Raw genomic sequence first — 72,089 nt, 5'->3', positions numbered from 1 at the left:
CTGCTGTGGTTTACAATATATGGTGCAGGTAATGTAAGAGGATACCAGGTAGAAGTGTAGATTACAGGTTGTAGCCAATGTCAAGCAGTGTTACACTAGACATGCGATGTTGGTGTAGAGTTGTAGTAAATACAGAGGAACTGCTGTGGTTTACAATGTATCGTGCAGGTAATGTAGGAGGATACCAGGTAGAAGTGTGGATTACAGGTTGTAGCCAATGTCAAGCAGTGTTACTCTAGACATGCGATGTTGGTGTAGAGTTGTAGTAAATACAGAGGAACTGCTGTGGTTTACAATGTATCGTGCAGGTAATGTAGGAGGATACCAGGTACAAGTGTGGATTACAGGTTATAGCCAATGTCAAGCAGTGTTACTCTAGACATGCGATGTTGGTGTAGAGTTGTAGTAAAAACAGAGGAACTGCTGTGGTTTACAATATATGGTGCAGGTAATGTAAGAGGATACCAGGTAGAAGTGTGGATTACAGGTTGTAGCCAATGTCAAGCAGTGTTACACTAGACATGCGATGTTGGTGTAGAGTTGTAGTAAATACAGAGGAACTGCTGTGGTTTACAATGTATCGTGCAGGTAATGTAGGAGGATACCAGGTAGAAGTGTGGATTACAGGTTGTAGCCAATGTCAAGCAGTGTTACACTAGACAAGCGATGTTGGTGTAGAGTTGTAGTAAATACAGAGGAACTGCTGTGGTTTACAATGTATCGTGCAGGTAATGTAAAAGTATACCAGGTAAAAGTGTGGATTACAGGTTGTAGCCGCTGTCAAGCAGTGTTACTCTAGACATGCGATGTTGGTGTAGAGTTGTAGTAAATACAGAGGAACTGCTGTGGTTTACAATATATGGTGCAGGTAATGTAAGAGGATACCAGTACAAGTGTGGATTACAGGTTATAGCCGCTGTCAAGCAGTGTTACTCTAGACATGCGATGTTGGTGTAGAGGTGTAGTAAATACAGAGGAACTGCTGTGGTTTACAATGTATCGTGCAGGTAATGTAAGAGGATACCAGGTAGAAGTATGGATTACAGGTTGTAGCTGCTGTAAAGCAGTGTTACACTATACATGCGATGTTGGTGTAGAGTTGTAGTAAATACAGAGGAACTGCTGTGGTTTACAATGTATCGTGCATGTAATGTAAGAGGATACCAGGTAGAAGTGTGGATTACAAGTAGTAGCCGCTGTCAAGCAGTGTTACACTAGACATGCGATGTTGGTGTAGAGTTGTAGTAAATACAGAGGAACTGCTGTGGTTTACAATGTATCGTGCAGGTAATGTAAGAGGATATCAGGTAGAAGTGTGTATTACAGGTTGTAGCCGCTGTCAAGCAGTGTTACACTAGACATGTGATGTTGGTGTAGAGTTGTAGTAAATACAGAGGAACTGCTGTGGTTTACAATGTATCGTGCAGGTAAGGTAGGAGGATATAAGGTAGAAGTGTGGATTACAGGTTGTAGCCGCTGTCAAGCAGTGTTACACTAGACATGCGATGTTGGTGTAGAGTTGTAGTAAATACAGAGGAACTGCTGTGGTTTACAATGTATCGTGCAGGTAATGTAAGAGGATATACAGAGAAGTGTGGATTACAGGTTGTAGCCGCTGTCAAGCAGTGTTACACTAGACATGCGATGTTGGTGTAGAGTTGTAGTAAATACAGAGGAACTGCTTTGGCTTACAATATATCGTGCAGGTAATGTAAGAGGATGCCAGGTAGAAGTGTGGATTAGAGATTCTAGCTTCTGAACACATGCATTTTACCAGCAACATTATAAGAAAGGATCCAAATAAAACATGACACGATATATATTAAACCAACTCTTATATTGATTAAGTTGATTTTAAATACTATCTTATGGCGATTATATTATGTTTTACAAAAAGCATTGAAGATAGGTTTCTACAAATAAAATTTAACTGACTAAAAAAAAGAACAAAGATTTACCATTGCAAATTTTTGGTAGCTCATTTCAAAACTATTTTTAGTATAGGTTGATCAAAATGTGATAATTAAATGAAAACTTGTATATAATTAATTTTCACAAGGCAATATTAAACAAAGCCCTCATATGATAATTGTAGCTTAAAGCAGTGCTAATTTATTATCATAACGTGATTTAGGAAACCATTAATAACTCCAAAGACATTGGAGCAATTAATTCACAGGCTAACAAATACGCCGATGTATGTATTAGAGTGGGCGATGTGGGTTTTGCCAAAGTGGTTTAACAGTCCAGCAGAGAAACTAAAATTACAACACTTTTGCACATAATATTTATTCGCCGATTGATCAAATAACATACAGAGTTTAATTAACTTTACTATTGATGTGTATACCTAAAGTCCCTTTAAGAAGTTACCCTGTATTTAGTGTTTTATTACATGTAGAGCACATTTACTTTGTTGACTGCGCAACTTTGTGTGTGCCTCAACATCACATAACAGCCATTTTACTGATTATAATATCTAAAGTAACACAGTGGGTTGGGTTAATTGAAATAAGATAATGTCAACGGTTTGCTTAGTTACAATAAACATTTAAAAACGTGTACTTAATAATGGATTAAAAATGTCTTGATTGAGCAGTTTTACAAAGCTGTTATTGTAAAACAGGGAAATTAATGGGTATTGTTAAAATAACTATTGAAAGGGATTTCACAATTTATGCATCTGCATTTAATGCATTTGCATTAATTAGAATTCTTTTACATATTTTTGCAATTCAGTAGACGATATTCGTATTCTAGTATATCTCCTCAGGTTGATAAGATTGAATATTATTAGGTTAGGTTGGTTCTGTACAAGAGATTAAGAGCCTTTAATACAGGAGCTCCAGAGACTTAGGCATCTATTAACTACAGAAATTATGACCCCTTCGTAATTTCACAATGACTGTTGTATTTATGTAAACATTTAATATTTAACATTTTCACCTTGACGTGGTAAGTCAGTCTATGAGATAAACAACATAATAGATACGTTTTTTCAACGTATTTAGTAGTTACACTGCTCTTTTTGATATATTGGAAGCCATTTAGCTAATGTTACTTAATATAAGGTTTATTAATATTAGGTTAGACAAAAAATGGTAAAAAACCCTCTTTACTCTATTAAACAATTATTGAAGAAGTCAAAAAGCTATAAATCCTGTTGTCAATCAGTACATATTTCAACATTTCATTAAAGTTTTAGTTGTTATTTTCTTTGTGACGATGGACTGCACAGCTCTAATTATTAGTTTAGTTTCGACTCAATCTATCCAGCAACTGCTGGTCAACGATGAAGAAAAGAAGTAAGTATGAAGTAAGTAACTTATAATTTTGCAAGCTACTGAATACATTTTGTAGGCCTATGTTTCATTTATGATAAATGAACGAATTAAATAATGTTAGCCTTTTATCCTAGGGGTTCTTATTAGTAATAAAGTGTGTACTTTCATTGCCATCATTGTACCAACGATTCAGGAGTAATTGTTCTAAAATATTAAGTTTAACTAGCAACTTCAGAAAGGATTTCCATGATTGGTGAGTTGTATAGTTCAATTTTATTAAACACTTTGTAATTAACTAACGTTATTGTTAAAACGCGATACTGATTCTTCTAAAAGGGGTATACTTTTTAAATAATCTCAAGAAAACATAGTACAAAAAGAACTTCAATTTTAATCAGGCATAACTATTCAAGACCAACTCTAACAATCAATCAAAAGGAAAACACTAATTGCAAAATGTAAACAAATAAAACATCTGATGAATTAAATTAACATATAAATAATCATCTAGAGACAGTCATTTTCAACATACTCCCACCTTTTGAGTCTTAAAGTTTTCATTATTTAAAGACTCAAAACACATATTATCATATTAAAAGTTCAGTCTTTTTGGTAACTTAATTTGTTTTCCTCGTTTTCTAAATTTAACTTTATTTACAACTTTTCCATTTGAACTTTCTTTATCTTGCACTTCTTCTACCTCTTTTTCGTTTTTTTACAGACTTTTTCAATTCATATCCAAAAGCGTCTTCATCACATTCACAAATCTTATTATTTTCAGATTCCATCATGACAGTTACAGGATCCTCTATATTATGAATGTCTACACTACTCTTGTCAGACATAGGAATGTTAGGCGTTAATAAAGATGTTACAGTCATTACACTTGATTCAGACGTCACTCCTTTTAAATTTACTTTTCCCATTAACACCCAACCAAGTAAAGTTTCCATTGCAACTAAATCATTCGTCAAAACATGACGTTTCCCTGTAAACAACTTTCCACCAATATCAGATCCAATCAAAACTTCAATTGGCCCTTCTACAGTGTCAGAAACATTAATACCAAAAGACTGTAATTTGTTTATCCAAGGGCCCGCTTTGATTGTTGAAATATTATTACATATCACATCTTGATCTAATACCTCAAAGTTGCAATAGTAATTGTTACCCAAATCACTTAACCTTACTTTATGTCGATTGTGTTTTACAGCATTTGTTACTGATCCACCAAACAATGCATGATTAAGGGTTTCCTTTCCAAATGATACATACCCCATTTCTTCTGCAGTTTTCTTCAAAATGTAGGACCTTTGAGAACCAGAGTCAAAAATGACTCGTGCTGCTCGTTCGTTATTACTTCCTCTAATATTCACACGTACAGTTTGTAAAAATACTTCAGTGTGTGCATTATTAGCTAAATTACTTTCACAAGGTACTAAAGTGTTATCATTAACGTTATTTACATCAGATTTTTCTTGAGACTTGTTACACATTACTGTTGCATGTCGACCATTGCAAAGAGAACAGTTTAATCGAACATGACACATCTTACTGACATGGCCATACTTTGTGCAACGATAACAACATCTGTTACTTGACATCAAGTTTACCTTTTCTGAATGTCTCAGATCACTACAACTCTTACAGTTTTCTGTCAAATGTTTTTCACCACAAAAAATACATTTCATAGGGGTTTTACCAACCTTTTGGTTAACAAGTCCAGTTGCAGTTTGTATTGATTCCGTTTCGTCACTTAAGAATGGTTTGGATGACTTACCAAATTGTCTCTTCGAGTCCCCAAAACCTGAGGTAGCAAGTGAAATTCTTTCCTCATTTGTCACTTCAATTCGCAGAAACTTCAAAAGCGCATCGAGTCTATTCTTCAAATCAGCTTCTGGATCAAAGTCGGGATGACGTTGCCACGCCCTTAAAAGATCCTCTGGCAAACACGACTCAACTAATGGGTAAAGAATAGCCGCACATTTATCAGTAGTTACTCCTAATGTGTCAAGAGCTCTGATTTGACATTCTAATTTATCAAATAAAGTCGAAATCACTACCTTTTGGCTCAAGTTATTGAGTAGCAGCTTTAAAAGTTCTCGAACATAGACTTCTATCAAAAGATCATCCCTTCCAAAACGACTTTTTAAACTCTGAATAGCATCTCTATAATTCTCTGATGTAGCAGGATAGCTATCTACAATTTGTCTCGCTTTAGAATTTGGAATAGTGGCCTGAACTAAATAGTGGAACTTATCAACATCATTAATAGAGGGATCTTCATCTATCCTCTTAAAAATTCCCCAAAAAGGAAGCCATTCTTTAAGATTCCCGCTAAATTGTACTAGTTTAATCTTGGGAAGTTTAAGCTTAGTCTTTAAATTTGAACTTCCACTCTTAGCTGAATTACTACTGACCAAATCATAATCTCTAGACTCATTCAACCTACTTTGTACCAAAACATTTACTTGATTATAGGTTTCCAAATAACTATAAGCTTTAGACACTTCTTCTTCAAGAATTGCTTCACTTTCCTCAAATTGAAATAAATGGTCAGATATCTTTGTGTCTAAATTCTTTAACTCTTCATAAACCATACTTACAGTTTGAAACCTACCTTTCAATTCATCTAAGTGAACCGTTTCCTGTGTGAGTTCATCCTTTAAATGGTTCACTAGTCTTGAAAAGTTTGCCCTGACAACAGTTCTATGTTTCTTGTTCTTATTAAATTCCCTAACATCAGTTTCACTCATCATACTGTCCTGTCACGGTCGCCAAATGTTAAAACGCGATACTGATTCTTCTAAAAGGGATATACTTTTAAAATAATCTCAAAAAACATAGTACAATAAGAACTTCAATTTTAATCAGACATAACTATTCAAGACCATTTCTAACAATCAAACAAAAGGAAAAACACTAATTGCAAAATGTAAACAAATAAAACATCTGATGAATTAAATTAACATATAAATAATCATCTAGAGACAGTCATTTTCAACAGTTATTTCCTGGGTTTGAACACTCTCTTATTTACATTGAAATAATCACCGATTCTTAAAACTTACTATCACAATAAGAAATAGTCATGATCATAACAATTTTGTTAGCTGAATATTCCCCAGTTGTGTGATATTCTTGTATATTTGCTACCCAACAACACAAAGCCATACATTAGCTTGAGAGATTAATTGCTGCATTGTTCCTTTCAATGGTCTATGCGGCGCTAAATCAAGCAGTGCAAAGCTATTAGCAAACTCTGCCTGTGAACAATTTATAATGTGTTCTATATTGACGCAGTTATCTAATGAACAAACGAACATTTTCTCTAAAAAGGTTAATTTTTCATTGCTTGATTTGGATAAAAAGTATTAAATAATACAAGGTACGTCAATCTATTAAAGTTGACTAATTTTGAATAAAAAACTATATCTGTTGATGCAAAATAGTCACACGAAGTTAAGTGATCGTAAAAAACTAAACAGATTAAAATACGATAAAAATGTCAACCAAATTGTTTGAACAGAGATTCAGATGTCGTGGCATTACAAACCTTGTAAATTACTCCTAGAAGCAGTCTCATAAATTCCGCAGGGCGCTGACAGGTCTGCTAATTTATACGAGTCCTTCCTCACGCCAACTACTTGGATACGGACAACCAACTTTGCATTAAAATCTATAAAAATAGTCCCGGAACTCCAACCAATATTTTAGGGCATTGTTCCTGGGTAAGAAACATATCTAAATATCATATTTAAACTATCCGGAAGTCCATAGTTACTCACACAGCCACCATTTCTTTTTTTTTATAGAAAGTGGTTAAATATAAGAAATTGAACATTTGCACAAACATTTTTGACAAATAGACAAAGCTAAAAAAAGTTATGACAATTTTCAAAATTCCCAAAAATATGGCGGCCATTTATGATTTTGTTTCTTAAACTCAAAAACCATTGATTTTACAAATAGTTTACAAGAATTAATATTAACTAAAATATGGCAGGTTTAGTGATACGCGACCGCTGGAGGTTAGTTGCAGTGCATGCCGAGGCATGCTGTCACGTATCACTAAAGCTGCCATATCTCAGTTAATGTTCGTCCAATCTTAGAAACTAATTGGTGAGCAAAAATGATATTTAGATATGTTTCTCACCCAGGAACAATGCCCTAAAATATTGGTGGAGAGTTCCGGGATATCCTGTATAGCTGTATTTTACCTTTAAACAACTACTTCATGGTGTTCACACGTATGAAAAAACTAACCAAAAAGGTCCAATTTATAAGATGTGCTATTTAGTGTTCATCAGGCTTAATTTGGAATACAATTTTCATCCGTATATTAAGGGGGTTATCCTTTACAATGAATAAAATAAAGAGCTTCAAAGTATTTGATCTATTTTCTATTGTTGATCTTTTACTCATGACTTGCCAAACTCAACATTCTTGCTCATTTATTGTATCGTAATAAGCTTTCTTTCAACAATAATATTTACGCATACACCATTGATAATTATTTGGAAACAATGAGTAAGAATGTATTAATCTGAGAAGTAAAATCTTTCACGTTGTATTGCCTAAATGTTTAAGTTTTTTGCAAGCATAATAAAGTTTGTCATTTGAAAAATATTTTATTTTTATTTTTTGATGTTATGATTATTGAAACATCAAACTAGTACGAATACCTGTTAAAGTACACAAGGGACTTTAACTTAATTATTCGGTTTTATTAGGATATAATCATTTGACCTGTAAATGAGGGCAATATTCATAGCAATTGAGAATAACCAGTTTATCTTGTGCTTAGGTAATTATATGGATAAGATTAAGTGCAGTAATAGAGTTGCAGGGGCGTCCCAGGCTTAATAGGTAGGCCGTATTTACTGCAGTAGTTTGAGGTGGCTTGTACATTATATATTCTTCAATTAGTTACTTCCAATAATCCAAATAAATTTATTTTTTTATCGAACGGCTACAGATTTAAAAATATATTTACATAAAATTTCACAATTTGTATTTCAAAATTATATTTTAGTTTGACTGATCACTAGGAAAATGATATAACACTGTTGTAAAACAATATACTATTATTTGAATTTGTTTTCAAAACGAAATTTAATTGGTCAAGTATGATATACTCCATGTGCAACTATATATCTAGGATCAGTTATATTGAGTTATATACCAAATAAAATCGAATAATACGTGTAACCTTGTTTTTTTTTTATAATAGTGGGGTTTTTTCTTAATAAATGACCAAATGTTAAATTGGTTTATTTAATAATATATACATTATGTGAATGATTTAATACTGCTGATGATCATCCAGTTATTAAAGTTAACACTGATATTAAACATTTGAAAGTAGCAATAAAAGTAAACACCTTTGTCGTGGCGGAGAAGGAATAGAATCAAAGATTCAGTCAGACCTGTGCGTTACATTATTCAGTTCATTCTTCGGTGGAACCTCTTTGAGAGCCTCGAGGTAGGCCTAACATTCCATGTTAAAATATGGGTTTATTTTAATACCTAAAGTAATAAAATAATATTAACTTACTGTTTTAGAGAATTTCATTTAACAAAAAATTCACGTAATCTTTAACGTTGAAAAAGTAATATAGGCAATGAAAAATTTTATCGAAGTAACATACCAGATTTTTGGCTGACTCAAAAAGTTTTAAGTACCGTATTTATATTCTAATTATTTACTTTCATTATTATGAACATGAAAATTAATATTTATCTATCCTCCATATAGTTATACTGTATAAATATAAGTATATCATGAAATGTCCGTACGAATGTTATATGAATAGCATTCACGTTGAGTGAGGAATAGGTTTCCATTAGTAGTTGGTTCAGTTTATAGGATCAATCATGTCAAGTAATGCAAAGTGGATTTTGTAGTTTATCAGTTTAATCTCCGATTTGTTTTCCCATTGCAACACTGTCTGTTCTGTGGTAAACGACTCTCGAGAATCAAAGTCTGAATCAAACATATCTGTGAATTTGAGATTATTCCCTTTATGTATAAAAACGAAATTCTATTATAAGTCAATTTAATTTTGTCAAATGCATGGATCTGCTATAAGTTTCTTTATAACTTTTGTGTTGGTTGATGGTTTTTACTATGTAACCTTTAACACAAAAATTAAAACATTTTCCAGTCTAGGCTTTACTTCAGCCCGGTCAAGTCCGTTTTTGTCGTTGTCCATTCATGTGCTTCGTGTTGTAACCGTATATTTATTCTATGTTTTCGTGTTTTATGTATTTTGTTTTATTTGTTGAACTCTATTGACAACCTTCCAATGAAGTGATTAACTTGACACCTTGAGGCCTGAAGATGGTTTGACGGAACCGAAACTAGTAGCTAGAAAGCAACAAAGGATTACTATTTCCGGGTATTGTAAACCATTATCAGTATATTGAAAAAAATATTCTTTCCCCAGATACATCATATACATTTCTATAATTTGTAATAAGACCTTTTCAGATGTGTTTTTCACGATTTGAAAATTGTCAACTCGTAGTAATCTAAAAATACAACTGCTCGTCTAACCAGGTTATTCAACAGACAAAATAACTGCGATCCACCTTAAAGGTTGACATATCACGTGACCCTCGCCTTGAACTTTTTACCTCCATTACAAAACATAGAAATCGAATAACAACGATCATAATGAACGGACAAAAAACAAGCAAAATACGCAAAATACTTAACATAATTATGTGCTTCTTACCACAACATAAAAACCCCTAAAACCCCCTGTTTTGGGGCAACGTAAAAGATATGTTAATTTGTTTTATTATTTTCTATCCACTTTCGTTATTTATTATAAAAATAAAAAAATAACAGGGCATGTTTAAAGTGTCGTTTATAATACAAACAAAGTAAGGAAGCGATTCGAACTAGTGACCCTCAGTTTTTGGCACACCCTGTATTTGAAAAAAGTTAAAAATATTTTTACGTTTTTCCTTGGGGTTGATTTAGTGGGAAATAATTTTATTTCGTCCTTGTACGTTAAGCCGTTATCCCGTAATCAATTTGAGACACCTCTCGTGGGACACCCTGTATAATAGAAAGAAATAGAACTTTATTGGAATATGAAATTGATTCACACAAAAAAGTAAAATACTTTTATAACATCTATACTTATTTAATACGCAAGCAGGTTTTTTGTGACAATTACTCCTCCGAAACTACTGAACCGATTGTCATGTTTTTGGTGTCATGGGAAAAAACGTAACGTGTAGTTGTGCAGGAAATCTTTTTAGGCAAATAATTAAAGAGTGAGGCCCTAGGGTGCTTTTAATTTTCGTATTTCTCCATAAGATTAATATGGGAAACAAAAATGGTTATGAAACTCCAGCTGTTGTTAGAAATTAAAAGTGAGAAGAAGAACATATGTTAATTGTAAACAGTCAACAAGATTGCTATTCTACCAGTTTGCTACAAACATTTACTGACTTGGTTTAAATGAAATAGTTTAGTTTTTCATTTGGGTTGGCGTAAATATTACAATGGAAAAAAGCGAGAGAGCCTGGATAAATTTATATAATGGCTATTTGTAGAAAACACTAAAAAACAAGATCAGCTTTGGAAAAATGATAAGATATTTACAAGAAATGTTGATTATATCGAACTGTTATGCACATATTGAGTATTTCCATAATCTTTGAGTCGAATCTTTTAAAGTAATCAGAAATTATAAATGTTATTCGTTTTAAAATAACACCTGTAATACTTAGCAATTGCTTGAATTCGAGAAACAGGGACACTGTAGTAGTAAACTAAAATAAAAAAAAAAAATATAAAAGCATATTAACGCATGCAACTATAAAGAATAATGTGGAGTTATTTGTTCGAAGTGAACATTATATCTAAAACAATACGGGAGTAAAACATTTTCCAATAAAAAATAACTAAAATTTCTACAATTATTTTAGCACTATTTAGACCTAATAAAATATATTCCACTATACTAATAGCTATTGCATAGCCTAACAATTTACCAGGCTCTTAGGCTAAGTAATGTAACATGTTTGTGCACTGACCCTGTAGAACTAATTTCTTAGCCTAGTTGTGTGATTATATACTTAAACTGTTACTGTGAAATTCTTTGTCATGGGAAATAGAAATTAAATTATCTAGTTTTAGAAGGAGCAGTAGCATATTAACTTTAAATTAGTAAATTTAATTAAGAATTTACGTGTTTAATTAGTTGTGTCAAACATTTTTTCTTCACAACTTTACGATTAACCACCCCTATTTCCTGGGGTTTGACTCTTTTATATTTACATTAAAACCATCATTAATTCGTAAAACCTATTATTTAGGAAATACTCGTACCTATTATTTAAGATACCGTACCTATAATAAAGGAAATACTTGTGATTGTACCGATTTCATTTTTTTAGCCTAATATACAATTGTGTGATATTCTTGTATATTTGCTACCCAACAACACAAAGCCATACATTAGCTTGAGAGATTAATTGCTGCATTGTTCCTTTCAATGGTTTATGCGGCGCTAAATCAAGCAGTAGAAAGCTATTAGCCTGTGAGCAATTTATAATATGTTCTATATTGACACAGTTGTATAATGAAAAAACAATTCTTTTTCTCTCAAAAGGTTAATTTTTCATAGCTTGATTTTTAATGTAAAAGTAGGAAATAATAAAAAAACCGCCACTCTATTATGGTAGACTAATGTTGAATAAACAGTATACCCCTACCATGTAGCCAATTAGGTAGTATACTTTAATTTAGGAAGAATCTAAATTTAAGCTGGTAGTAGAAGTGAGATGAATTAAAAGACTAAGTGGGCCAAAGACATATATATTTTATGTTTCTCAAATTTCACAAAATACACTTTCCCAATAAAATGAATTATGGTCTTATTACTTCAAAATATTTTAATATATAATAAAATACTGGAAAGATCTTACTTTAATTAGAGACACTGGGTTTAATGGTCCGAACTGGCACTAGCAGATACCATGCAAACTAGAAGTGGTACAAAGAAACTACTGGACCAAGAAGTGGTAGTGCCAAGCATAAGAAGAAGTGGTTGATATCTGTCTGAAAACATCACACAAACCCAATAAAAACTATTCTCTACAAATTCTAACAATTTAAAAGTGGATTTAAGATCCTTATAACACATTGTGAAAATGTGCTTCTCCTAAAAGAAAACTCGACAGGTCTGTATGAACTATACTTGTTTTCTTTTCTTGTAAAATACATTAAAATTGATTTGAAAACTATTCTTTACTTTAAACATTTTTCCAAAAATGATTTCTACAAATGCTATATACAATAAATCTCCTAAAATCTTATTATTAAACAACACTAAAATCTACTTACAATTTCTACAGCAACCACATTTTAGTAGACCATTATTTCCAGTGAACTTAACTGACCAACTTGAATTGGTTATCTATGACCACTACCAACCCTACAAAACTAAATCTTTTAAACTGCTGGACACTATTTCTTAATCTTACTCTAGCCAATGATTATATAATTTTAATTTTGTTTTGTTATTTCAATTAAAACTAATTCCCATCGGTACAACAGTCGATGTTGATGCAAAATAGCCACATTACATTAAGTGATAAAAAAAAACCAAACAGATTAAAATAAGATAAAAATGTCAACCTAATTGTTTAACAGAGATTCAGATGTCGTGGCATTACAAAACTTGTAAATTACTCCTAGAAGCAGCCCCATAAATACCGCAGAGCGCTGACAGGTCTGCTAATTTATACGGGTCCTTCCTCACGCCAACTACTTGGATACGGACAACCAACTTTGCATTATAATCTACAAAAATAGTCCCGGAACTCTCTACCAATATTTTAGGGCATTGTCCCTGGGTAAGAAACATATCTAAATTACATTTTTAAATTGTCCGGAAGTTAATATTTTCTCACACAGCCTCAATTCAGTTTTTTTTTTCACTTATTAATTTTTTAATGAAAAGTGGTTAAACATAAGATATTGAGTTTTTGCACGAATATTTATGAAAACTAGACAATGCAATAAAAGTTATGACAATTTTCCAAATTCATAAAACAAAATGGCAGCCATTTATAATTTTGTTTCTTAAATAACTCAAAAGCCATTGATTTTACATATAGTTTACAAGAATTAATATTAACTAAAATATGGCAGGTTTAGTGATACGCGACCACTGGAGGTTAGTATAACTGTATTTTACTTTTAAACAACTACTTCATGGTATTCACACGTATGAAAAAGATACCCAAAAAGGTCCAATTTATAAGATATGCTATTAAGTGCTTAACATGCTGAATTTGGAATACAATTTTCATACCCCTTACAATGAATAAAATAAAATCGCTTCTAAAGTATTTTATATATTTTCTATTGTTGATGTATTACTCATTACTTGATAAACTTAATCTTATTGTTCATTTATTGTACCATAATAAGCTTTCTTTCGGCAATAATATTTACTTATAGACCATTGATAATTTAGAACCAATGCGTAAGAATGTATTAATCTGAAAAGTAAAAAAATTCACGTTGTATTATTAAAATGTTTTGGCAAGCATGATAAAGTTTGCCATTTGAAAATTATTTTATTTTTATTTTTTTGTATTATGATTATAAAACATTACACTAGTACGAATACCTGTTAAATTACACAAGGGACTTTAACTGAATTATTCTTTTTTTATGAGGATTTAATCGTTTGACCTTAAAATGAGAGCAAAATACAGAGCAATGGAGCCCCCTACCCCTTTATCTTGTAGCTAATTCTTATTTTCTTAATTTCTTATAGGTAAGAAAATAATATAACACTGTTGTAAAACAATATACTATTAATTGCTTGTTAATTGTTTACAAAACTGATTCAATTGGTCAAGTGAGATATACACCATGTGCACCTAGATCTAGGATCAATTATATTAATTGAGTTTTACAAAATTAAATAAAATAATACGTGTAACCTTGTTTCTTTTTTTATAAAAATGGGTTTTCTTTATAATAAATGATCAAATGTTAAATTGGTTTAGTTAATAATATATACATTATGTGAATGATTTAATAGTGGTGATGATCATCCAGTTATTAAAGTACACACAAAGACATTACACATTTGAAAGTAGCAATAAAAGTGAACACTTTTGTCGTGGCGGAGAAGGAATGGAATCAAAGATTCAGTCAGACCTGTGCGTTACATTATTCAGTTCATTCTTCGGTGGAACCTTTTTGAGAGCCTCGAGGTAGGCCTAACATTCCATGTTAAAATATGGGTTTATTTTAATACTAATACCTAAAGTAATAATATGATATTAACTTACTGTTTTAGAGAATTTCATTTAAAAAAAAAATCACGTCATATTTAATGTTGAAAAAGTGATGTAGGCAATGCAAAATTTTATCGAAGTAACATACCAGATTTTCGACTGACTTAGAAAGTTTTTAAAGTAGTGTATTTATATTCTAATTAATTACTTTCATTATTATGAACATGAAAATTAAAATTTATCTATCCTCAATATAGTTATACTGTATAAACGTAAGTATATCATGAAATGTCTGTACGAGTGTTATGTACTCAAATATGAACAGCATTCAAGTTGAGTGAGTAATACGTTTCCATTAGTACTAGGTTTAGTTTATAGGATCAACCACGTCAAGTAATGCAAAGTAGATTTTGTAGTTTATCATTTAATCTCTGATTTGGTTTCCCATTGCAACACTATCTGTTCTGTGGTAAACGACTCTCGAGAATTAAAGTCTGAATCAAACATATCTACGAAACTGAGATTAATCCCTTCATGTATAAAAACTAAATTCTATTACAAGTAAAATTAATTATGTCCCATTAAAAACGCTTGGATCTGCTATTAGTTTATTTATGACCTTTGTGTTGGTTGATTGATTTTACTATGTAACCTTTAACACACAAATTAAAACATTTTCCAGTCTAGGCTTTACTTCAGCCCGGTCAAGTCCGTTTTTGTCGTTGTCCATTCATGTGTTTCGTGTTGTAACCGTATATTTATTCTATGTTTTCGTGTTTTATGATATTTTTTTATTCGTTGAACTTTATTGATTTGCATCCACCATCAATTCATACATTCATACATTCATTCATTCAACAAAAACACACTGCATACGATTTGAACTGTTTTCGTATTTTTAATAATATTTAGCACATTAATAATGTCTCAAGAAAGCAAGGAAGTCCACTACTCAAACCCAAATCATGAGTTAAAACTGTAATTATATTATTAACATGCGTGAATAAAATAAACTTATGTTATTTTAATAGAAGTCGTGTGAATTTTAAAATAAAGTGAATTGAATAGGAATTAAATGGAGTAACACAGGCTTGAACATGGCCCTTAATGAGAAGAAAATAATAATTAAAGAAAGACATGTTTCCATCATTTATTGATATAACAAATTAATCTACAACAAACAACTAATAACAAACAAATCAATCAACATCAATATAACAAATCAATCTAATGGCCTAACAAATAATTTAAACATTTACCTAGACAAATCGTAGTCCTAGTACCTTATTTATACATACATGCTTGCCTATTAGGATTAAGGCTATGTTCATAAAAAGAAAGCAGTAAAAAACCTTTCGGACCAACAGATGAATCAATTTAAATGACATAAAAAATATATAATATAATAAAAAACTCTATACAATAATTCAGTATGGAGTATTTCTCTTATATATAATGGTAACGATTATGAGTTTTAGTGATCTAATATGTTAATCGTGTTAATTTTTAACCTATAACTTACCAAACTAAATAAAATAACGTCAAAATTTCATTTAGTTGTGATGTTCATCTATTGCATCACACTATGTGTTACTCCCACAATATTATTTATTTATTTTACATTACTTATATTGGGAAAAAAATATTGGAATAAAATAATCTGAAACCCAACTTGCTATTTGATCAATGTTTTTCTGTCTAAATTTATGTGACTTTGCAAGCGTGGGATACTAGAATCGGTTTATTATTATATATTTGTTTATTTCAAAGAGACTATAATCATTTGAACATTGCAGTAAAATGACACATATATTACAAAATGATACACATAGTACAAGAGGGCAATAGAACAACCCGTTTATCTTGTGCTTAGGTAATTCTATGGACAAGATTAAGTGCAGTAATAGAGTTGCAGGGGCTTCTCAGGCTTAATAGGTAGGCTGTATTTACTGCAGTAGTTTGAGGTGGCTTGTACACTAGATATTCTACAAACAATAAATTAATAGCGTTAATGAAACTCAATACATTATATGAGGCTATTTACTGGCGTTGATTTTACATGGTAATTTTTAGTATATTTTAAAAATAAATTCAAATGTTATTTTTCATTTTGCATTAATTGATTTTTAATTCCATATTAAAAAGAACATTCAAACAGTAAGAAAAAATAAATACAGTAATGCAATCTGTGATGCAAGAGAGATATGAAATGGTAATTTTGCCCTGAAGTACTATTATAATATAAATAATTTAAAATACAATCATTATAATGACAACAAAATATATTTTATATTTTTAATTAATATAAGCATCTAAATAAATTTTAATCTAAAGTAAATTGCTATACAGTGCACAATAAGCTGTTCCAGCTGCGATGCAATTCCATGGTTACTTATAAGGCAGGCCCTTCATAAAGAAAAACAAATAGTTATATAGTATGTAGAAATACATATCTACCATTTGCACGCGAATTTTCTGATACTGTATCTTAGTATGAACAATTAAATTCAATCGCACAATAAATTAATTCACATAACCTTTAGACTGTTTACAATCTTATTTATCGGTGTAAAGCTAGTTTTCAATGTAAAACTAAAACTGTACTGATGTAACCATCGTAGGTCTCGAATTGTGGATATTTATAGCCATGATCTGTGGAAGTCATACTCCCTGGTGTGGATTAACGTCCACACAAGTGATTACTACGACTATACGCAGTAGCATCCTGATAATTAGACCAATTCGTTAATAAAAAGGCAAAAATGTGGTTTGGATTCCACTATAAACTGTAGGTCCCTTAGTTTTCATTAGCTGTGTAGCCTACTTATCACTACAAGATCGCGCCACAATATAAAAATTAGACAAAACTAGATTAATAGTTTGTCAGTTTTTTCAAATTGCTGATTACAGACCTGCATCATTAATTACACATTCAGTTAATGTTTTAACAGTCGCTTAGGTCTATAAAGTTTCGTATCAAGTCATTGGTTGCACACAACTTATCTATTTCCAACCAATTAAAACACGATATCATTGCGAACCCGTTAGCAATCATCTCCACCAATACATTCCGATTAAATCACAACCCTAAATTCCAGCTAGTTTCTTCATCAGCTCCATCAATTTTTAAAATCATCCCTTAATTCCATTCAATCAGTGAAAATGTCACAGACCATTACGACTGTCAGTGAATAATGTTCGATTAATTCCATTCGGTATTCGCGTCCGGTTGTTTACATTGTATAATTGCATGATAATGGTTGATAAGTTACGACCTGGTAATGTAGGAGTGGGGGTAGGGGTTGGTGTGGTGGGGGAAACGCGGCAACACCGCCAATCCCTCAGTCGTTGCCGGGCGGTTCCAGTGCCATGATGTAGAGTGCGCTAGTGTCGCGTGTGTGTGACCTTTGGATATATGTGGCCAGGAAACTAGGTTTGTTATTATTATGTAGATGACAATCATGTTATTTGAATGTAGGGTTGTTGTAGTTAAGTTGTGTTTGTACAAGGTTTTTTTTGTTGGTGGACATGCAGGGAAAAATATAAAAATGTATTAACTTCCAACGCTTATTAAGGAAATATAAAGATTTATTAGTAATTTGACGGTTTATTTAAGAAAATGGCTTTGGAATCCGCACATGCATTGTTTTTGTGGATAAAAAAACACTCCATAACAATCATAATTAATTATCAAGTATTTACTAAACTTTACTAAAGGCAATGTAAATATACTTAATACGATTTCGATTGAGTAGTTCTTACAAATAATAATTTTATTTTAAATAATTAATACTATTTATTATTTTTGTTGTCAAAAAACTTTTTTGTGACCAACAAATGCTATATGCATATCTAAAGTAAAGATCCAATATTATAGTTCAGTGTTTTAAATCACGGTTAAAAAATAAGTATTTTATAATATAAAAACAACGTATGACACTTTTAACCACTAAAGCATTTGATACTAGGTTTTCCACGCTATAAATTATAGCGATTACAATAGTTGACCCAATGCAAATTTTCGTTTTTCCATAAGATTTTGGTTATGCTTCCATCTTAAGAAAATATATCGGTTTCAAATTCCTATTTAAATATATATTCTTGTGTACTGGAAATAAACTAACAATGTTAAAAATGTATATTTTTTATAAAAAGTAACACAATATTATAAAATCTTTCAAATATATCCAAGCAGTATTAATATTTTATTCCCTTCAGTATATTTTATAAATTTGTAACATTCAACTAAAATTTTGTAAATTTTTTTGGTTATTCACGGTCATATGAGCGTTTATTTACATAGCTTTAAGGAATGTGTGAATGCGCTATATCATTTATACGATTTCGCTTGGATTTGTTCTTAAATTACATTTACCTGTATTAAATACTTATTCGAATATATATTGTTATAAATTATGCTAGAAATTCACCTTTTCTGCAATCCTACAGTGTATTTTATAAAGGTATTTAATTAAAATAAAAGATTAGTTACGTACATTAATTTTGGGGACACAATTATATTTTTGGTGTTAATTATAAAATAAAATATGACTTACATTCTTCTAAAAAAGTAATCAAAATTAAAATTATTAGTTCACGACTGCATTATAACTTACAACGCTTGACGAATTGCAATGTTTCAACTTTAAATTTGACATGACGGTTAACAATATGGTTCTGGAATTGATTTCTTTACGATCCTCTGAGTTTAACATCGTCGTTATCATTTCTACATTCAATGTATAGGAGAAATAATAACATTTTATTATGTACGTTTACAGCCTGTGTTTCATAGAAATCTTTTTAAAACTGCATATTTATGAAAACAATTACTGTATTACTTTCATTGGTTTGACTGGTAATGATTTTGGCCAATGTTTGCCAATCCTAAAAATCCTTTGATAAAATATAAGTTTGACAAACAGTACCAAAAAAAAACAATTTTAACGTTTTCATTTTTGGAAATATGTTTTTTAAAAAGATAAAACGAGATCATATATCGTTTGAAAATATATTAAAATATATAATATATATTTATATTCATTTTTTATATAATATATATTTATAATATCTATTACTTCAAAATTCATAAACTTAATATTTTTAATTCTTTTTAATTCTTTTTAAATTGGGTTTATCTAAAAAAATGTCTTCTTATTATTGTAATATCAATAAAATAGCGTCCAAATTAGATCACATACATGTCCTTTTTATAACTACCATATTATTTTTTTTTATTTGCTATGATATTAAACTAAATATCTAAGGAAATTACTATAACATGCGAAATCTCTTAGGTGATAATAAACAAAATTATATCTTGTTTTAAAACCAAACTATTCATTGATAGAACGTTATTTCCTAATTTATATATGCATTCTTTTTATGTAAATATTCAATGAAGAAAAATGTTATACTTTGTACGAGTAAAAGCGTATGTTCAAGTGACAAACGTTTGAGTGAAACCCTTTTTTACAAAGGCACCACCCACACGTAAATGGCTCAAACGTATATTCTGCTCTTTTACTGATACTTCTAACTAGCAGACAGAATTTAATCCTATTCATTTTTATCATACCTGCATTACCATCATTCCTAGCTCTTATTGATACAATCAATACTTTTAAGGCGTGGTTAAAAAGCTAATATAATTTCAGGTTTTTATAATTTCAATGTTGTCTTGACGATAAGCTCTAGCCCGTGATCTTTTTTCACACAACTTTGAGGTGGACTTTGTGACATTATCACTAAGATAAAATCCAGTGGTGATTTGGCAGGATTTGATCTCACGACCTCAGAGAACTATGACCCATCCTCAACCACTAAACCAGCTCACTCCAAGCCTTTTATGAATGATAAATGCATTATCAACGGAACAGCAAGGGGGTATTTTATATTTTACAAGTACAGCATTCATTAGTAGTATACTTCATCACTAGGAGTGAAAGTGTCTCTTTTTACATCTACGCAATTGCGTACCGAAAAGAGCCCCTTTCGCTCCGTGTAATGACCAACTATTTTCATCATAGAGAACCGTGGAAGCAACTAATAATCGTTAAAATTAGACCATATAACTTCAAGTTGTCATCAATGTTTACATTTCTTTTGTTTGTGTACAACTTAAAATATCGTGTAATTAGTTCATAATGTGTGTTTCAAATAGTAAAAAAAAAAATAGTTTATGTAGGCCTACTATTAACAAATTTTGAGGTTACTAGACTGAAAAAATACCATATGTTTTTTTCTGTTCAGTATTTGAAATTACCTGGTAAACGATTATTTTGCGAACGATTTACAGAACGAAAACGGCTGTTTCCGGACTTTATTTTTTTTAATCTGTTTTCGAATTATTTACATCCAGTTTTTTTATATCCAAATGTTGCTTTTGTATGGTATTTAAACTAGATATTTTGACAAATTTTTGATATATTATCACGTCAAATATGTTGAAAATAACATCAACAGCCAACGTAGTGTCACTCCTGTGAATAAACTCTTGCAAAGTTTTTGGTTTAGTCATATTAAGTCTCAGTGAAAAGCAGCTGCTTAACATGAGTAACTCGGAGGAAGAAGCGTTCGTAGAACCCATGCTTTGGTATGTTTGCATTAATAATGCACGTCACTGTGTACGGCAGGATAATATTTACCTTTGGTGTTAGCAGATGTTTGAAGCTGAAATCGCTAACGGGTGGGAGTTTGGTTCAATTGGAACTTAATTAATGAACCATCAATTGAAATCAATTAAATGATGAGTTTATGATCTTAGTCCCAACGTTTAAAATCTAAAATTACAAATATTATTTTATAATTAGGCTAATATTTTGAAGTATTTTTCGCTACACTACTGTGAAATGACCTGTTTTCTTAACATTTTTATCACCTGCAAAAATTCATCATTACATTGTTTACTACGGAAAAAGAATGTTTACTATGCGAAAGTAATGAGTACTATCTTTTTTGGATTTTGCCGACGCAAAAAAATATTTCCTTGTTTTGTCAACAGTTTTAATTTTATACAACCAAAACTGTAATACTTAAGTAAATATTAACTTAAAATTGATGGGACGTCTTAAAATAAAAATGTCTATGAGTTTTGAAATGTTCCTAACCCTAATAAAGAAATCCAATGTCTGTGTTGGTTAAGAAAACAATTAGTCTTTGTAGTAAAGCGAAAAGTAACGTTCAAAACACGATTGAAAGTATTTTTGACCATTTCAAGTGCTCGATATATCCCGCACTTCAAACATTAGGCTATCTCAAATATGTAATAACTCACTTCCTACTCTAGTTGTTCAATATACTATTTCACTGAGCATAATATTAAAAAAAAATATTAACAGTATAGAATAATAATAATAATAATAATAATAATAATAATAATAATAATAATAAGAAGAAAATGTTTATTGAAATAAAATAACAATACATCGTTTTTACATGCACACAAAGAACACTGGCCAAAGATGGTTTTGTGGTTGACATACAGATTTTTACAATAACTTAAAACCCTATGGAGAGTCCATGAATGAATCACGTCGTATAATTCTTCATCAAATAAACTTACTTCCACTACAAAATATATACACATATACATATGCACAAATACACATATATCTACACTTCATACTAAAAAAGAATAGATAATAAATTAATAAAAAAATAAAACTAAAATATACTGAGAAATTGAACTTATCCTACAAACAGTTAATAATTCATAAAACAAGCCTGTTACTTTTATCATTTACTTTGATACATACTTAAACAACAATATTTTTATTACGATTAACTGTATAGTAACACATTTATTTAAATAACAACTATTTCTGTTACAGTGCATGTGGATTATTTTGTTTATAAGCGTTTCTTGATGTAATACACTTTTTTCCAACTCAACCGAACAAAAAAAGTGTCTTAGTATAGCAAGCTCTAGAATCGAATTGAATATCCAATCTAAAACACGAGATGTTAAATATTTTTATAAAGACTCGTAGAAGGGATTATACAAAAAATAGTTTATAGTGTTTTGACATATGGCTGTTAGGAAAACAAAGAAGGTTCTGTTCTCCCAGAAAATGTGAATGAGAAAATAAGTTTTCTTGCCTTAGTTCTTAGATATATCTTATAAAACGCATGATACACTACCAGTTTTCAAATATTTAACATCAAACAGTTACTGGACATAATTGTCTGGTAAATAACAATTTACGAGAGCTCGCTTGAAGCATAAATTTGTTTTGCATAATTCCAAATTTCATATACATTATTTTCTATTAGTTGGTGTCGATAAGCGTGTTTCATCTCGTGATCGTTAAAAAACTGCCAGATTGCCCTTGGTTAATTCACTGGCAAAACATCATTTCTACTTTTCTTTCTTAAACCCTATTGTAGGTGAAAATCACCCCTCCTTCAGTATACTTCCACAAGGCTGATTCTGGCTTGTCTAAGAGAACATTCCAATGTGTTATATAAAATAATGGACCAGTCCAGTTAGTGGAGAAAGAGTGAAAACAATGCAAAAGCTGGTAAAACTGTTATATTTAAAATATCAATTACCTCGGTAAACTAAGTTTAGGGAAATGAGTGATTCGCGTAGACATGTAAAGAACTTATATTTTTCATTTGAAGTGTGGAAAAAATGTTTGGCTTTTTACAGGTTTATGATATCCACTTTGAAGACGGTAAGTCCAATTTAAAGTCAAAATCGTATTCAAATATATTTCTCAATAGAATGGCCAATTAAACATTTGGGGATCTACCTAGATGGTCTCCCAAAAGTTTTTACAAAAAATGACAATAGTTTTGCTTAACTTTAATGAGGAAAATACATACTTTTTACACACTACTACCATGGTATATAAAAAAAGAACGTGGCGATAGGTACAACAAAATGAATACGGGTTTTGTGCTAGGAACTGACATTTCATCTCAAGATAGTTAGGTAAGGAAGTGGGATAACACAATGTTTGAAAGTTGAACTATATCACTCACTGAATAGGGTAGGTTAAATTATCACTTGTATTTTAAATTAAAGAGGGAAAGACTGACGATCAGTTCGATCAGTTTTGTGGGAGTGGGGCAACAACAAACAATAGACAACATTGTCGATAATTGTGTTACCAATTCCCCAGAGCATTTGATGGTCTCCACAACACAAATGAGGCAGAACTCCATCTTATTCCTACTAGCTCTGTACTGTAGACAACTTAATAGTCAAACACACAGATACGTTGCATTGGTAATTTACTCTGATCTCCATAGGTTTTCTAATAAAAAAAATAACAGGATGAATGTACCCTTTCATAGTAAAAACATTTGTCTTAACTACATATGTTTTGTTTCAAACAGTGCTGGCAAGGCTTTCAAAAAATACAAGAAAAAACCAGAATAATTTATTACTTTTTGTACATTAAATAGGGTCGTTGCATTCAATTTTTCATGTTTTAAATCGTTCCTACATAATTTACGGTTATAAGAGACTAAATCCATGCAGTTGTCCTATACAAAAACCATACTTATGTAAAATATTGACGAAACATTCTAAATTAGGTTTATAAAGTTGAATTGTAAACCAATTTAACAAAAATTATGAACCGTACCACATTTAAACTAAACTAACGAAGAATCATTCTACAACAAATTTACCATTTTCAACTGTAATTACATATTGATTTTACGATTGATTTATAAAATCCAACTGTAAACAAATAGAAAAGGTCAGGAAAAGATCAAATTGATGGTTACTTTGTCTTTATTCGTATATGCCACTACGTTTTAAAAGTAATGCCCATTAAACGCCAAGGCTAAGCTCTAAAAGAAAATGAATGTGAAAAGTCCACTTAAGCACATTTTATCCAAATAAATGTGATTGTCTAAGTAAGACGTTAAAACAAAGGGAAGAGGCGGATATAAAGAAGGCAATAAATCCAGGAGAGCCTTTGAGAAAGACCGATCTCAGAGGAGGCTTGGTCGCCAACATTGCCTGTGTGGCTCCCGGTGGTGCTTAACGTTATCTTCAAATCTACCTCCCACTTAACGTTATCCTCAAATCTACCTCCAACTTAACGTTATATTCAGATCTACTTTAAGCTTAACGCTATCTTCAAAAATAAATTGAGCTTAACGTTATTCTAAAATCTACCCTTAGCAAGCACTATGTTGTTTCCAAATCTACCTCCAGCTTAACGATATCCTCAAATCTACCTTCAGTTCAACGTTATCTTCAAATCTATCCGCAGCTCAAAGTTATTTTCAAATCTACATTCAGTTCAATGTTATTCTAAAATTATGTTATTCTAAAATCTGCCTTTAGCGAGCACTATGTTGTTTCCAAATCTACCTCCAGCTTAAAGTTATCCTCAAATCTACCTTCCACTTAACGTTATCCTCAAATCTACTTTCAGCTTAACATTAACATCAAAAATAGATTAAGCTTAATGTTATTCTAAAATATACTTCCAGCGATCGCTACGTTGTTTCTAAATCTACCTACAGCTTAATGTTATCTTCAAATCTACCTTCAGCTCAACGCTATATTCAAATCTACCTTCAGCTCAACGCTATATTCCAATCTACATTCAGCTTAACGTTATATTCAAATCTACCTTGAGTTCAACGTTATCTTCAAATCTACCTTTAGATCTACGTTATCTTCGAATCTACCTTCAGCTTAATGTTATCTTCAAATCTACCATTAGCTTAACGTTATCTTCAAATCTACCTTCAGCTTAATGTTATCTTCAAATCTACCTGCAGCTTAAAGTTATCTTCAAATCTACCTTTAGCTTAACGTTATCTTAAAATCTACCTTCAGCTTAATGTTATCTTCAAATCTACCTTTAGCTTAACAATATCTTCAAATCTACCTTTAGCTTAACGTTATCTTCAAATCTACCTTCAGCTTAATGTTATCTTCAAATCTACCTTTAGCTTAACGTTATCTTCTACCTGCAGCTTTATGTTATCTTCAAATCTACCTTTAGCTTAACGTTATCTTCAAATCTACCTTCAGCTTAATGTTATCTTCAAATCTACCTTCAGCTTAATGTTATATTCAAATCTACCTTCAGCTTAACGTTATCCTCAAATCTACCTTTAGTTCAACGTTATCTTCGAATCTACCTTCAGCTTAAAGTTATCTTCAAATCTACCTTCAGCTCAACGTTATTTTGAAATCTACCTTCAGCTTAACAATATCTTCAAATCTACCTGTAGCCAAATTTTATATTCAAATCTACCTCCAACTCAACGTTATCTTTAAATCTACCTTCAGCTTAATGTTATCTTCAAATCTACCTTCAGCTTAACGTTATCTTTAAATCTACCTCCAGCTTAACGTTATCTTTAAATCTACCTTCAGCTCAACGTTATATTCAAATCTACCTTCAGCTTAATGTTATCTTCTAATCTACTCTCAGCCTATCTTCAAAAATAAATTGAGCTTAATATCATTCCAAAATCTACCTTTAGCAAGTGCTACGTTGTTTCCAAATCCACCCTCAATAACAACATTATATTCAAATCTACCTTCAGTTCGACGTTATCCTCAAATCTAACTTTAGCTTTATGTTATCTTCAAATCTGCCTTCAGCTTAATGTTATCTTCAAATCTACCTGTAGCCTAATGTTGTCTTCAAATCTACTTTCAGCTTAAGGTTATTTTTAAGTCTACCTTCAACTTAACGTTATCCAAGGTTGTACAGTATATTTAACCCTATCATTATGGTTTTTACTAGTATGCATGGACATACAATATTAGTAATTATATATAACTAAAACACATATGTAATTTATACATTCATGATCAATTATTACCGTCTATAATCTAAATCTTCACCAAGTGGCTCACCCCTATGATTATCTGACACAAAATTAACTTTGTTTGATTGCAGATTTCATGTTCGTAATTGTAATAAAAACAATTAATATATTTTTTTAATTATATGTTAAGATGGACACATTATTGGCTGCATAGCCTAGTTTAAGCATTAAAATTCTAAATCAAACCTTTGCGTAAATTTAAGAGATGTGAGGATGAAAAAAAATTATAATAATAATAGCAGAGTAGCTATAAACGACAGTTTCAATTCAAAGCTTATTCAAAATAAATATATAAGTGTATCAAATAATCAAAACAGTATTATACAATGCACTAGATTACAGTCAATTGGTTTATCCACACAGTAATATTACGTTACACATTACTCGACCGTAATAAAAATTAAAACGTTACACCAATAAGTAGTGAGAAACAATATCTACCAGTTTTTTCCTAAGCTAAGATAAACACTATTTGTTTTCAAATGCTAAACCATCTCTGGCCCTCGAGGTTCAAGCAAATTAATTGAACATTTCTTTGGAGCACCAAACAAATGTTTTGTTTGCACTGTGAGCTTGTTGCTGTTGTACCTTCCTCAAATAACCCTCAACCTCTTTTGTTTCCTAATACAAAAATACCTCCTGTTTTCCATAATTGTTTATATATTTTATTTCCTTAGCTTTTTCTTATTTTTTGTTTTCCAAAATTTTTTATATTTTCTTTTCTTATATATTTCTTATTTTTTATGTTCTAAAGCTCACTTTATATTCTCACATTACTTGAAAGCATATTTTAATATTTTAATCAAATACAATACAAAAAAAAATACGATATAGATTTTTTATTTCACATACTTTAGTTTAAATTGATTCATTGAAACACAATAAATTTCTAGAAGGTTCAGATTAAAGTTATAAAGTACCTTCATGCCAATAAAGATTGTTGTAGCTTTTACGTAAGAATTGATCTTCTCAGAAATTAAAAGCTCAGTTCCAATATCAGGCATATTGGAAGAAGAGAACACACACAGGCACGAGTGACATTCCTTCGATAATCACACGACATTCCTTTCACAAAAGCATACATTTCCTATCATAACAAAGCAGTTATTGACATTGCTTCAAGATTAATATATCGTATTTATGGTAAGAAATTGTGCTGTATTTTCCATCCTACAGACAACAAGAAACGCCGTCAAACCGAGTGTTATATTTGAAACAAAAGGAATCATCCCGTGTTCCACAAGGAATTCAATTGAACCATCTGATATGAACCGACCTATAGCGTTCTAGTCAGAACAAAATATTGTCTAGCAGAATTCTTAATGATTTTTGTTTTTAAGGTTATGCTGTCCATACTAAATTCCGTTTGTCAGCCCATTTATATTTCTTATTATAATAAGATGAACCAGAGAAATAATGCTTTTGAAAGTGTTGAGGAGTACAATAGTTTAATAGATATGTATTTACGTTTAAAAACCTTAAGTAAATTTATTTCATTAAAAAATCATAGTACATCATGTACATTTGTATATTTGTAGTTGCTCTATGAAGGGAATTAGCGTATAATGATGTGGCAGTACAATTTGTTTTTATTGTAAACATACATCTTTTTCCGCCTCACTAAACTGTTTTAATGGACTTTCCAAGCAAGGATTTAGTCCGGAAAACAGCTGTTTTCCGCCTGATTAATCAAATGGAATTTCATTACGTACTATTGTACTTAATTAATTTTACCTGACATTAGCTGATTATAATTATTGGTGATGAGTGGTACTAAACGAAAACATGACCTCTCTTGGGAGTTATGAGTAGTGATTGTTAAGTCCTCTAGTTGGCGGGAATATATAACGGACTTGTGTAGTTTTTTTATTATTATTTTAGGTTAGTTTAGAGTAGTATGGTGAAAAATATCGTACGTTCCTCGTTCAAAATGTGTCACGTACTCGAATGGTATACTCGTCCAGTAAACCTATTATACGACTAATATCGTAATATTGCCATTAAAACAGAATAGTATATTCGTGTATATTACTCCCTTTATATGCTAACTTTATAGTGGTAAACCTTTTGATTGTTTCGTTCCATAGCTGTTATGTAAAAACTCTTTTATGGAGTTTTACAACAAAATTAAATTGCTTGTTACCGTGTAAAATTTTATTATTTACAATACTATTTTGCAATACCACTTTTCTCATTAATAAATCAAAGATTAAAAGTTGTAATTTTTAACATTCTTATTTAAAATTTAAATTTACCAGTAGAAGGTTTGTATCAACATTAAAAGCTGCTTTTATAGATTTATATACATTTATAGACCAAAACGCACAAACCAACCCGGGCTAAAGAGAAATAGTAAGTCAATAGTTTGAGGGGGTTAAAAATTAGTTTAAATAGTATTTTTCTGCAATGAATCGATTAATTTAATAATTATTTTAGTAACATGAAGCCTTGATAATTCATTCCCTTGGACGGTTTAAATTTCTTTACAACAAGAAAACTCGAAGCTAGCCCTGAGGTTAGAAGTAAATTAATAGAAGATCTCTTTGGAACACAAAACTGAATAAATTAAAGTTATAACACAGCCGGGGCTTGTTTCTGCTATTCTTATCCTAAAATACCATATATTGGATATTTGGCCAAATATGATTTAGATATTATACATTATACGTCCTGATATAACTGGCTAAACTAAGTTGTTAGCTCTACGTTTAAGCTAGTTTTAGTTTAATATTGTAAAATTTATTATTTACTGAAAATTTTACCACAACTACCTGTGATACAATAATTACGCAAAAATAAAAATTAGATTATTTATTTCTTTAAACAGTATATCCATATACACAATATACTGATCCGTAATTTATAGATTGTATAAGCATGAAATGATTATTAGGTATCAGTTTTGTCTAAAATATATTGTACATACATTATTATTGTGTCAGTATATAGCTAGATGGTTAAAGGGCTAGCCTGGCAATCTAAAAGCCACTGGTTTGATCCTGAGAAAAGGTTTGCAGTTTTTTGATGTTTTAAATCCGGACCCAGCTGTCCTTGATCATTGGGTTCTAAATGGGGCTGACTAATGAAACAGCTGATCTTAGTCAGTTAAAAAGCTACACAAGGCATCACACTCATTCTACACTCATCCTTTATTCTTAATTCGGTTTTATCTCTAGGTGGTGCCCCAACTCAATTGGTAACACTATAATTATCTAGAGGTCTAATAACTACCTATATATTAATTGTTAATCGTGAGCAAATATAGGGTGTCCCGGAACTCTCTACCAATATTTTAGGGCATTGTTCCTGGGTAGTTAACATACCTAAATATCATATTTAAATTGTCCGGAAGTCCTTAGTTACTCACACAGCCGCCATTTTGTTTGTTTAAGTTATTAATTTTTTTCTAAGGAATGCTTAAACATACGAAATTGAAACTTTGCACAAACATTTATGAGAACTAGACAAAGCTACCAAAAAGTTATGACGATTTTAAAAATCCATAAAACAAAATGGCGGCCATTTTAAATTTTGTTTCTTAAATAACTCGAAAACCGTTGATTTTACAAACATTTTACAAGAATATCTTCTTTAAGGTAATTTTATTACAAATCGATTGACACCTTAATTTTGAAGATTTGGACAAATATTAACTGAGATATGGCAGTTTTAGTGATACGTAGGCCTAACCGCTGGAGGTTAGTAGAAGCGCATGCTGAAAGCGGTCACGTATCACTAAAACTACCATATCTCAGTTAATACTTGTTCAAAATTAAGGTGTCAATCGATTTGTAATAAAATTGCCTTAAAAAAGTTATTCTTGTAAAGGTTTTTTAAAATCAACGGTTTTCGAGTTATTTAAGAAACAAAATTTTAAATGGCCGCCATTTTGTTTTATGAATTTTAAAAATCTTCATAATGTTTGTGCAAAAATTCAATTTTGTACGTTTAACCATTCCTTAGAAAAAAATTAATAACTTAAAATAACAAAATGGCGGCTGTGTGAGTAACTAAGGACTTCCGGACAATTTAAATATGATATTTAGGTATGTTAACTACCCAGGAACAATGCCCTAAAATATTGGTAGAGAGTTCCGGGACACCCTGTATATTCAACAATTTTATATGGTAAGAGTTTAGGCATAAGCTACTTTGTCTTTCGCACTTTACTTGTCTTCAGAATTTTAAAATGGTATATATTTTTGATTTTTAAATATATTCCGCATTCTGTGTCAAAACATTTCTATATAAAAATATTTGTGACAAGACAATATAGTTGCAGTTCAATCATTCTAATTTTGTAAATATTTGACATTTTACATTGGAAGTGTTTTCGATAACGAACAAAACGTTGAGCAGATTAATCAGAATGCAACGTTTTAACGTTGGATTTTCACACTAATTACAAAACTCTTTTTATAGAAACCACCCGAACGATGAAATCGTCAAAACGAATATTGGTTCATTATCTAATGTTTTAAAACACGAGTCTAAATATTAAGTTATGCAATGGATTATTTTTCAAAAACTCTAGTATGTTTTTCAAAATGGGTTTTAACTTAGTTAAAGAGTTATTCAATGAACATAGAACGGTTAGAGTAATGTTTTTTTTATATAAATTATGAACATAAATAAAGTAATTCTTGACTAAGACTTTATACCTGTATGCGTGTTAATTTCTGTATAGTTAGGAAGTAATTCTGTTGATTACTGGTACTGTAGAAAGTTTTAAATTTTGCCTATACCTTTAAAAAACGCTGTAAAATAATTTGTGAATAAAATAGAACAAGTTCACAACATCAATTGAAAAATATTGTAAAATTATGAAGTATTCTTTCTAAATTTAAGTAGCCTGTAAAATAGAGTCTGATGCATAAATATGCGTTCTGAGGAACAAAGTACATAATATGAGATGATAGTATTCATTATATTAAAATAAAAACACCCGCCTATAATTATTTTACCCCATTGACATCCCCTCACCCATAAACTCCTGCTCCAATAATCCGATAATGCTGGTTCGCTCACTCGTTAAAAAAAACGTAGGTTTACACGTTTGAACTAAATATAATTAAAACTGGATCATTTTTTCTCGGTTTATCGCACTAACGGACACATGCATATTTATTAAAGAAGGGTGTTTTTTGCCACTGGGGACATCGAAACAAAAAAGTATTTCGGTCCCAAGTCCAGGTCTTACCATGAGACCTACGGTAATAGCTTAGTCCCTATATGGGAAATTCACAAACAGATATTAATCAAAGCGGTCTTGAAGATATACAAGTCTTGCTTCCTACTCAAAGCCTTTGAGATTTCATAACTTACATGTAGAAGAGATAGGCTTTTGTTCCTTCACATTGATGAATTCTACCAAATAGTAATCCATCTTGATTACCAATTAAATTATTGAAAAATTTTACAAGCAAAAAGTAATTTTTAATTATAAGTTTCCAAAATACATTATATTTTTTGGGGTACTCGTTATTGAGTTACGATTGAATTCAAATTTGTAAGTATTTTGACGAAAGACTAAAAATTAGATTTTTTCGTATTTTTGTAAAAGGTTAGCAATTATTTAGTTGCAAAATATAAAAATTCCTGTAGGATAAACGTGTTTTGTCAAGATTTTAATGAAAAGATAATTAAATATTCTAGATTGAATTTTCGTCATCACATTGACCCGAGACATTTTTAATAACGATAAGCTCCATTGAAGAAGGTTATTTATAAGCGTCATCCTTTAAAAAGGAAAAGGGTTCAAAGAGTATGGAATATTTATAACAAAGGATTGAGCTGAATCCGTTGAGAGGACTGCTTTGTTTTATAAATCTAAACCTTCTTGGTCGTCTCAGAAACTCTGTAAGCAGCTTGAAACGATAATACAGTCTTGGAACATGATGTAAATGAAACATTAAACATTGACGAATACTCTACTCAAATAACTGGTTTACTAAAAAAGTTAGCTTTTATGTGGTTTCAATAGTATCTATTAATTCGGTTAAATTAATATTTATTTTTTATTTCCGAATTCCATCAGTGTTAAGTTCTCTTTGGAATTTGTTGTGTTAAAGTACGAATTGAAAATCAGTTACGAGTTGTATGGAATATTTCATTAATCAAAAGCATTATGTTTTTTTCTTGTTCTTATGATTTTAAGTAATATCATAATCATTTTTTGCAAAGCCTGAAAAGGAGCATAAAATAACATACTTAGTTGGCTAAAAAGCTAAATTTTTTACTATTGTATTACAATCATGGTTACACAATGACATACACATTTTATGTACGTTTGTAACAACTCTTGTACTCAACTCTTTTCACTTCAACATTGATAAAATTGCCACAATACCATAGTTTACAAACTTTTGTTATCTTCACACACGGTAAATTAGTACTACAGACATTTAGCTTGGGTCTACGATAAAAAAACGTTTTCGGGACGACGTGACTTACGTTGAAAATATATTTAGAATGCAATGATTTTCCTAATAAAATATTCACATAAATGGGTGTTTATGACAAAAAATATTATCAGACTACCGTTATGAAAGTATACCGTTTTATTTATTGTGATTTTCCAAACGGATTTTATTTCAACTGTTTTTTAACTTGTTCTTTAACACAACAAAGTCCAAAGATAACTTTAAACACTCAAAAGTATAAAGTATAAGCTGTTCAAACACTACGCGGAATGAATTTGACAGTAAGTTTTTTAGGGACTTTTTATCGTGTAGTAAATTAGTATTCTAATATAGAATGGTCTTATATTTTTTAAATAAACTTGTTAATATAGTGACTATAATATTTAGGAAATAGGTAATATTTTTAACCTTTTAAAATTGTTAAATCCCTTTATTGGATACATTTTTTTCCATTTTACACATAATATTTTATTAATTATAATGTTTAGTACAATTTATGTTTTCTTCAATGTTTTGTTCACATAGTATATACTATAAAAATGTTGAACATGTTAAACTTTACCCACCCCACCACAGCCTCTTGGTCGTGTGTTGGAAGAGCGTGTTCCCTCGATTGTTCTGTCGAGTCTAAAGCTTTTGGTATTTATTACTCTTCTTCTTCTTCTTTAACAACGCCAAAGAAATTTCACTCTTTACATTTTCTTAACTTTACGATTTTTTTAACGTGGATATTTTAATTCAATGTAATCAAAGTGCCAGCTGTTCTTAAATACATTATCAAAAAATCTAAGTTTTTATTCATAATACAAATAAAATCTTTGCATAGAAAATATATATTTTACGTACATTAAGTGACGGAATTTAAAGTTATATCAATGTATGTTTCATTAAATCAGTTTTGTGGTTTTTATTACTTTGAAAGCTAAATTAAGTCTTTAATACGTTAAGACGTCGATGCAATAACCACAGATGTTCTTTTTTTAGGAAAATGTCAGCTTAATAAATTAAATAACATCATACACAAAGCTTAATCCTAGTTACAATTAAAATAAATATTCAAACAGATGGATTATAAGAATTATGACTTATGACTTGTAGTCTTTCATTTTGCGGTGAACCGATTTATCTGTTAAATAAACCGTTTTATCAACTGTATTTTTCAAATATAATTTTCATTTTTTTCAGCTTGGTACTCAAACAATTCATTTGAAAAATGATTGGAGGGCGGATTTTCACAAAAGGTGAAAAACTAAAATCAAGGTTGAATCTGATGTGTTTGAAGAGGAGGATTTCACTTGATTCAAATTAATAAAAAAGCAAGTTGAAAAGTCAAAGGCTTTTCTTAATGGGTTTTAATTGTTTCCTTTGATGAACGAACTTTTGATGAGATCTGAATCAAACGTAATGTGACATCTATTTGAATCGGTTTGTGATCAAATAGTGGTGAAGGGATTGTAAAGTGGGGGGGGGTTTACCAGTGTAATGAAGAAATGTAAAATGTAAATTAAACATAAAGGTCCAATCCATAAACTTTCTAACATACCTTTTAAAAATTCAAAATGTATTTAATATAATTGAATAAATATGTTCAATAAGTTTGCTTGGTTTGAATTCAACGGAGGTAGTTTTTTTATATAATAAGACATATTTTTTTTATTTTATCGAGGCAAAAATTAGTTATAAAAATCTGTTTCTATTATTTTAGGAATATTTTTATGATTTCTGCTTTACTATTTGGTTATATAACTAGGAGACCAGTTATGGTGTATGATCAGATAGTTTTATTTGGCTAAATGAGGCTTTAAATGACTGAAATATAACAAGAAACTAATTATAAACAAAACACAATCCCTACAGTGTGACGTTTAGAACTAAGGAGAAAATTGGCTTTAGCTGTTCTATAAGGATGACAAATTTACTATGATAATCTTATACAGTGTAACTAACTTATAAACTGACATAGCCCTTTAGTTTCCCTATACAAACATATTTCTTTAAACTGTTGTTTGGGGAGCGAGCTGGTGTAGTGGTTAGAGCACAGAACTTCAGCCCCTGAGGTCCCGGGTCCAATCCCCGCCAAGTCACCAATGGATTTTATCAAAGTGATAATGCCGCAACCCCTAGGTCTAGCCTGAAGTAATGTGAAAAAACAATCCCAGGCTCGTGCCTAGCGTCCTAGGAAAAAAAACTTTAAGGAAATTTATAACAGCTGTGACGGTGAAGATGATAACGGGGATCCAGTTTCGTATGTTGTTACAGTGATTTTCTACACGCTATAGCCCTCGGTGCAAAAATGTAGAGTTTCCACACCATGGGCTGCCAGAATTAATTAACTGGCAATCTGTGTGTGAGTTAATACGATGTTAGCAGACGACGCCCCAGGCTGGCGTTTCTTGTGAAAAATCTCTTTCCAACGAAGATGATTTACACTTGATTAAAAATTAACTCTGTTTCCAACGAAATTGAAAATACCTCAACAATTGATAATTCTATTATTAAAATAGCAATATGAAGCAGGTTTAGTACGTTTAATATTTACATTTAATTAATTTGGTTATGACAATTGTCTTATTATATATTGTATTTTATCCGTCTACACAGGTCCAACCAGTACGATAATATTCAATAAATATGCCATCATCAATTTAATGTTGGTACGAGTGTTTCAATAAAAATAGATGCAGTATAATGTGGCAAACGAAAAATTACGCAGATGTAAATTACAGTTTTTTGTCGTTTATGACAACTTCTTAACCAAGTACAATGTTGGGACGGCTATAGGGAGCCAAAGCATACTTAATATCAGTATATTTTATACATAAAATGATTAACTGACTTTCGTCTGTATGTCCATATATTTCCTCAACAGTTTTTTTTTAAGACAAGCTTGAAATTATAGATACAACAATATACAAGTAGTGTTTTGAGCATTGAAACTTATAATACACAAATAGTTTAATCTGTAGTGTAGAATTGAATATTAAACACATTCAATTTGATAAACACATAAAAACAAACGCGGTGCTAATAACTATTATGATTGCATTTGAATGCAAACACTGGTTGTAGTTATACAATAAAATTATGTTGGTTCCACAATATTATCACTAGTGCTGAATTCTCCATCAATATCGTCTCATTGTAATTCAATTAACCTATTTATCCACCCATGCTAATCTCGCGCTTCGTTTAACTAGCTTATACATCTTAAAAATCATCAACTTAGACTAGTATATTATTTTTTAGCTGCTTCAATACATTAAATTCATTGACCTTATACAGTATAATATACATGGAAACACACTATCATTTAGATTATTATTTATTAGGTTAGATTTTGTACGGTAACTATCCACAAATAGTTATATTGTTGATATACCTTGACAATAAAGCAAATGACTTAATATTACTTTTTATTATTTATAGTGAAAGTAAAAATATTTTTTTTTGTAATATAACTAAGATAAAAACCAACACAAGGACTAAAAGCGAGAACCTCCTCAAGCAGCAAATGCAGGTTTTGTCTTTGCAGGTGTCTTTGCAGGTAAACTGTGCGTTGACACTACCAGCGCCTTGGGAACATCGACATATAAAACTAACTTAGTTTTATATGTCGATGCTTGGGAATTGTAGAGATAAAAGGAATGACAGCAACATTTTTATTTGAAATAATTCTTTTAAAAAGGTAGATGGTACGTAACAATTATTATTCATGGGGTTAAATAAAATATAACAAGTTAATCATACTACTAAAATAACAGGTCATAAGGTATAATATTCGAATCGTATATTTATTTTGGATTCGTAAGAATAATGATACCATAAAAAAGCTATCATTATTTTATCCATGGATATATAACATAAGCACATTTGAGCTCAAATGGTATCCTGAAAAAACATGGATAAGACAATTACTTTTAAGAATACATATAAATATCACATATATAAACATTATCTTCAACTCTGTTCATTCTCGAATTCATCGAATATTTTCTCGCGTTTGGTTCAGTGACTCACGGTGTATCCTTTGATGACATGTATCTATTCATTGTATTTGTGTTTCAGTTACTCACGGTGTAGCCTATGATTCTATGTATCTATTCATTGCCTTTACGTTTCAGTGACTCACGGTGTAGCCTGTGATGACATGTATCTATTAATTTCCTTTTGTGTTTCAGTGACTCATGGTATAGCCTGCGATTCTATGTATCTATTCATTGTCTTTGTGTTTCAGTGACTCACGGTGTAGCCTGTGATGCCATGTATCTATTAATTTCCTTTGTGTTTCGGTGACTCATGGTATAGCCTGCGATTCAATGTATCTATTCATTGTCTTTGTGTTTCAGTGACTCACGGTGTAGCCTGTGATGCCATGTATCTATTAATTTCCTTTGTGTTTCGGTGACTCATGGTATAGCCTACATTCAATGTATCTATTCATTGTCTTTGTGTTTCAGTGACTCACGGTGTAGCCTGTGATGCCATGTATCTATTAATTTCCTTTGTGTTTCAGTGACTCATGGTATAGCCTGCGATTCAATGTATCTATTCATTGTCTTTGTGTTTCAGTGACTCACGGTGTAGCCTGCGATTCACGACGTAGTCTGTGATGAAATGTATCAATAAATTTCCTTGTGTTTCAGTGACTCACGGTGTAGCCTGTGATGCCATGTATCTAGGCAGTGTTTCGGCTGTGCCGGACAAGACCGAGGACTCTAGCATGACTCATTGTCCAGTCTCAAGGACAATATCGTTCCTAGGAGTCGCTATCCTCGTCCATCTCATTGTCATCACTTCATTGGCTGATAGAGGTACAGAGGATATTGTTACTATAAAATATCTCGAATAAATATTTCTATTAATAGTCAAGCTTTTGACGACGTTCCACTGATTGCAATTTATTTACTATCAACCATTCCAGTGGACTTTTTAAAATGAGGCTTTCCTTTTTCAGAATAATTCATTTTTAAATAAGTTATTTCTTAAAATTACCTTTGACCTATCAATGTACAATATACATCAACAAAAGTATTGATGCATGTCTACCGAAAGAGTTACTGCCCCAAAATTTGTCTATTAAGTTTAAGTAGTTTATGTCCACCCTATGATTACACTACGTACTAAAATTTGGTGATAAGAAGCACTCGGAACGCCGAAAAGTAATCGATTTCGCTTTGGAACTGGGACTGGATGGTGTGCCAGATTGACATAAAACATTCCATGTCATGTATGTGAACAGATTGAGGATATACTTATGTGTATGATACAAATGGAATAGCGTGATGCTACTTTCAATAAAACAGTGGAAAGGAGGAATATGTGTGACAGGAATACCCCATGTCACAGTGTCGCGAATAGAAGTCGATAGTTGTCTCAGTGCAAACCAAGCCATGCGACAACTTGACATGCAACAGTTGTCACTGCAGAAACGTTTGTAGTTCTAGGTACTCGGTTCAGTTGCTGAGAACAACTGTAGATTCACAAACTGTGTGTGTTTTTTTTGGGTCAAGTCACTATTTTATTTAATTTTATAAATTTTTAACATGTGTTCCAATAATATATCCAATCAAATATTCGTAGCATTGGCCACGTTACCACTTCTTTATATATAGTGGTGAAAAGTATATGTTGTTGAAATAATCTTAGCTAACAGTGTGAATTCCTTACCACCTTTTCCAAAAGTAATGAGAAATTATAACTAAATTTGGATTATATGGTCAATGTATAAGAGTAGCTCTAGTCCACAACTAATCACTTGGCGAACTATATTTACAAGACTAGTTGAACATTTTACTTACTCCTTTACATCATAGTAAACTCCCCAGTTATCATACGTTTGAAAATCAATTAATTAATTAAGACAGTTACGCCCTCAATGCTATGTCTACAGCATGTGTTTGTAAATGTTTAGGATATGCTTATTATGAATAATATAAGAAGTAAAGGTGAGTTTAGAACAAAATAGGAAGATTTAATACATCTACCACACTAGCCAGAATTTTTAATTAGAAGCCAAAGACTGAAGACTTTTTTACTGGATTGAACCGGAGACCTGTTTCGCAAAAACTTAGCTGTTCATCCCCCCCCCTCCATCAATAGTCCAAAATCACACACAACTCTCAACACACTAATACTGTTTGTTCCTGAATTCGTTGTGCAATATTCCAGGGCCCTCAGAAGAAAGTCAGGATGAGCTACCTCGCAGCAAGCGAAGTGTCGAGTCCAAGCACCACCGGAATGTGGAAAACACAGTAGGACAAGAGAGTGCGACCCGCAGTGCAGTGTTTGCTACAGAGAACTCTACTGTTGTGACCGCTCAGATGGCGAGCACAGCAACGCTGCCCTGCACAGTCAGAAAGTTTGGCACGGGCGTTGTAAGTGATAACTGTAGTATACTTTAAACCAATTTATATAAAAACTTTAAAATCTAGTTTAATTTACATTTTGATTATAATATAATTTCAGTTTATAACAAAATAATTTAAATTTGCAATTTTCGTATGGTGAAGCTAACCTAACCTATCCTAACCTCACCTAACCTAGCCTAACCTAACCTAACCTAACCTATCCTAACCTAATTATAAGTATAATTGACTTAAAAAAGTGAAATATATATTCTATCCATATGAAACTGAATTAGGGAATTTATATTCAAATATTTAAATTAGAACATAGCTGAACGAGCAACCTACAGAATGAGTCACCCTCGTACGTTTTCTTGGTACTTTGGTAATATATTGACCACACCTAAATTAGTTACAACTAGGTTAATTAAGATTAGGTTAGGTTATTTTCCGGTTATCTTATCCTAGCCTAACCTAACCCAATTTTGGTGTGGTTGGTGTAATACGAAAGTACCGATTTCTCTTTTGAGGATATTTTGATAATCTTTGACCTATAAAGTATGCGTATACAGTACAGGAAATGTTTCCTTAAGCTTAGCTTGATAAATAATTAATATTCCAGTAAAAAATTATATTAAAGCAGTGCACTCTGTCGGTGATTCTATTACACTATGTTGAATTTTAGACTAAAATTGGCTACGACATTAGCATTGAAATGGAATATCTACTACATGGACAAAGGTAATATCTAAAGCTGTGACACTAATCTACATAATGTTGCTGAAAGAATATTGTGAAGATTTCCCAGTGGAAAGTTTAATATAAATTTATCTTGTCGTACAGAGAAAAGGCTACAAAATATGGAAAAAATTTTGACAATGAAAAACTATAGAAATCCCTGGTTACCAGCGGTCTGTAATCTACGTATCTGCAAATTTCGAGCTACATATTTTAGTTATGTATATTTTGAATGATTTTATCGGACTATAGATCAATTAAAGCATAGTTATAAAAATGAACTAAACAAAACTAGTATCATTAAAAAACAAAGCGCGTTTTCATAAGTTATAATATTTAAGAGAAGTAATTTTTACATAATTGAAACACAATTTTAGGTTTTCTTTTTTTTGAGTGTATACGACATGTCAATTAATAGGTTTTTCAAAAACTACAAACTAAAATAGCATTGTTAAAATTTTTTTCCTGTACATCAACAATGATAATAGAAAAAAGATACAATTACGTTTTATGTGTTCACAATATAACACCCCAATATAATAACAATGTAATTTCAACGGGTTTAAACTCAATTTAACTCATTGATATTGTTTGTTTTTGTTCATACACGATGTGTCAAAATTCACTGAATAATAATTTATCTTATAATGTTGACGTTTACTAAACCTTACACTATTTCATTTGACATTTTTATTTTAAATAATGTTAGTTTGAATACAAAATATATTTTAGGGTTTGCCTTGTGGCATAATCTATATATTTATGCAGTTACCACATGTTACGGTTCCGCCTATCCATTTTTCGTACTATAACTCTCTTGGATATTTCAAGTAAAATTTCGATCCTGATCATAACTCGACTGTTTCATGCCAGCTACGTTTGAGTCTTCTGTCGTTGAGTATTACTTTTCGTATGAAAAAAAATCAATTAACTACGATTAAACTATTGACCAAGATGAAAAACAATCTATATAAATAAAATTAGAGTTTTGTCTGTACATTGCTTAGAATAATGAACTTTTTGGTTATTTTTACATTTCATAGGTCAGAGAAACCGAATCAAACCTTATCTCAATTTCTGTCTGTCTGTCTGTCTGTCTGTCTGTCTGTCTATCTGTCATTCTCTTGGTAACGCTAAAATACGCACTTTATTACAACTACTCCTCAATAACTATAGCACTGTCCCGCCTGAAACTTATTTTCCAAATACTATACATATATGAGATGGTTTTAGACGTATTTCATCGAATATGAGACAGTTAGATATTTAACAGTAAACCCTTGAAAATCAAGTTTTTGTCGATTTTTGACGTGGAATTTCTGGAAGCCCATGTTAACCTTATGAGAAATGAAATTATTGAATCTTAACAGCTGTTTCAATTAAACAAGTTGGTTCTGTTCTGTGATGTTCAATAGCATTAAAGTTACAAGGATTACCAACAGGGTGCAGCACTAGCACTATTATTTCTTTTACATTTATGACAACAGCTAATTTGCAACCTGGAGGCGAGTGAGCGTAGCGAACGAGCTAACCTGAAGGCAAGTGAGCGTAGCGAACGAGCTAACCTGAAGGAAAGTGAGCGCAGCGAACGAGCTCCAACATACAGGTGAGTGAGCGTAGCGAACGAACTTCAACCAGGACGTGATTGAGCCATGCAAACGAGATCAGATAGTAAAAATAAAAGTAAGCCTACCGTTATAGGATCGACCGGCAGACACAGAGGTAATTTAACCTTTTATTGATTGTCATACCGATCCGGAACAACAAAAAACAACATAAAATGAAGCTATGTATAATAGTTTGGCCAGCATATCTTAAAATATGCAAACCAACTGCTGTTCGTTATACAGGGTGATTGATATAAGTGTGCCAGCGGTTTTATTCGAAAACTATAAGAGATATCAACAAAAGTTAAATGGTAAGTGCCTTGGATTTTTTTTTAAAAAAGTTATAGTCAAGTCAAAAAAAATATTTTAGCCGCCATTTTTCCAATATGGCCGCCAACTTTGATTTTTCTTATGGAACACCCTGTATTTTATGATGTATTCTGGTAGAAAAAGTTATTTTAAGACGATTTTATTCTTGTGATTTTTTTCGTAAACCTAACCGTTTCAAAGATAATAATGGTTAAAGTTGTGAAATTTTGAATGGTTTTCGAGCAAAACAGCTGGCATGCTTGCTTAGGCCTTTATCGAAACTCTTTCTCATGCAGAAATTTCAAAACTTTAACCATTATTATCTTTAAAACGGTAAGGTTTATGAAAAAAATCACAAGAATAAAATCGTCTTAAAATTACCTTTTCTACCAGAATACATCATAAAATACAGGGTGTTCCATAAGAAAAATCAAAGTTGGCGGCCATATTGGAAAAATGGCGGCTAAAATAAATTTTTTGACTTGACTACAATTTTTTTAATAAAAAATCCAAGGCACTTACCATTTAACTTTTTTTGATATCTCTTATAGTTTTTGAATAAAACGGCTGGCACACTTATATCAATCACCCTGTATAAGAAGGTTTCAACTGAATATTATAAGATCCCCGTGCGTAGAACGGGTACACAGCTAGTGTTATATAAAATTGTTTGATAAAATAACGTTTTAGATTATCACATAAAAACACATTCTACACGTACATGACAAAAATCACCTTTTAAAATGTCCCATAATAAAACAAAATCGATGAAAGATTTTTTTAGTTATATTTAAGAGAGCTGATCTTCTACCCGAACTTAAAACATTGATGTTGCACCAATGCACCAATGCAGAATGCAGTAATGTCGATATCTCTGCCAATGTTTTGATGACTTCCAACAACAGAGTAAGCCCTCACTTAGAATGCATTGCTATTGTACCATTAACCTATATCTATACTGAATACAATAAGTGTTTTCACTCGAATGTCCCCCTTTTCAACCGTTCTAGTCCTGCTTAAGATATTTTTACGAACCAAAATATCTATATACTTAATACAAACAAGGGTTTTTAGTGAAACATATACTTTTCAATTTTTAATTTTGTATGATCTTGTGAATTGACGACTTGTAACTTAAATGAAATTGTCCTTAGGACGTATCCTCCTAGCGTTTGGTTTATTACAATTAGCTGCAGATCCAGGACTGTGGACCAAATTTCTAAAAAAAAAATTCAAATTTGAATTGTAATTTTTGCTGATTACAGAGGTAAATAATGGTTTACTACAGTAAGACTGTGAACAGGAAAAGAAACAGTTTGTGAAAACTGGTTTTTAATTAGGTTCCATTTTATTTTCAATCTAAACTGTGATTGAAGTAAACAAATCACTCTTCATAATATAAGTTGGATATAAAACCATCAGATTCAATTGTTATAAATTATTAACATAATAACTAGTTTTTTGACATGAGTGTTTTTCAAACATAATGTTCGAAAGGTTGAAGGGTTGGTGCCTCAGAAACTAGTTGCTTTTCAATTTAAATAAGCAATTCTGTGCAACTCCATCGTATCATAGGTAAAAAGAAATAAATATCGACCGTCGGCCGTGCTCCGCCTACTATGGTTATAATAATTTCTGGCACACACCACTGGGAGCGCCGCGTAACACCGTAGCACTTACGCCGTAACTACATGGCGCTCCCAGCGGTGTGTGCCAGAACCTATGGTAACCGCAACAGCTGAAGGTCTATATTCAATTTTTTGTCAATGATCGTATACATTGAACATGAAAATGTGTATTATAAAGTTATGATACATCAATCATATATTTTACAATATCACATGACTGTTCCAGGTGTCCTGGATTAGACGGAAGGACTTCCAGCTGTTGACTGTAGGACTAGCCACATACAGCAGTGACGACAGGTTCATGGTAGAGCATGCTAGGCATCTCCAGGTATGTTCAACAATATTTGGTTGTCCTAAATGTCCTAAAATTTGGATGTGTTAAACGTCCTACTCTTATGTTCTTCGGAGCTATAAGACTCTTGGCCCAGAACGTTTTTCACACAATTTTAGGCTAGGTCAAGAAGGTCATACCGTACCTTATACAGGATTAAAAATATGTATTGGATTTATTAAAAAAATCACCTGTAAGACAATATATTTCTACAAATTCAACTGTACAACACAAATAATATCACTTTAATTATTCAACCCATTAGCATAAATTATAGACTCCCCATACTATTGCATAATTACTGTAGCCGACAATGCAATAAGCTAAGAGCTTCCATTCAGACATTGATATTAATGTTATTGATAATGGGTCTGTTATTGATAATAGCGTTCGATTCTGTTATATCTCATTAATTATTTGTTACAAGTCCATTTGTTTGCGTAGATTGTTATAAAACAGATATCATTATCAAACTCATATTATTACCACAATTGCATATTGTCGTAAAAACCTCAACCCTCCATAATTATGTGTTAGCAATACCACTAATAAATGTAATTTATTTTTTATTTACGTCGATTGAAAATTATAATAAAGTAATATACAACTATGAATATTATGAACTATGAATATTATTAATCCATTTAAAGATATAAACAAATATATTTAGTCAAGTTTAAAACAAAACAGCCATTATAATGACTTAATTCGGCTGTTTTGAATTCTAATTAGTAATATGCCGGTACTAGAAAGCAATTGAATACAAAACAACATTTTAGTCAAAGATTATACTTCAGTCCTAGTTGGTATTGTTGGAGAGTAGCATACTGCTATGGCAAAACATATCAACAATAAACAACAGTTAAAGGTTAATGGATACAGGAAAGTGTTCATAGCATATTTATAAAAATTGAAATTATTGAAATTCACTATACATTTGAAACTGAATGCAATCCAAATAAACAATAGACAACGTTTAACAAAATGTCATATTATCGATATCATTGTATAAGTATCCTTTCATTTGCATTCCATTCTTCCAATTAATGGTTACTTATGGTTAATTATGGTTACTTTGGCACCAAAAATTTCAGTACCCGGAACAGTTAGGACCCTAAAGTTTAACGTTACATCCTGACCTACTAGTAAAATAAAATAAAATCGGCTAAGACAATTCAGGTGATGGAAGCAGCTTAATGATTAAGTAGACAAGAAGCAGGAGCTACTAAATATAGGCACACCACCTGTACGTTTCACCACACTATTTTCTACTCTTCCTTAAGGAACCGTTTCGGGTGTTAAGTTAACGAATCATTCTTGTTTCCAGAACTGGGGTCTCCAAATACACAAGGTGCAGAAATCCGACGCTGGAATGTACGAATGCCAGGTGTCCACCCATCCTCCAACCAGTATATTCGTTGAGCTGAAAGTCATAGGTGAGGGGCACAACATGTTATCACACAGTAAAACTAACTATGTACACAATTTGTTTAGACATTTTTATAATTTAAGATTTTTTTTAAATCTTTGTATAAATATCTTTGTACGATAAAAATGTTAAATATGAATTGGATGGCGATTTTAAGACCTTATAATAAGCATTATAGTAATTTTGAAAGTATATAGTTAAATGATAATCAAACTGTAATGAAAGTATTTAATTGTAATTCAAAATTGTCCGACGACTGCAATCTTCTTAATATTTTAAAATTATTTTAGAGATATGGTTAGTGGTCTTTGGCATTTTAAAATAGCGTTTGGAGTCGTAAATAGCATTAGACTATATTTTTAGGTAACTATTTCCATAATTTAGTAATTATTTAAGTTATTCGCAACAAAAATGTATAGATACAAATTTATATAGATAATAACCTAAATAGTCTGTACATTCACCCATGAAAACCAAGTTAAGTCCCTACTTTACGAAAACCGCACTCATCTGTTGTTGGTGTCTATTGTATAATAATCAAACACAAACCTAGCTGTCAGATATCTTCAGATACAGCTTCAGGTAAATTTGAGCTATACCCAAAATTATAATGCTTTATCGCATTTTGAAATGTTGAAAATTTTTTCGCCAATTCAACGATGACTCGAAGTGCTACATCACAGGTAAGGTACAGAACTTCCAGTTCTGGTGTGTTGGACTAAAAATATTTGTGACGAGCAATGAAGAACCAGAGAAGGAAGAAATGTCCGGAAATTACCATGGCACAGGGTCGTCTTCCACAGTGAGCGTTGTAGTACATGGTTGTAAGGGGTGGTGTTGAACCTTTCCCCAGACACCAGCACTAGGGCTATACACTACTAAAGTGTACCATAGAGTGTTTTCTCTATTCCTTAGTTCTCTTTGCAAGGAAGAACACAAACGGCAATTCCTATTACAGAGCACATGGTCTTCTTCCACCGTAAGTGTTGTAGTACATGGTCGCAAGGGGCGGTGTTAAACTTTGCCCTAGACACCAGCACTAGAGCTAGACACTACTTAAGTGTACCATGGAGTGTGACCTCTATTCCTTACTTCTCAAGGAAGAACGGAAATTCCTATCACAGAGCACAGGGTCTTCCTCTACAGTAAGCGTTCGGTGTTGGACTTGGCCCTAGACACTATCACTAGTGCTAGACATTAATTTAATATACCATTAATTGCTTCCTCTGTACCTTCTCCTCTGTGTCAATATTCACAACCCTAACTCAAACCTACCTTCTCTAACGTCCAAAAACATTACAGAGGCAATCGCAGACATTCTCGGCTCGCCAGATCTCCACATCAAGAGCGGGAGTCAGCTGCGGCTGGTTTGTACGCTGAGACACAGCACAGAGGCCCCTGTCTATGTGTTCTGGTACCACGGGGACAGGATGATCAACTACGACAAGGAGAGAGGGGTCAGCGTGAGGAGTGATCGCAAGAGTAGTGTGTTGGCGATCAGCACAGCTGACAAGACTGACAGTGGCAACTACACGTGTGTACCCTCCAATGCTAAACCTGCCACCATCAACGTGCACGTGCTCAACGGCACGGTGGACGGTGAGTTTGCTTCCTTGAAAGGCTCATGGCCGTTTTATAAATTTGAAAAAGTCCTCAGACCTTGAATGGCCTTGAATTGCAAGGCTGAACACAAAGTTGGTTGAAAAAATGTTCAAATACCTGCTAACAAGCAATCCATACCTGCAGTCACAACTATCTTCGACTCCTATGTGGAACCATCATCAGGGACAAGGACTTCTTCATTTTGTTTGAGTTAAGCCTCCGAATCACTGATCAATACGTGTACTGGTGAAATTCCCTGCTGTCAAGTGATCCTTTTGACCTTGAAAGGCGACCGGTTTCGATCCTCACGGGATCATCTTCAGACGATGACGACGTCCGCCTGAAGATGATCCCGTGAGGATCGAAACCGGTCGCCTTTCAAGGTCAAAAGGATCACTTGACAGCAGGTAATTTCACCAGTACAATTACTTCTTTCTTTACATGAAGAGCGTCCTATTGAACATATAAACTCTTTATGTGTAAAAGGAAGTCCTCGTACCACCTGATGATGGGAGATAGGATTCGAAACTAGTTGTGGCTGCAGTTAAATGGATTGCTTGATAGCAGGTTATTACACCTTTTTGTATATTACTAGTGTACCTGTTGATCGAAATCGAGCAATTGTCAAGTACTGGTATTATACAGAAGTTATTTTAAAACTACAGTAATAACAGTCATAATTTTGATGAGTTTAAAATACCCGACTAAATGCTTATGTAATGTACCGTCATTAAAATACTCACGCTATTTAATAGCGCTTTGTAAAAATATTTTATAATTTTTTTTGGACCCGGCCTTATTTTTTAGTGTTTTCTACAAATGTTAGAACAACAAAAAATCTTGGTGCAATCTGTTGAGATGGTTTACCAAATAATGACATTCTGTGTTAAGTGATAAATCAATCAGCTGTTTGCTATGATATTGCATTGGTTTTGATTAATATTTAACCCAATACACTAGTAAACTCCGATGAGATGGTCCTGAATTAAATCTGTTTTCTTGGCTTCAAAATTTTATATCACATGGTAAGTCTATTTTGTGTATAGTCAATGCTAATATCTTCGATTAAGATGACAAGTCTTTTACTTGAGATACTCTTGATCTTTCATAAAAAAAAAAAACATCTCCACAAACTGACATTTACACTCAAACACTAACCTCATTGACTATCAAAACACAAAATCAGCTATAAATTTATCTAGTTCACAATTATTTCACGATTTCCTACTGAAATTGAAACCACATTTCAAATTCCAGGTGAGAAGCCAGCTGCAATGCAGCACGGCGGGAGAAACTACGCGTCACAGCTGACTACAACCACGTTACTACTGATGACGTCAGCAGCCTCTCTCATCAGATGATCTTGCTGATCAAGACAGTAAAAGGATTGGTGCTAGTTGTACAACGTAGAGCCAACGGTGGCCCAGCTGGAGAATGTAACCAAAGTTTGTTGTAACATTCTCCAATGGAACGCCTGGAACTTTATGGACAAGTCTTTTCATATCCTACATGTTTTACTTGTCTGTTTTACTAATGCAGACTATTAGGTTGTTAAGGCAACAATGTGATAAAGTATACTGAAGGTGTGAGGCGATATTTTTCTCGATTGTATATAGTGTTGTTGAGTTGTTGATGGGTTTCGCAATAATGCGTAAATGTTGCTGTGGTTTACTAAGGATTGATAGTAAAGAAATGTATTACTTTTTTGGTTTTATTTGTTAGTTTATAAAAAACTTATAATTGACCCTAAGTGTTGGTTTTTTGTAAAACGTGATATCAATATGAGTATCACGAGTTTTTGGGTTTTACGGAAAAATAAGTCCAGTTTTACTTTTCTATCCTACAATAAACTGTTATGAATATAAATACATCTGCTTTACGTTTACCCTAACTTATTTAAAAGCTCTTAGTGGTATACAGTTAATATGATTTGTTCTTTTTTTTAATTCTATATACCTAAACATAATTGTGGTATTTATTGAAATAAAATACACATATTGTGTTAATACAAGTGCCATAAACAAAAGCATCTGCATGATTTCTTTAAAAATGAAATTTACTTAGAGATAAAACATTTTTGAGTACTGACCAGGATCAAGGGAGAATGAGATTCTTAGTTCAGAGAGCTCTAAACTGATTACCAAGATTAATTAATTGCAGAAACATTTTGAGAATACCTCAGCCTACTTTACGAACGTCGAACTAAATTTAAATTGAATCTTTATTTTTCATTCGTTGATATGCTTTAAATGAAAAATATAATTTTGTGCTTGCAATAGTAATTAACAATTTACTATACTTATATTTTCCTAATACATATTACACATGTTGAGTATTTTAAACTTTAACCTGTATAAATTTGATCGTATACTTTGTCTTACATGTACAATTCTAACGTATTCATCAGTTTTATACGTTAGATTTATTAGTAACACAGAACATTGTAAATATGTTATTCAGTTATTTGAAATACGTACTAAATATCTCAATTGTAATTAAGACAAGTTGTTTACATTGGTGGACAGTATTATGATAATTGTAATTATAATAAATATAGGTCTTTTAAAGTAATCCTGTTTTATTATCCTGTTTATATAAATTGAAATAGGCCTATGTAAATTGTATTCAAATTATACTTCCATACAAATTGTGTACAATTAGAAATTTTGTAATCATTTTATTTTTTTATATAACTAAATAGAGATAGTTATATAGACTTAAACATATTTGACCAAATTTCCAAATATGAGTGAAGGATGAGTGAGAAAGGAAGTAAGATGTCTTTTGTAGCTTTTTACTGACTATACTCAGCTGTTTCATTAGCCAGGACCAATTATTTGCCCAATGATCTAAGACAGCTGGGTCCAGTTTCAAACCATCAAATACCCCCGCCGCAGCAAACCTGCCGTCTAAGCGAATTTCCATTTGGCCGAATTGATTTTCAATTGATCTATTTAAATAACATTAGGTTTAACGAGTACCTAGGTTTGCTGCTACAAGGAAACTAATAAAGTAGTGTGTTTTTAGTAAAATATTGATAGCTTACTATAAAATAAATAAATTTGCCAAGTTTAATCAAAATATATCCATAAACAAGCAAACTACAACATTTTACAATATTCTCCATAAGAATAACATGGGAATTTTAAATTTACCATTTTTTTAGTTTTCTCCGTAACCAATAACCGTACAAAAACACTTTGATATACTGAATTGTTTGTTTTTTTAAGCTCTTTAAGAAGGTTTAGAGAAAAATTGGGAAATTTTGTGTTTTGAGGGTAAGAAGTGAGAAAAACCAATTTTTACCCCATAAAACCCCCCATAAAACCCTGTTCCCATGGTCCGATCATGCTGGATCGCGAACTCATTCAAGTTTATCCCGCCTTACACCTTCAAACCAAATTTCATCAAAATCGGATAAAAATTACTCAAGTTATCGTGTTCACGGACACATATATATATATATATAAATCTATATATATATCTATATATATATACATATATAAAAATTTGAACGAATGGTGTTTTTGGCCTCTGGGGACATTAAAATGAAAAAGTAAATCAGTCCCGGGCCTAAGTCTTACCATGAGACCTACGGTAATAGCTACTTCCCTATAGGGAAATTCGCTAAAAGCTACTAAACTCATGATTTTGCGGAAAAGCTATTGTTGAAGCACAGTGACACGAAATATAGCACTTATTTTACTCTTATCTGCAGTAATAACCAATGTTCCAGTAAGATGCGGCTAGGATATAGTCTGTGTGATGGAACCTGTCTCGTGGCCCTCCATAAGCCTAAAGGCGTGTGTCGCTATTGTTCCGCGGTTAAAGGCTAAATTCTTCACATGACTTTTTTCCGGGGGTCAGCAGGCAGATTTCGGAGCCGGTCAAAACTTTTGTTCCACGGATATCTCTATTGTCCCGTGAGAGAGGGGGCTGCAACCTCCCTCCCCCAAATCCCCTATTTAGCTCTCCTCCTTATTCTTTCTTTCATAGGTAAGGTTAAATGATTTAAATTATTGCTATTGTTTCACGGAGAAAATGATCATTTAACGAGTTTTAAAGCCCGCGTAAAAGAAAACATTGGGAGGAGCGCGAAAGAGAGGAATTGGGGGAGGGGATGAAAAGTCCCCTCTTTCGCGAAACAAGATAGATTTCCACGGAACAAAAGCAATGTAAAGAAATAAGCATTCAACCGCGGAACAAAAGTGAAACAGCCACCTGACGACTGCGAAGTGAAGACCCGTACTAGTTCCGAGTAGACTGAGGACGTCATCCAGGTTTTTATCCAGACAATTACTAAAGTTTTTTATCAATTTATTATCTTTAATTGAACTATGCCCTAAAACTGCGTTTCATAGACCAACTTATACTCTCTAGAGTCAAGCATGACAACTAAATAACAAACAAAGAAGATGTCACATAAACGACAAAGATACACAGTCTATTTTTGGATTTTGTATAAATATGTTATAAAACTATTGTTCATTCGCAGGCTCTAGCATTGCTAGACCTGTGAAGGAAATCGTCACACACAGAGTTGCAATTCAACGCAGACAGAGAATTGTTTAATATTTCCGTCGTGACCGGAAGTGGACGGATCAAAGCCAAGTCTCGTCCACCGGAAACAATAAACAGTCCGTTGCCATGTAGCCTGTGTACCACGTGACCAGACGTGTTGAGCCCTTTGTGTTGTGAACCGAATAATGAAACATTTTTTTGTATTTCTGATAGTGTCGACCACACTATGTAACTAATGGACTGAAAATATGTTTTCAAATCTCCACAGCAGACATGAAGTTCATTTTTTGTCCTAGGAGCGTTCTAGGCTCTTTCCCGAGAACGTTTTTTACATAACTAAGCTAAACATAGGGGTTGTGGCATTATAGGTTAGGTAAAATCCATTATCGATTTGGCGGGATTTGAACTCGGAACCCCCTTGTACCGAAGTCCCACTACTACTAGACCATCTCACTTCCAAAGGGGGGTCGACGAAGAAGTTCTAGCTACTTGAAGAACTTTGATCCAATTATTTGTTTATTTAATCCATCCTACCTTAGAGATTGAAGAGGGTGAAAATAATCTGCTTATAAATACATATATCTACCTAAAAGTGATTATTAGCCATGAATCCTAACTCGATTTAAGAATTTGTGCTGTATGTCATTTTAATATAAAGAATATAATCACATACTTATCGCTTAACTAATTTTGGTGTCAACAAAACATTATAAGTTGCATGCAGTTGTTTTTCACCTCCCCCATAAACTTAGTAAGAATGAGTAATAATATTTTTGGTACGCAAATAAAAAATAATTCCAAATCACGTAATAGTGCGTAATACAATCCATGTCCCTATTGCATTCTTGACTTTTAACTCAATGGAACTAATAGAACCCTACTGATAAATATACTAGTGGGAAAAATTAGCCAAACATGAAAATCAAAGAAGACAGTGATTCAACGCGAGGATAACTTAACAGATCATAAATAACTTAAATAATTATTTAACCTCTGTAGGTGTGGTGGTTTTTTGGTTACTGTGTTTGATGCTACACGCAATGTTATACACAATATTGAACATGATACACAATATTTATTAGATACAAGAGCACAATACCTGATCGTCTGTTGGTCTATCATTGCCGATGCTCTTTGTAGCGGGACTGCCACATAGGTCAACTGCCTAATTGGATGATACTGTACATAATTGAATCAATTTTAACCACATGTTGGTGATGGTGGAACAAAATTATGTATTGTTACCAAAAACTAAAACGTCAGTAGGAATATTCTCACAATAGGAAGATACTGTGAAATAAAAACCATTAAGTGAAATAATAAACCGGACTTGAAGAATGTTGTCATCATTGGATGGGAAATTCCTTAATTGTACTTATGAACTTAAATGTATCCAAACCACAACTAAACCACTTTTACCCACACCACGTGTGTTATGTCCAAAATATTTTAAAATATCTTCTTAATTTGATGAAAGAATTAAATCTCGAAACGATAAAAAGCAAAATTAAATGGCACATGGGGCTCAAAACATTATTAGGACGTTTACGGAGATCATATGGGTCAAAGACGATTGAAGCAGAAAAACAAAGACATTAAGTGAAATCGTAGGAGAGATAAGACTACGGCTATAAATCTAGGAAAGCCTTTGAGAAAGACGGAACGATTCTGAGAGCGAAACGAAAACCTACAACCTTGGCCTTCAAACTGTGAAACCCTTGTCTTTGTTTACATTGCCTCTAAGCAATTTAATACTCGTTAGTATCCATGAGAATAGCTTCTATTCAATGGTCATTATAGGTATATACAACTAAAAATAATTGAAATAATACAAAATTATAATAATTCTAAATGGTATATTTACACGGGTAATAAATTCAAGTTCTTCACGAGCTACTTTGTGCTTTACAATGTAGTAATTGAGATACAACAATACCATCTAGTATTCTCTCAGTGGAGGTTAACACTATTTGTTTCAAAACGTAAAACTGTCTCTGACCCTCGAGGTTTAGGCAAATTAATTGAAGATTTCCTTAGAGCACCAAACAATTGGCTTGTACTGTGAGCTTGTTGTTGTAATAACTTCGTCGAACAACAATTTAACTATCTTCACCAATACCAATTTCATCGTTCTTTACATAATTTTTCTAGGAATTAAATGGAATTTTCATTAAATAATTCTTGATGCTATGCCTAATGATATCCAATTTGATCCACTAACAGCCTTTTGCAGTTCGTAAATCGTGAGAAATACTAAGTTAAAAAATTAGTTTCCTTATAGGCTAATAATTTTTTGTTAATTTTCAAAATGGAATATCTTGTTTTTCTGGGGATCATACGAAAGAGTTTCATAAATTGTGAGTTTACTACATCTACGTTGTTCCTATTTACAATAAATCCAGTAAAAAAATTACTGGAAATCGTATTGGAAATATATTTGGGTGCTTTTAAAACAAATAGTTTACATGTATAATATTACGAAATGTTGCCTTGTTATTTCATAACCATGAAGAAATACTTTCCGAACTTAATTCACAGTTTGAGTTTGTAAACAAACAAATTTTATTGAAATTAAATATACATATTAAGGGTAGCCTTATTAACCAATACGTTTGCATTAAAAGTATATTTTACTACTTTAAAGATAGTTATGATTTATAAAATATATCACTCTTTTAAATGCATAAATTATGTTAGATATGATTCGCTACGTAATATACGAATATACGAAACATAATTTTACGAGAAAAATAAAACCTTTATAACTCATTTCCCTGAAGAATAAATTTTTTTTTCATAAACCAAAATACGCAGCGCTGGCCCTGGGGGTGAAAGGAAATTAATTGAAGATCTCTTTGGAACGCAAAACCGAATAAATTAAAGGTTATAATACACCCGAGACTTGTTTCTGCAATAATTTTCCCAAACATTAATCCTCCTCCTTATTTCTTAATATAAAAATTCCTAGTATATATAATATTTAGCTAAATTAAACGTTTAATTAGATAAACTGAGTTATAGGTATGCTAATTAACCAAGGACGCCGTATATACATGTATAGTCTGTATATGCTACAAACCAAATTAGGTTTGTATGTGAATTGAAACACGACCATAGGTATTGTGAAAATTTAAAAAAAATGTAGACTATTTTTAGTTTCAAAAGCTTAAAACTACAGTCGGGACCACGAGAGTCTGCAGTTGAAGGAGGAGCCTATTTACTACGTGACTTCGATGGAGGACAGTGCGGTGTTCCAAATCTAATTATACCAGGTGATTTGAAAATATTGTTTCGTATTATAAAATTAGTGTCGTCAACGGGTGATATGGCAACGTCGCACTAGCCTTGTCTTGTGATTGGTTGCCGCCAACTGCAGACTCTCGTGGTCCCGACTATGGATACTATGTAATGTAAACTAAATTTACCAAAACGTATATGATATTATACTAGCGTCAAATTATAAGTTTGGTTTTTACTAACTATGAATGTAATTAACTTATTAGCCTATTTTCCTCATCGTAAGTATATGTATTTAATAACAATATAATATAAACGTTTAAAGGCTTACTACATATAAATTTTGTTAACACAAACACAAATGTATTGAAAACCGCTAATCTTAAAAGTTACAGGAGAACAAAGCTGATCAGTCGCATATTTTTTTTTTACCTACATAAATTATTGCTTGGTTCTTAAACTAGATAAATTAGTATCCGTATATGAGTTTCAAGGTCCATTATGGCTTTAGAAATTTAATAGACAGGAAATTAAGTGTGAACACTGATGGACTTGTCATGGGTTAGTGCAATTTAAAATTTAAATCCAGATTTTGTTTGCTTGGTTTACTTATCGTTACAAGAAAATGGTACGTACTACGACAGGGCAAATTCAATTCAGTGTAGCGCTGTAAATAATAAAATAATTTACATTATATTTCCTTAGAAAACGAACGAAAACTAATTTGCATGCAAAATAGTTTAGAATTTTATCACACTAATTACAAAACTTTTTCAAAAACGATTCCAACAATCAAATCATCAAAACTATAATTGGTTCATTGATTAAATGTTTTGAAACACGAATATATTACAGGTGTCAATGCATAGAACGGATGATTTTACAACTACTGATGTGCGAGTTTAATCTAATGGATTTTCTACACAAAAGATTTTTTATGGGACATATAATGTTGTGATAATTTAATTTAAATATTCGTGTATTTATTATATCGAACATATCATTAATATGTGTAAATAAACATCCGTATAATATATGTACGTGACAGTATCCTTAAGTCATAAATATATGGACATTGAACTTTGGTGTATTCGTACTTCTATTGATAATTGGGCAAAAAGTGTAGAAAATCGTGTTTAACCGTTTCTTAAAATGCTCCAAAACATATATATTAATAGAAAAATCTACATATTTCACCAAATTATTAATAGTCGTTGAATTTAAAGACTTATTTTATTACCTTGCGTTGAACTATAAAATATAGTCTGTTGCTCTATTCACACTATTCACAATTATACGAGGAGGAAAAATCTTACAATAGCTAATTATACTACAATTAATAAAAATAATAAAATTCTTGCACGTAAAAATACTCTATGGAAAAATTGTCTATAATAAATAACGAATCAAAAGTTTTTAAAGATAGTACTTTGTTCATCTTAATTTTTATCTTACAATATCTAAACGATAGTCCGACATTTTTTTCTTTTCAAACAAAATTCAAAATATTATTAATTATACCTACATCACAAGTAATATTTTTTACTATAACAAAATGTGATTTAGCTATTTTTTTTTAAATGAAACATAACTCATATGGTATAAACTATAAACTATGTATGTTGAACATGTTAAACTTTACCCACCCCGACACAGCCTCTTGGTCGTGTGTTGGAAGAGCGTGTTCCCTCGATTGCTCTGTCGTGTCTAAAGCTTTCGGGATTTATTACTCTTCTTCTTCTTTATCAACGCCAAAGCAATTTCAAACTACACTCTTTGCATTTCCTTAACTTGTGGAAATTCCTTCTTCATCCATGTGAATGGCTTTATTTTCTTAATTTTTGGTCGCAATTTTTTTTTGCAAAGACATCCTCAATTACTTTTAACTTCCTTTTTAATGAATAATAAATATTTGGATTTAAACATAAAATGTTGTACTTAAGGTGACATATAAGTAATAGAATGAGGATAATCAATTTAATGTATTTTTTGGAGGTATGTTGACTAATTTAAGAGTCATGCAATTTATCTGCAATTCGATTATATGTAGAAGATAGTATATATCCATGGATTAGTATGTATAGGCCTACTATGTATATCAAATAAACAGTATATAGTTTAATCACGTAATGCCAATTATAATTAGGAAATAGCCACTAAAAATAGAATAACTTAGTCCATTTCTATATCGAACTTGTGGTTTAAATATGTTTGACACATACACATCTTAACAGATTGCACCTAAAATGTATATTTACAGCTATTAATAGGTAGATATCTAGATTATTGATGGTCTACATTTTAGCGAATGTCTCGTATAGGGAATAAGCTATTACCGTATTCATGTACATCAGTAGTACTCATGGTAAGATCTGGACCCGGGACAGATTTACTTTTTCGTTTTGAGGTCCCCAGAGGCCAAAAACACCAATCCTTTTGAATTCATATATTTATATACTGTATACATGTGTCCGTTAGCACGATAACTCGAGCAAAAATTATCTGATTTTGATGTGGGTTTTATAGCCACGTAGTGAAAATATAAAATATTTTACATTATCATCCAAGTTGTTGTGTGCATTCTTGACATAGGGAGTAAGCAATTGTTTGTAGGTCTCGTGGTAAGATCTGGAACTGCGATAGATTTACTTTTTTCATTTTTATGTCCTCAGAGGCCAAAACAACAATCCTTTTCGATTAATAATATATTCGAAAGTCTTTCTGTGTGTCTGTGTGTGTGTGTGATTTGGATTATTTTTATTACCTATTTTATATCTGAATGTATTTGAAATTGATTTTTTGTAGTAATACCTGCTTTACTATGAAACTTAGTCAACATTATTTATTTCTCGTTGTTAATTATGAATCTCAAAATCTTTAGTTACAGAGGTTTTTTACACACTGTAGCCCTCAGCGCATTAATGTACAGTTTCCACAGCAGGGGCTTCCTGAATTAATTAAGTAGCAATCTGTGTGTGAGTTAATGCGATGTTAGCAGACGACGCTCCGAGCTTGGATTTCGTGGAAAAAGTAATTCCTACCTCCAACAACGAGCCTTTGATTAAAAATTATTATGACACTTACAATTTCAAAAAGGTATTGCATAGAAATTACTTGTGAACATCATCACATCCACGTGTATAATTTATAAATTACATTGACATCCTATGTATTTATTTATGTGAGGTTGATGGTTACACTCAATGAGGAATTTTCCAGTCCAATTATGTCTCAGTCTGGTACGTCAAGAGTATCCAGCAAAATAAGAAGTGGACCGAAAAAATATAGGAATAATTGTATCGATACAATTTAGTGACCGTCCCCATAAAATGTAATCAATAAAACATGTAACTATCTTGGCATATCTTCTATCTGGGTATAAACACTATCTTGGCACTATCCAGTTATACCTACTATCTTGGTATAGCTAAAATCTTGGCATACCTACTATCATGGTATGGCTACCATCCGGTTATAACCACGATCTTGGTACAGCTAATATCTGGGTATACATACTATCTTAGTGTAGCTACTATCTGGGTATACCCACTATCTTAGTATAGCTACTATGGGTGTAGCTACTATCTAACGTCAAACGTGTATCTGTATAAGAAAGCAGTATTAAAAGATTTAAACATGCATCCTAAATGACAACCAGAGTTGCGTGAGTAATTGGGTAAATTGAACCTGGTTAGTTATTATTTCTAACCATAACCACAGCAGGAACAGATTTAGAGGTTAACCATATACACTTCTCGTATCTCTGTAAGCAATTGTTAGTGTGGTTAATGAAGCTCAACAACATCTTTTTGAATACTTTTGGTGTTGTGTGAATAAATGCTAGTTATCTAAACTTTATTGCTATTATTTGAAATGACACATGATTTTTTAACTACGACGTAATACGTAGTTGAGAATTACATCCCGAAAAGAGCAGATATTTACCATATATGTACTAGTAAATTCTACACATTGTAGATAAAAAAAATATTTTTTGTTAGATCTATGTGTGTAATTTCTTCAATCGCAGATCTGTTTTTAAAAGGTAGGATTTCAAATAAACTTGTAACTATAGCAATTTAGTATACAATTATTGCTTTAAACATAGGAACTGTCATCACAATATATTAAAATCATGCATTCCATTGTGTTGAATAGATTATTAAAGATGTCCATTTAATAAACACATAATGAAAACACTTGCCGTGTTTAAAACTATACAACAAGTACTACAAAAATTATACACCGACATAATGAAAACGACATTTTCATTAATTTCCTGAAAATATATTTAGACCGACAAACCCGTACTCCACTCTAATAGGTTTAAACAATGGTTTGCCAAGTTAGTTACTAACAAGTATTGTATATAGCTTATAATTTTGTTTTGTTTTGTTTTGTCATACACATTGTTTTTGTATCATAATTTTTGTATATTTTTAAGTTAGTTATATTGACATGAGTTACTTTGTAAAACAGTTCTTGTACTGAAAGACGCTCGCAAATAAAGGCATTTTTATTTATTTATTTATTTATAATTATTACATTGGATTTAAACACCTGTTCCTGTAACACTTTGTACATGATAATGTTTTAATGTGATTCACAGTGCTGCATCATCCTTTCATATTCCCTCGTTTTTAATTAATTTACTCAAAATATATTTAGACCGACAAACTCATACTCCACTCTAATACGTTTAAACAATGGTTGATCAATAGAGACAATTATTTATTTAGGTTAGTTATCATTTTACCTATCCAACAAAATTAAGATGACTAGAATATTATCATTATTTCTCTATTGCTGAAAGATATTTTTTTCACACACTAAAAGACCTTAAACATGTGATTATATGGATAATATCGTGTTAAATACAATTTAAAACACTTTTGGTAACCATTGATAGAAGTTCAAATGAATTATAAACATTTACAATAGAGTATTTTACCGTCCATTGTTAAAGAGACAATACAGTTATTTGTAACGAAACAAAGAAAACCCAACACAAGGACTAAAAGCGAGAACCTCCTCAAGCAGCAAATGCAGGTTTTGTCTTAGGTAAACTGTGCGTTGACACTACCAGCACTCTGGGAATCGTGAAGATAGATTGAATGTGGGTAAAATTCTTATTTGGAAAAACATTTTTGAAAAGGTACATAATAATAATTATTATTCTTGCACAACATAGACATTAGTTAACAATTAAAAGTAAATAAAGCTATTAAAACACAACATTCAAGACGAGTTAAATGGTTTAATTAGTTTATTGATAGGAGTGGTCAATAAACTAACTTATTACTTTTTTCGGTAATAAGTCATCAAAGTATGTATTTTTATAAATTTTTCATCCTTAGAAATCTAATATTGGAGTCTGTCTTTGCATAAGGTTAATCTTTAGGAAACCGAATTTTGAACACCTTAATTAAAATATCAATTGCAATTTAACAATAAATTCTCTGGCAGGAAAACTATTGATAAGAATACATCTAAATTTCTCAACAGACTAAATAAACCACATGATATCAGTCAATGTGTAGTTGCTCAAATGTTTTTTTTTCTGTGGATTCCAAGTTCAGAATTGTATCAGGCAAGGCTGAGCTGCCTAATCATTTAGTGTATTACCAATGTCAAAGTGTTGTGTTGTATTTTATTAACTCTTTTTTTAACAGTAGTTCAGATTAGGAAGCTTTTTATCGTGTATTAATAGATTATCATAAAGGGTTTTAGCAAGTCAAAGAGCAGCCTGCAAAACTATGTAACTATTTACAATCCTCTTCCATACCAAAATGTCATTAATTCATAAATTGTGTCTGTTTCAATATCTTTTAGTGCAGCCTGTAATTGTGTGTAACTATAAATTGTCTGTTTCCTTAAATATATCCATACAAAAAAGGACAAATATAGACCGTCAGCCGTGCTGCGGTTACCACAGGTTCCGGCACACACCGCTGGGAGCGCCATGTAGATATGGCGTACGCGCTACGTAACTACACGGTGCTTCCAGCGGGGTGCGCTAGAACCTATGGTAACTGCAGCACGGCTGACGGTCTATATTTAATTTTATATGTCTATGATATATCTCAATACTTCCTGTAATAGTATGTATCTATTTTTTGTCTATGTTTTTCAGTTACTCAAGGTGTAGCCTGTGATGCCATGTCTCTATTCAATGTCACTGTGTTTCAACAACTCACAATGCGTCCTGTAAAGGCATGTATCTAATTTTTATCTATGTGTTTCAGTAACCAACTATAAGGCTTGCGAAATGTATCTATTCACTTTCCTAGTGTTTCAGTAACTCACGGTGTAGCATCTGATGCCATATCAGGGGAGTTTTTTGCCTACGCCAGCCAGACCGATGATTCTAGCATGACCATTTGTCCGGTTTCATGGAAAGTACCGATAAAATTATTATAAAAAAATACGACTATAAAATAAAAGCAAAGCTATCAGTGTTGGTGTATGCATCATAAAAAACACACAAACTACATCTACAGAATTATGGATTCATATCATAAATGTGAACTGGAAAAAAAACTGAGAGCTGATGTGTATCATCACTATACCACAATAGCGTGTTTTAACTTTCAATAAAACAGTGGAACGGAGGAATACATGTGTGACAGGAATACCCCATGTCACAGTGTCGAGAATGAAAGTCGATAGTTGTCTCAGTGCAAACCAAGCCATGCGACAACATGACATGCAACAGTTGTCACTGCAGAAACGTTTGTAGTTCTGTGTACTTGGTTCAGTTGCTGTGAACAACTGTAGATTCACAAACTGTGTTGGTTTTTGGGGCTTTTAACTATTCTCAAAATATTTTCCTACCCCAAAATGCAAGTTCGAAATATTAACCTACCTTTAACCACGGTACTACGTCTGCGTTATCATGTATATAATTTAGTACTCGCCTTTGGCTCGCTGGGGGCTCCGCCCCCAGGCCCCCTTTTTTGGTTGGGGGTAAATGAGCCACGGGGAACAGGGCGCAAGACCTACAATCGGGCCAAATTTCCGACATCCAGTTAATCTAGAAATGGGTAAACGTGATTTAGACTTACGCACCTGTAAGAATAACATTGGGGCGGGGGAGGATATAATATTTGGGAGGGGGGGGGGTTAGAAATACGATAGGGGGATTAAACTTTAAGTAACCCAGAGTATATACAAAATATTAATAATGTTTGCAAAAAGAATTTACTTAGATTGGGAAAAGTAGTGAAAATTGGGGGTTATTAAAATTAAATAAAACAAAAGTAAAATTTTTGTTCTGGTTATTATCTGGAAAATATCCACTTAAAAATGTTATATGTTGGCCCAAAATAATCGTAAGTATGGGTCAATCAGCAATTTTTTTACTTTGAAAATTTGCTTAGACAACAACTCAATATGGACGTATTCAAAACTACATTTATCATGTTTGTTTGTATGGCACTAGCTACACACAAAGAATCAAATTTTCGTTACTAATTGCATTATATTACTTTGAATAATCTCATTTTCATAAATTTGCACAGTGTATTTGTTTCTTGTAACAATAATGTATTGACGCATTTTAATTACACATTCCTACAAACTCAATTGCATTAGAGACAATCATATTATTCCAGGTTTGAACGTATTAAACACATTAACATTAATTATAGACTCCCCATATTATTGCATAATTACTGCAGCAGACAATGCAATAAGCTAAGAGCTTCCGTTCAGACATTGATATTAATTTTATCGATAACGACCTAGCTAGCATAGCTTTTGTATTCGTTATTGTGTTAGAATATATTTGTTTAATAAATTGTTTCATAACCTGTTGCATAACTCATTTGTATGTGTACATACAATGTATACATTGTTTCCAAGAAATTTCCTTTTTAACATTTCCAATATTTTATATTATTGGACATTGTATGTCTATGATAGTATTATAACTATATACCCAAATTAATGTAATATTAAAACATTTAAATTATAAATTGTACATTTTTATCCACACAAGAAGAGGATTACTAGAACTCTGCTGAAAGGACGGAATTTATCATCAGTTTTGCCTAGTGGGTATTTTATATCCCTTGTTATTTATTTTGATGTATTTAAAATGTACAGTTTTTCCTGTTTGTTAAACTCAAATCCATATGTTGCAGCTATGTATCATTCGTTTCACATGAATTTGTATAGCTCGTTATTTATTTTGTAATTGTTTGTTGTAGTTTGTACTAAGTAGTTGGAAAGAAAAGTTGTAAATATGTCCAGTTGTTTTTAACATGTAAGATGAAGGAAAGTAAATTTAAACAAATGTTTAATAAATACTTGTTTAACTAGTACAAAATCCTTGATCATCTAAGATTATAGATAAACTATTTTAAACATCAAAAAGCAATTCAGGTTACAGTAAAACAAAGTGGTCGAGTAATGGATTTGTTCGACTACCATGAACTCTTTAGTGATGTGTGTGTAACAGAAGGTAATGGAATACGAATTAAATTTTAATTTAGTAATCAAACTTCAAATAAGTCACAAAATATTATTATATATTTTAAGTGATAAAATATTGAAACAGAATATTCACAAAAATGATTTTTAGTCTGGTTGTTTATAGTAAAACCTTGTGTTCTACTACAATTTTCAATCCAACGACAAAAGAAGAATGTCGCAGAACTGAATATGATATTTGAAACTAAGGGATCATCGTGTCATCGACAAGGAATTCAATCGAAACCATCTGATATGACACAGACCTAGAGCATTGTGATCAGCAAAAAGAAAATTATTGGCTCTCGGGGCTTTTGATGAATTTACTTTTGAACTTTTGCACTTTATAAACAATACCGTTTGATGTCACAATAAATTTTTACGATCACAGACAGGTTTGTATGTATGCTACGCTTTTCTATGAGTTAACATTTATGGTACAAGTCTCTCTGTTAAGAAAACTGTTTAACTCATTGAAATTCCAATATTAAAATTACAATTACTGTCAGGAGCTTAAGAGTCCTTGGAGCATAGACGTTCTAACTAATAAAACAATTTAAAAACCATAAATATCTGATCTCACAGTATACTAGATATACAAATTATAATCACTTTGTATCCGAAAAAAATATTTTGGGGTGGAAAATAACTCTTTAGTGGCTGTTTGAAAATAACAAAATTAACATTGCTCTTATGGTGGGCAAATCCAAGATGGCCGTTGGCTTCCATAGCCTTGTAAGTACATTTAAAACAACAAACAACATTACTAATACCACAGTAAACTAGATATTTACTTTATAATCACTTTGGTGTTTGAAAAACTATTTTTGATGATAATCAACTCTTCAGCAGATTTTTGAAATTATCCAAGATGGCCGCTAGCCTCCAAGGACTTTAAATAAAACCGAACATGAGTTTCTTAATAGTATGATTTATCAAAATACTTAATGATTATTAATTTTACCATATATTCGTCACTAAATTAAATAAATAATGGAAACAAAGCAATGCATAATCTCCACCCCCAAACAACCTACTAAAGTAATAATGTTCAATAAGGTTAAGATAAGGTTGTGGCAAGCGTGCCACAAGGCTGTAACGGTTTTGCGACGACGTGTACAAATCACGTTGCAGTTTTATACCAACTAATTGTAATATAACGTGGATTTCATGTTTGGAAAGCACGCTAGTAACCTTATTTTACAGCTCTTTTTATTCACTTTAATGCTAGTGTTTCACTACGTTGTAAAAATATCGGTGGCAAGTTATAAACATGAGTTGCAGCGGAAATATTATACTGCAACCTTAACTTTATACTGTGTAACTATCTATTAAGCAATGTCGAAGGCTAGTTAACGAGTGTGAAAGAGTGTACAAATAAGCATTATGACTCGGAGAAAGATGTCCAGTATAATATAGAATCATCCTAGAAAATTATGATAATTGGAAGAGGCTGGTGAAGAAACAGGAACGCTAGAGCACCCAGTATTTATTTATTAATTTATACTTACAACTGTACATGCCAGTTTGAAAAGAAATATTAAATATAAATATATATATTTTTTATAAGACACGACTTAAATCATACCGATCACCAAAGAGTTACACTATGTTCTTTATACATGGTGTCATATCATTACTGGTAATAGTAAGCTACTTTTATGTGTACATAGTGATCGGATATCACCTATGGACGACTGCCCATAAGTAGTAAGTTTAAAATCTTAAAGGTGAGTAAAGGTTGATATGTACATAAAGTTAAAGGTATAGTTGAACTAAAAACAATGAACTTTAAACAAGTCCAATTGATGTTAAAATGACATGTTAATCCTAGCAATGCAAAATGTTTATTCAAGTCTTCTTTATGAACGATGATACTAAACATTCCAATCAAACTAGAAAATGTAAAGATTATCAAAGTGTGTTGACTACTGGAATTGGCTTAAAAGTTCCAGACTGATATAAAGGTCCATCAATCAGCCTTACAAAAGACATCAATCAACTTTCAATATAGGTTAGAATTACTACCTGAGAGATGTTGTCATTTACGAATGTGCAAACAGAATGAATTTAGATGGAATTTAATTTGAAAGGTTCGGTGTGTTGCTGGCCTAGTGGTAAGCGTCTCGGACTTCGGTGCGGGAGGGACGTGTTCAATTCCCGACACACATTCACATAACTTTAATGGTTTGGACAGCTTCCCTTTAAACGCACTTAATACAACTTTGACTTAGATAAAAATTCCACCAGCGAAAAAATATTATTTATACTCCTTACTATGAACAAAATATTTATGAATATCAACACACGTTTAACAAGTCAATAAAATAAATCCATATACTATTCAAAATTTTACTGCAGGATTCCGTAAAGCAAATAACTCAGATGTTCGTCTTTTTTTTGTTTTTTTTTAGCGAATTTCCCTATAGTTAAGTAGCTATTACCGTAGGTGGCACGGTAAGACCTAGACCCGGGACCGATTTACTTTTTCATTTTGATGTCCCCAGAGGCCAAAAACACCATTCGTTCAAATTTATATATATATATACGTCCGTGAACGCGATAACTTGAGTAATTTTTGTCCGATTTTAATGAAATTTGGCTTAAAGGAATAAAGCGGGATAAACTTGAATGAGTTCGCAAACCAGCATGATCGGACCATGGGAACGGGGCTTTAAGGGGGGGTTTTATGGGGTAAAAATTGGGTTTTCTCACTTTTTATCCTCAAAAAACAAAATTTCCCAATTTCTCTTTAGACCTTTTCAAAGAGCTTAAAAAAACAAATAATTTAGTATATAAAAGTATTTTTGTTCGGTTATTAGTAACGGTTATTCGGTTATTAGTAATTGTAAATTTAAAATTCCAATGTTATTCTTATGGAGAGTATTGTCAAATGTTGTATTTTGCTTGTTTATGGCTATAATTTAATCAAACTTGGCAAATTTATTTATTTTGTACTAAGCTATCAATATTTTACAAAAAAAAAACACACTTTGTTAGTTTCCTTGTAGCAGCAAACCTAGCTACTCATTAAACCTAATGATTTTAAAATATATATCATTGAAAATCAATTCAGACAAATGGAAATTCGCTTAGTCGACAGGTTTGCTGCGGCGGGGGTATTTTTCTCACAACGTAGTAAATGAACACGATTACAAACATAAATACAAAACAACAAAGTATTATTCTACCAAGATTATCAAAGCGTGAATTCAAACAATATTTCAATAGTTGGTGTTGTATTTTTAGATTTAAATATATTTTGAGTGACACAAACAAAGGTGGGATGATAGTCCAGCAATTTATTATTCAAACAATTTGCATCTCAAACCCCTCTCGGTTGTTTATCACCTCTGAACAAAACCGGGTCCCAATTGATTATAAATGTAATGCAATCATACAAAACGTTGCTTACAATGTACCAGTAGTGATGTTTAAATGATTTATTATAATGTTTGAATTGGAAACGTGTTATTATTTCTAATTTTAGTGCTTTTACTTTCATGGAAAATTCTGGGTAATGCAAACTGTATAATACGGTGCTTTACTAATGTTAAACTGTAATATTATAAAATTTCATTTAATTTAAAATACAATTTCTTGACGCCTTAGTTACCGTAGGTTGACTAAATTTTAAGTATATTTTTAAATGTAACAAGTTAAACGTAAGTGGTTGACATTTGAAATTTTTCTTATTGTAATCCACCTTTAATATGTCTACACAAATAAATAAAACTGCTTAAGTGCAAAGAAATTTGTAAATACATTGCAGGTATTTCTAAGATTGGTACAAACGGCAATTTTCACGTTAGGTAAAGCAAGCACGGTTCATTTATCACAGAGTTCAACCGACAAAGCGTCACAGCCGCCTTCAAAAGATTTCTTATGGCTCGCTTTTCACGGCAAGACTTAAAGAAATGATCCCTCCGATGAATTGTATTAATTATTTCAGCTCCTTTGAGAGATCGTTGTGATGTCATAACGATAGATGATCATTATTGGGGGGGGGGGGGATGTTGTTGAACCTAAAAGTTATTTGGAACCCCAGCTCCATCTTCAAATTCCCTCGCTGACCGCCATTTCTTCCTAGTTCGTCTCAGACACATACTGCAAATATGTGCACAAATGTGTAAAATTGTGTACAATTGTGTAAAACTGCACAAATTTTCTTTGCTGCTATATCAACTTGTAACGAGTTATTTTTCCTAGGGGGGTAAATATTTGCTATTTGGCCGCGCACCGATTGTTGAGGTAGGCAAGCGGCGGCGGCGAACCTGGCTAGCGCCCTTTGACCCGGCTTATCAGTGCCGATAAGCCTGGGATATCCTAGTTTCTCAGGATAGCCTAGGACAGACATTCTAGTGGTGGATCCCGTACAGTGAAGAAGGCAGTGTTGGTGTCCAGTGGAGACGGACGGCGTACGTGGGTGGTACAGAGAAGTGTACGGTGTCGTGTGATATTGGTGCTCAAGGAGTGAGTGTCGGCATTCAAGTTGGGTAGTGAGTCAGTAACCCACTTGTGGTGAGTGGACGACGTTTTATTATATTTTGGTTTAAGAGAGTTAGAGAGTTAGAGTTGTAACCGTGCTGGTCAAAGCCTGTCAGTAGTTAGGATTTATATTAGTCAGGAATAATATTAAAGTGTATTCCTGACGGTTCTGGGCAGGTGCTAGAGCGCAAATAATATAATTTAATTGACTGTAGTAGATATTATTTTGCGTTGTACCTAGAGTTAGTTATATTATTAATATAACTCTGAGGCCCGACAAACCTAAGCTGCACGATTTAGCGTGCGTAGTTGGAAACACGTGGCCAGTAGGCTAGTAGCTAATATTATTAGCCGATTAACAGAAGCCCAGCTAAGTAACATAAAGTTGGTAGTAGCAGTAGCAGTAGTAGGGTTGTTATTGTTTATTCATTTGATTATTTTAATTTAACCTGAACAGCTTGTTTGGTAGTCCAACACGTTATCTTGGTAGCTTGGATAGCGGAGTACCGGCTATCAGATAATATATTTATCTAGTGTTTGGAACGTATTTAATATTTATTTATCTGCTACTAAGTAGCTCAATATTTTAATAGTGCAATTTCCATTTAGTTTTGCTTGTTTAGCTTGGTATTTATTGAGACCAGCTACTAGTGGTGTAGTCACTCTACCTATAGTGTACTTGTATATTATTATGTGGTACGATTATTGAGTGAACTGTTTGATTCATAGCTTGGGTATTAGAGTTGTGTATTGGATTATAGTGGCCTAGTAGACCCCGCCTGGTGATAACACGCGTTGTGGTTTTTATTGGCAAGTCGTCGTGTAACTCACCGTGTTTTAGGCACTCTGGGCTTAACTATTGGATAGTTAGGACCAAGCCCGAGTTGTGTAGTCAGCAACGACCCCCTAGGAGTGTGGAGAATCGGCGTAGGCCTGGTAGTGATTATTGCACGTTTGTTTTGGTGACTTGTTTTTGACTTGTTCACAGTGCCCGTGTATGAGCCAGTCCTATACCGGTTAGACCCGGCTTTTGGCCTAGTGGTTTCCCTGACCTTATCGCAGACCCTGGAATTTTACCCAGCCATTGTAGGCTGAGCTATTCCCGGCAAACGGTGACGACTGCACTTACTTTTAGTAATATTTTTCCAGTAGAGAAAATCTCGTCGCAAACTTATAGAAATACACTTTCAATTCACCCAAAAAACTCACACAATATTCATCAACCCCCCTAAGCTTTTATTAGTAATATGAAGATAAGTTTTATACGCATTATCAAGTGTTTAAGTAACTCGAAGTCTGATACAAGACAAATATAAATAACATAGCAAGTGTTTGGATATCTGACGCTATTTCTGGTGTGTATTAATACTCCAACAGCTGAGCAAACCCATTTGTATTTGTTCTGAAACTATTTATGCCATTTAGTGTTTGTAAGGATAATAGAAATGGTTCATGTTTGGCCACTTTTAATATTTTTGCCATATACAGTCTTATAGATTCGTTAAGTTTATCTGTTACAATATCAATGACACAATTTTCACGGCTTTCAAAAGTTTAAGTACAGTACAGAAACTAACACTTAAAACATTGATAAAATAGTAAACAAATATCTATAAGTTAAATAATTACAAATAAATACAAACAAATAATGTACTTAGAAATAATAATGAAAAGAACCGATTAATATGGTTAGAATTTCCAACAAGCAATTGAGCGAAAACTGTAGGTTATACGTCCGTAGTGCAAAGTTAAATCATTTTAGCGGTAGTATGTAAATGCTGGAAAGGTCATTAACATGGTAGGTGGTCGACAATAATAAAGTTCTACCAACAACTGTGCTACTGACTAGCTACTCCCTACCCTACTTTCATTTATACATGTTACAACACACTGTAGTCCTGATACAGTATATTTACACAGAGTAGAATGTGAATATGTAAATGCTAGGAAGGTCATTATCAGGGGTTGGTGGTCGACAATAATAAAGTCCTACCCTCAACTGTGCTACTGACTAGCTACTCCCTACCCTACCCTCAGTTATACATGTTACAACACACTGTAGGCCTTATACAGTATATTTACACAGAGTAGAATGTGGATATGTAAATCCGGGGAAGGTCATTATCAGGGTAGGTGGTATACAGTAATGAAGATCAACCAACAACTGTGCTACTGACTAGCTTCTCCCTACCCTACCTTTACTTATACATGTTACAACACACTGTAGTCCTGATACAGTTTATTTACACAGAGTAAATGTGAATATGTAAATGCTGGGAAGGTCATTATCAGGGTAGGCGGTCGACAATAATGAAGTTCTACCACCAACTGTGCTACTGGCTAGCTACTCCTTACCCTACCTTCAGTTATACATGTTAGAACACTATGTAGTCCTGATACAGTATATTTACACAAAGTAGAATGTGAATATGTAAATGCTGGGAAGGTCATTAACATGGTAGGTGGTCGACAATAATGAAGTTCTACCATCAACTGTGCTACTGGCTCACTAAAACCTACCCTACCTTCAGTTATACATGTTACAACACACTGCAGTCCTGATACAGTATATTTACCCATAGTAGAATGTGAATATGTAAATGCTGGGAAGCTCATTATTAGGCTAGCTGGTCTACAGTAAACAAGTTCAACCATCAACTGTGCTACTGGCTAGCTACTCCCTATCCTACCTTTACTTATACAAGTTACAACACTATGTAGTCCTGAAACAGTATATTTACACAGCGTAGGATGTGTTAATTTGTGTAAGTTGTATATAGGCCTACTAATTTAGTACCTAAAAGGCATTTTATTGCATTTTAAACTATTAGCCTTAACACTGTAGGGTTTTAAAGTGTACTTATAAATCTCTGTAAAGTATAGTATACACGTAGAAGCCTTTGCACTGTATTTTTGTAATGATAAAAAATATCGATTTACTGCAGTTTTGTGTGTTATAAATTATTCAACTACAAACAAAAGGAAGATTAAAAACGATTCAACAGTCCAAGAACCAATCTACCAACTCATGTTTTGAGAAAAAAAACCTGTACAGGCTATATTTATAACAGTTTTAACTTACGTAGAGGTGTGAAACACAGTTGTCGAGGTGAACGTCTTGTCCAGCCTCCCCAAACTTCACAACTTATTGCTTCCGACACCCGGAGATTTGAAGTGTTCTTGGGTGGTCCTTGTACCCTGAGTGTACGTGAGAAGCATGGGGGGACTCTACTGCAGTCAGTGACTATACTCTGTATGATGGAACCTGTCTTCCCACCTTCCATCTACCTAGAGATTTGAAGTGTTCTCGGGTGGTCCTTCTACCCTGAGTGTACGTGAGAAGCATGGGGAGACTCTAATGTAGTCAGTGACTATACTCTGTATGATGGAACCTGTCTTCCCACCTTCCATCTACCTAGAGATTTGAAGAGTTCTCGGGTGGTCCTTCTACCCTGAGTGTACGTGAGAAGCATGGGGGGACTCTACTGTAGTCAGTGACTATACTCTGTATGATGGAACCTGTCTTCCCACCTTCCATCTACCTAGAGATTTGAAGTGTTCTCGGGTGGTCCTTCTACCCTGAGTGTACTTGAGAAGCATGGGGAGACTCTACTGTAGTCAGTGACTATACTCCCTATGATGGAACCTGTGTTCCCACCTTCCATCTACCTGGAGATTTAAAGTGTTCTAGAGTGGTCCTTGTACTCTGAGTGTACGTGAGAAGCATGGGGAGACTCTACTGTAGTCAGTGTCTATACTCTGTATGATGAAACCTGTCTTCCCACCTTCCATCTACCCGGAGATATGAAGTGTTCTTGGGTGGTCCTTCTACCCTGAGTTTACGTGAGAAGCATGGGGAGACTCTACTGTAGGCAGTGACTATACTCTGTATGATGGAACCTGTCTTCCCACCTTCCATCTACCCGGAGATATGAAGTGTTCTTGGGTGGTCCTTCTACCCTGAGTTTACGTGAGAAGCATGGGGAGACTCTACTGTAGTCAGTGACTATACTCTGTATGATGGAACCTGTCTTCCCACCTTCCATCTACCTGGAGATATGAAGTGTTCTCGGGTGGTCCTTCTACCCAGAGTGTACTTGAGAAGCATGGGGAGACTCTACTGTAGTCAGTGACTATACTCCCTATGATGGAACCTGTGTTCCCACCTTCCATCTACCTGGAGATTTGAAGTGTTCTAGAGTGGTCCTTGTACTCTGAGTGTACGTGAGAAGCATGGGGAGACTCTACTGTAGTCAGTGACTATACTCCCTATGATGGAACCTGTGTTCCCACCTTCCATCTACCTGGAGATTTGAAGTGTTCTAGAGTGGTCCTTGTACTCTGAGTGTACGTGAGAAGCATGGGGAGACTCTACTGTAGTCAGTGACTATACTCCCTATGATGGAACCTGTGTTTCCACCTTCCATCTACCTGGAGATTTGAAGTGTTCTAGAGTGGTCCTTGTACACTGAGTGTACGTGAGAAGCATTGGGAGACTCTGCTGTAGTCAGTGACTATACTCTGTATGATGGAACCTGTCTTCCCACCTTCCATCTACCTGGAGATTTGAGGTGTTCTCG

General features: G+C 32.4%; 1 protein-coding gene across 1 annotated transcript; it reads left to right on the top strand.

Annotated features, from left to right (window-relative positions):
• Positions 1–17,910: 17,910 nt before the first annotated feature.
• LOC128996763 (junctional adhesion molecule B-like) lies at positions 17,911–49,345 on the top strand. Its single transcript, XM_054422216.1, has 7 exons — positions 17,911–17,997; positions 37,447–37,614; positions 38,972–39,177; positions 43,656–43,757; positions 45,088–45,196; positions 46,492–46,788; positions 48,049–49,345. Exons 2-7 carry the CDS (start codon positions 37,473–37,475, stop codon positions 48,150–48,152), a joined length of 960 nt encoding a protein of 319 aa, XP_054278191.1. The 5' UTR covers positions 17,911–17,997; positions 37,447–37,472; the 3' UTR covers positions 48,153–49,345.
• The last annotated feature ends 22,744 nt before the right edge of the window (positions 49,346–72,089 follow it).

The sequence above is a fragment of the Macrosteles quadrilineatus genome, unplaced genomic scaffold (assembly GCF_028750875.1).
Source record: "Macrosteles quadrilineatus isolate MER2022 unplaced genomic scaffold, UCM_ALF_1.0 Scaffold_6__1_contigs__length_79288215, whole genome shotgun sequence".
In the NCBI taxonomy this organism is placed as follows: domain Eukaryota; kingdom Metazoa; phylum Arthropoda; class Insecta; order Hemiptera; family Cicadellidae; genus Macrosteles; species Macrosteles quadrilineatus.
This window is presented reverse-complemented; position numbering and strand designations above follow the sequence as displayed.

Coding starts and splice junctions, on each gene's coding strand:
- LOC128996763 (XM_054422216.1), top strand. CDS start 37,473: ATGTATCTAGGCAGTGTTTCGGCTGTGCCGGACAAGACCGAGGACTCT. Junction 39,178..43,655: donor GAAAGTTTGGCACGGGCGTT/GTAAGTGATAAC, acceptor TGACTGTTCCAG/GTGTCCTGGATTAGACGGAA. Junction 46,789..48,048: donor GCTCAACGGCACGGTGGACG/GTGAGTTTGCTT, acceptor TTCAAATTCCAG/GTGAGAAGCCAGCTGCAATG.